Here is a 72089-nt window from a genome sequence, read left to right as displayed (position 1 = left end):
GAAATTGTTACAAAACAGTTACAGGGCCACCCCGATATATAACAGGTTGCCTGGCTGTGGATCCTCACTTGCGCTTGCTTGAAAGGGACTTAATACTCTGCTGCAGACACACACAAAAGGTTAATAAAAGATTTATTCACAAGGTAAGGGGAAATGAGGAAATGTACAACTCAGGGAGAAAAGTGGGAGATTAAGTCTTAAATGCGTCCTACCCGATCCCACTGCTCTGGAATCCCAAATGGGTCTCTGAGAGCTGGTTGCAGCCAGGAAGCGGTTTTTATACCAAACCTGGCTGCTTAACTCCACCCTCAGGTCCCAGCACCCTTCCCTTTGGTGATGGTGGGATTTGTTTTTCCCAATGTCTTGATGGCTTTGGTTTGGAATGGGGCGGAGTCCACAAAGCCTGTATGGAATTAGCTCAGGACACCCTTTCCCCTAAGAAAACCTTTCCCAGAGTGAACCCAAGGACCCTGCACTCCAAACCCAGACTCCAAAAACCACAAGTACAAATGTGTAAAATAGCCCCCCCCAATCTGAATGCAGAGTGTTTCTATGAAATCTTTTGAAAGAATAATGGTGTAAAGCAAAGAAGCAATTGCCATTTATTTATATAGAAAATTTTTGACAGCAAAAATAACCTACCAAATAATAAATTAAACTGAGGGGCCTCCCTGGTGACACAAGGGGTTAAGATGTAACCTATGAAGCTATTCACAGCTAAGGCACCAGTTCAATCCCTTGCCAGGAATCTGGCACAGCAGACCTCCCCTGACTCACCCGCTGCTCCCCTCAACAGTGTAGCTCATTCAGTCTGCCTGTTCTGTTCCCTACTCCGTCTCTGGTGAATCCTCTCACCCCCCACACCTCTGGCCTGTTCTGCAGTTCTTGTATGTATAAATAAATAAATATTTAAAAAAAAACCTTAAAATAACATTAACATGTAATAAAAGGAAGAAATATATGATATACAATGCGTACAAAGTATTTAGCATGGGGCAAAGTTTGGTTATGCCATTCTAACTGCCCAGAGTGCATTCTGCCTTTATAATGAGTTGTTGCAAAACAAGTGCTGCACACTATTTTCACATTTCACCTTTTGTCATAAGGCTATCTGACAAATCATTTTCAGATTTTTTTTTCTGTTTAAGAAAACACGTACTAATGTAGATCCTTCGTAAAAGCAAAATGGCTAATTGGAAAAGCAGGGAGTACTGGCACTTCTAGCACATTTCATCATACCCAATAAATAAACAATAAGTAATATTTTCAATAAGTAATAAAAGTCTAATTTTTTCACAATAAGTAATGAAAGCCTGATTCCATCTATCCTTTTTTTCTAATGTGTTTTTATGAGCCATGTTACTTGACAGTTTTGCTGCTTATAATTTATAGACCCTCAAATCACCTGTCAAAAACAGGTGGCAATTATCAAATTAAGTAAGATAATTAGCAGTGTGTGATTTACTTATATGAAAAGTGTTGTGCCCAACGTCGACAAGTGCAGCCCCCAAGGACACGCAGACAGCTGATGCAAGAACGCAAAGGAGTTTATTACGGGCTTGAATCCGGGCTCACGACATGCACCGATGCAACGGCAGAGGTTGAGAGCCCCGAAAAAAAGAAGCAGGGTTTTTTTTTATAAGGTTACAGACTGGCTCGAAAATCAAATCATGCTGATTGTCACCCATTGGCTGCTAGAGTGCATTTTGGCACGCATGGTTATAGTCCTAGGCCGATTGGACGGGTAGAAATGCAGCTCCATGTATGGATAAGACCACTGTCATTGGCGGCTGGGGGTGGTCTAATTTTACATCAACAAGTGGGGTGAGGGTTGTGACTGTTGGAACTATCTCCGGAATGTGGTTTTGCAAGAACTAAAATATCAAGATGGAGGGTATACAAAATGGCAAAGCCTTGGCTAAGCTTGGTTCCACAAAGGAAGTTCAATAATAGATTGATTTAATCCAACCAAGGGGGAAAAAAAAGAGGGGGTACACATATAAGACAAGGAAAAGACAGGTGAATGGGGAGAAATTGAAGATATATTTGATACAGTAATTTGCTTTTTACCTTTCTTTGACCTGGCTTCTGCTTTCTGACAACTAGCAAAGAGACCTGTCAGAGCAACTGTCATTGGGAAGCCAGATAAGTCTGTGGTTTCCATATTCTTTGAAATTTCTCAAGGGTGGGCCTCCCTGGTGGTGCAGTGGGTTGAGTGCCGCACTGTGAAGCTGTCCGCAGCCTCTGCAGTGCAGGTTTGACTCCCTGCAGGCCAGCGAGAATCCCACCTGGTGTGGCAGACCTCTCCTGTCGTGCCCACTGCTCCCCTCGGCAGTGTATTTCTGTCGTCTGCCTGCTCTGCCTCTGGTGAGTCCTCTTACCCTCCCGCGTCTCTGGCCTGTACCCCAGCTCTTGTATAAAAAATAAATAAATAAATCTTAAAAAAAAAATTATCATATTTTTTAAAGAAAGAAATTTCTCAAGGAATAGCTGAGGATCATGTATTAAGATGTCTTTATATTGTCGCTGTCTTAGCATCTTCACTTAGTTATGGCAGATCTGCCCCATTTTCCTTATCAGACTTTCTCAATTTACCATCACATTCCCACATTGCCATGTGCTCAAACTAATCTACTTCTGGATATCACCATCAAATAGCTTGTAGTGTTATGTCCACATTATTACTAAAGTAGCTCACTAGTTCAGGAAAAGAAGGAATTTATCAAGTTGTGAGCTCTATTTTTTTTCTGAAGGGAGGTGCATTGGAAAAAAATTTATTTTTTATGAATTAATTTTTTTTCTTACATCATTATGATGGAGGACAAGAATAGAAAAACTGGAAAGGAGGCCTCAAGACTAAAACCTGGCTCACACAAGGAGGTGGGGGTCGAGGGGAATAACATGACCATTAATCCAGCTGTAGAGGTCATAACCCTTAGGCACCAGGGCCTTATCACAAGGCATGAGACCCAAGCCCAATCAGACGCTACAGGAAGTGGAGCATAGGCCTGAGGGTAAAGACACAGAGATTGGGCCCACCCTGGGATCTCTGATCCCTTTCTAGTTTTGCCTGTTACCCAACATCGGCAACAAGCAGGCCACTCCACGGAGGAGTGACCCCTCCCAAAGAGAAAAGGACTATATCAGTGCAGTCTCTGCACAGGCTCGCGGCAGCACTCCCACTGCCCACCTGTGACTATGCAGGTGCCTCTTTTCACCAACTCTATCCCTCTGCAGGGTAGCAGCTTTCTGGATGCCTATGACCTGTACCATGCCGGGACTTCTCTTCACTGACCTCCATCAGCGGAGGTCGCTCTCCTCAAGGCCGCCCACCTGCAACCATGCAGGCCTCTCTTAGCAAAACCTGTCCCTTTCCCTATGTAGGGAAGGAAAAATGTCAGGCTTTTCTGCCCTCCCGCCATCAGGATAGATGATGGATCCTTGTGGTCCCGAATGCATGCCTGATGGCGGGCACCTGGAGTAGGGTGTAGGCATAGGTAGATGGGATTCACCTGGGCTGAGACTGGGCTTTTAAGGGCGCCGCCACGGGGATGCCAGCAGAAGCCAAGAAGCAGCAGAATGAACAGAGAAGCCGAGAGAGAAGCAAAGAAGCAGAAGCAGAGATCACTGGAGAGCCCAGATAGAGTGAGGACTTGCTGGGGGCTGGGAGGACTGCCAGCCTCCTGGTCCCCCAGCACTCCTGCCTGCTGTGTACTGGGTAAATCCCAATAACAGACCTGCATAAAACCACTGAGGATTCTGACTCCTTTACCCAGTCTGCATGGGATCCTAGAAAACCTGCCCCGTGTCCATTCCTGCCTCTACACCCTAATAAACCTGTTCTTCAAATATAACCAATGTCTCAGTCTTGTGGAGAAACCCGCCTGGGGAACTCATGTGCCGCTGAACCGGAAGGTCTGGTGAAACCTTTCCCAGAGTGAACCTAAGGGCCCCACAACTCCACAAAACGACATCATTTATAGTCCCCATAGTTCTCCTGCCACCATATCACCAGTGAACCAATACCATATTCCCTCCCCTGTTTTGATCTACCCTCCCTCCTCTTCTTTGCTGTATGCCTCAGATCTATGCTCAGCTTACAAGTTTTGACTTTTTCTTGATCTTCTGTTTTGGTTTCTTTATTACACATATTGTTGCAGAAATAAATTCTAGCCTTTTACACAGGCAGGGGAAGAACAAGAGTTACTTCAGGAATGGTGAGGTCAGGAAAGCTTTATTACTCATGCATGAGGTCTCAGGCCTGGGTAGTCCCATAAGGTCTAGAGACAAAGAGTTTCTTTTATACACAACCACTTCACATTGATAAAGTTGGTTAGTTAGCATACAAATTCTTGACACAGGAAAAGGGGAAGGATACAGATCTTCCAGGATGCCTAGAAGATCAATCAGCATAGCAGGCTGCCAGACCTTGTTTATAGGCTTATTAAGGAAGCAAACTTATTATTTACTTTGCATTTCCAGGTCTATGACTCTTTTAACAGGAAAGATTTCTTTCTCTTAGCAGTTCCCTTTCAACTGGTTCATATGGTAGACCATTTTTAGTGTTCTTAGGAACCTCCACACAGCTTTCCATAGTGGCTGGACCAGTGTACATTCCCATTAGCAATGTAAGAGCATTCCTTTATCTCCACATTTTCTCCAGCATTGGTTGTTTTTGTTTTTTGTTTTTTACTGTGGGCCATTCTCACTGGTGTCAGGTGGTATCTCATTGTGATTTTGATATACATTTCCCTGATAAGTAGTGATGCTGAACATTTTCTCACATGTCTATTAGCCATTTGCTTCTCTTCCTTGAGAAGTGTCTTTTTCATTCTTCTGCCCATTTTTTTGATTGTGTTGTTTACTATGTTTTTTGTTGAGTTGTATGAACTCTTTGTAAATTTTTATTTTGAAGATTTATTTATTCATGCATACAAGAATCAGGATACAGGCCAGATGCGCGGGCGGGTGAGAGGATTCACCAGAGACAGAGTGGGGAGCAGAACAGGCAGACTGACTGAAATACACTGCTGAGGGGAGCAGCAGGTGAGTCAGGAGAGGTCTGCTGCGCCAAGTAGGTTGCTCCCTGGCCGGCTGGGATCAAACCGGCACTGCAGAGGCTGTGGACAGCTTCACATAGCTTCGCTCAACCGCCTGCGCCACCAGTGGAGGCCTTCTTTGTTATTTTTTTATATCAGTCCCTTACCCATCATTTGGTGTGCAAATATTTTCTCCCAGTCAGTAGGATGTTTCTTTCTTTGATTATCGTCTCTTTTGCTGAACAGAAGCTTTTTAGTTTTATGTAGCCCCAGCTGTTTATCTTCTCCTGTGTTTTCCTTGCTTCTGGAGAAGAATCCTCAAAGATGTTTCCGAAGTGTATGTCATGGGGTGTTTTGCCTATGTTTTATATATTTTATGGTATCAAGTCTATATTCAAGTCTTCTATTCACATTGAGTTTATTTTTGTATATGGTGTGAGATAATATCTAGTTTCATTCTTTTGTATGTTGCAGCCCTGTTTGGGGGGGAAAATTTTAAATCAGGTAATTTTCTCTCTTGCTTTCTAACTCTCTAGCATTCTTTTTCCCCAACTTGCCTTACCTCATTCCTGAGAGCACATGCTTCCACATTGTAGGGTAAGGAAAAATATCAGGCTTTTCTGCCCTCCCGCCATCAGGATAGATGAGGGAACACTGTGATCCTGAATGCATGCCTGATGGCGGGCACCTGGAGTGGGCACACCTGTGCTAAGACTGCTTTTTAAGGGCGGTGTCACGGGGACGCCAGTAGAAGCTGAAAGAGAAGAAGCCCGAAGCAGAAGCAGAGAACGCCAGAGAGCCCAGATAGAGTGAGGATTTGCTGGGGGCTGGGAGGACTGCCAGCCTCCCGGCCCCCCAGCACCCCTGCCTGCCACGTACCTGCTGAACCCCAATATAAGACCTGCAAAAAACCACTGAGGACTTTGACTCCTCCTTTGCCTGGTCTGCATGGGATCAGAAAACCCGCATTGTGTCCGGTCCTGACTTTACACACATTTTCAAAAGAAATCCCTGCACTATCTCACTCTCAACATGACTCCATTATTCCTTCTCTTTCCTTTGTTTTCAAACCAAACTTTTGTTTTCCTAGAGATCAAAATTAAAAATAAGAAAACAAATCACTGGCAACAAAATGTGATTCATGTTCCTTCCACTCTTCAAAGTGTTCGTTTATATTCAGCAGTTTCCAAGTCAATGACTTCACTTTACAAATCACCTAAAGCAATTGTTAAAGGAAATTCTTAGCAAATGAATTAAATTGGTCTTGGCTGAGACCTGAACATTGATAACTTTTTAAAGTTCCCAGGTGACTTCATTTTTATTATTGTTGCCTATCACTCAATTGAAACTACTGAATTTCAAAAGGTTTATATTGTAGACTTTTTGGGGTCTCCCCTGGTGGTGCAGAGGTTGAGCGCTGGGCTGCAAAACTGCCCGCAGCCTCTGCAGCACCGGTTCGATCCCCAGTCACAGGCAAGGGTCCCACATGGCGGGAGGGCCTCTCCTGCCATCCGCTGCTTCCCTCAGCAGTGTACTTCGGTCCTTCTGCCTGTTCTGCTCCCTGCTCTGGCTCTGGTAAATTCTCTCACCCTCCCGTGCGTCTGACTGTACCCAGTGCTTGTATAAACAAACAAATCTTTTTTCAAAAAAATTGTAGACATTTTGATAGGTTAGAGAGGAAGAAGTACACTAAAATCATAAAGTTCATTTCCTCTGGATACATAAAAGAATACAAATATACAATTTGTAAAAGTCCTTATTCTTATCCGATTGCTACCTTGAACTATCAATATATTCTGTAGGAGTTACTAACTTATCTCCTTGACAACATTCTTGGATCAATTCTAGAGAAATGTGGACATTTTTAGGTACTACAAACATCACCTCCCCCTTTCCTTACGCCCTCAAGTTAGAAATGACTTGTGGAAAAGGATCCTACTAGGCAGAGGAGGATAAATTCCTCACTAGACCTTTTTAACTGCTGCATTATTCTGCATCAAGAAGGGAAGAAAAGGAGAGGGAGAAAAACAAAAAACTCAGGAAATGAGGCACACCCAGGGGATTGAAGATGACCTACAAAATATGGAAACAGATGGTGCCTTGGCTTTCTTCACTTAACCTATGTGAAATATCTTAAGAAATTACAATTTTACCTATATTTGTGAAGATGTTACAGGGCAGGGAGAGGGGCAGCCCAAACCTGCAAACCTGCCTATTCTAAATGGGTTCTGCCATCCGCGCATCAACACAAAACATATGAGAATTTAATGGAAAGGAACTTTAATACAATTAGGAAACAATACAGGAAAGGCAAAGAATATAGTTTCTAAATCAAGCACCCAAAGTTACCCGTCTCCTCATGAGTAAAACTCCATCCAAATGGGATCGACCCAGAGCAAGGTCCCAAAGCCTGCCACAAGTCTAAAGCATCTTCCAGTGGGGACCCACAGAAAAGGGTCAGAAACAACCAGACAAGCCCGGAAGGAAAAGAGCAAAATCAAAATCAAGATAAAAGCCGCCATTGTCACCTCCCCTCGGGTCTCTCACCCACATCTGTGTCACCCAGTCCACGACCAAAAGGCAAGCTCAGTTTGCATATTTTGTATATCAGTAGCCTTGTTCCAGAAAACCGCTACCATCTGTAAACAGTTCATTCTAGCAGGGGCTGGTCAGACAAATCTCATCAATTAGCATATATTCTTTCAATAGTTTCTAAAGAGTTGGGGTTAAGATTTCATCCTCAAGGATCTCTGCACTGATTGGGAGCAACGAAGATGGATTTAAAACAATAATGACTCTCAATAGCACCCATGGGATTATCTTATAGAGCTGTTTGATAATGTTCCTATGTGCGCAGCTGTCAGCAAAAGTTCACCCTTTGTTCTAATGTAAAAACCTGGTGTTCCATAAACACAGTGATGGACTGAACGAAGGTGAATATTTCTGCTTCATGAATAAGGTCACAAATGGTAGCTACAGCCTATAAACATGGAAACCATCACTTACTAGTATGGTCCATTTTGGCTGCATTTCTGGTCTTAATCCAAACATTCCCAGGTAAAACCCCTCTCATGCATATTGATTTCAAAAGTTTTCCTGGCACCTGGCAGCTCTTCGGCTGGTGCTGAGATCAGCTTTCTGATCAAAGACTTGTTGACATTCAGGAGTCCTAAATAGACTGGGTTCTAAATTCAGTTACTGGGTACTTGAGGGCTTCTTAACCAAGATTATGCCATTAGCCAAGCTAGGAGTCCAAATTCCACAAAACACAGCCATTCCTCAAAATCCATGTAATTGCCTTCAACCATTGGGGACTTTGAAACCGTAATCACCTATTTCTCTGTCATGAGACTTCATTCGCCTTTCATAAATTTCAAATCCCAAGTATGTAACCTGTAATTACATACCTGAGCCATCTGAGGTGACACCTTGAAACTATATTTTGCCAAGCAGAGAAAAACCAATATAGCATTTTCCAGACAAGATTCATAGTCAGGGCTAGAAAATAGTAACTCACCTCATGATTGTAGAAAGATTACTTTGCCACTTGTTTTGAGTGTCATATCCAAGATACAAATCATTCCCTAACCAATGATCACAAAGATTTACTCTATTTCCTTCTAAATATCTCACAAGAAACATGTTAAAGCTCTTACATACAGGCCTATGATCCGTTTTGAATTTTTTAAATGCTGTAAAATAGGGGTCCAACTTCATTATTTTGGATATAACTTACATCAGTGAAGAGAAATATTTAAAATAAATTTATGCAATCTTTTATTTATTCATGATTAGTTATTCAGTGTCATTTCCTTGCAGCCTGACAGTTGAGAATTTCTTGTAAGATTGGACTATGAAAAGCAGTTTTTTTCAGTCTTTGTTAATGTAGGAATGTCTTTTTTTTATTTTTTCAAATTAAAAGATAGCATATTTTATTAATTATCTCCATATTCACTAAAGATATTATCAAATGTGAAATAACAGTTAACATTTACTTGTCAACAGTAAAATGTAATTAAAAATTTCCTTGAGTCCTGAAATAATTCAGGACACTATCAAATCAAAGTAAGTCTTCAAAAAAAATTTCTTCATAAATATTGCAATGCCTTATGACATTATATATGTTTCAGGGGGTGTCTTTATTTAACCATCACTTTTTAAGGATATATTTGCTTAATACAGACTATACAAATCTTTTTTTTCCCCAGTATTTTGTCACCTTTTGGTTCTATGTGTGTGATTTTATAACTATTGAACAATTAGTGGTTTGTTCTCATTTACATCGACAACAGATTTTTGAAAATGGTGTCAGGTACACAGGTAACCAGTGTATAGCTTGTGTGATAACTTCATCCTCCTTATATTTTCTGGACAGATACAATACATGGAATTTTTTTGTTGGCCCAGAGAGCTTTTTTGACTAATATGTACATCTGGAGTATGCAATTGGTGTCCTTCTTGAAGCCCACTCCACTGATGTTTGTGTACATTGATGATATTCTCTCATCACTACCATATTGATGGCAGACTAATCCTTCTTTTTACCATCCTTCATTGGAGGAGCCATTCTGCTAATTGTTTCTGATAAGTAATCTGTTTTTTATACTGTTTTCTTCCAGTATATAATGAGTGGGTTTCCACTGCTTTCAAAATTTAGTTTTTCAATTATCATGTGGCTCACAGTAAAATCTTTTTAAGTGCATCCTATTTAGGAGTTTAATGGCATGTTTGATACTGTCCACTCCCTCCCCTCAATTTCTAATACCCTTCATTCCATTTTGTTTGATAGAGTCCTTCAGTCTATTAGGCTCTTTTTATTTATCCTTTCTACTTTTTGAACTTCAGCATCATTTATTTTGAAATCCTCAAGGTTACTGATTCTTTCATCTGTCATTTATAATCTGATGTTGAGTAACCTTAGTTTCTCACTTCAGATATATTTTTCATTTCAAAACTTCATTTTTTCCCCATTTTCCTATATTGAGATTCTCTCTTTAGTGAGTTGGTACTCATATTCATTTAACTCCATAAACATGGTTCTCTTCACTTATTTGAACATATTTATAATAGCTATGTTGAAGTCTACATGCTAATGTTAACCTCTGGCCTCCTCCAAGAAAAGTTCCATTAATTTGTTTCTGACTATAAATAAAAATTTCCTGCCCCTTTACATGACTCATGATTTTTTGTGGAAATCTAAACAGTATGGAAAGCAAATCTTAGAAACTGAATTTGCATTCTTTGGAGAAATTCAGATATCCCTGCTAAATTCAGATTTCGTAGAACATTGTTTTGTTTTAGAAATAAGTTTCCTAAGTTCTAGTTTTTGCTCTAACATTGAGCAATTCTGAGCAGACCACAGAATCATCAACTACAGTTTCCTTACCTGTAAAGTCAAGAACATATACACCCACTGCTCATACATGGAAACTATTCCATCAAAGAAATATTTCATAGTTAATAGTTTATATTGAGATGCCAGAAATCAGTGATTATATTCACCTGGTTAAAAATTACAAGCTTTACCTTTCTCAATCATAAAATATATGTGTATTCATAAACAGAGAAATCATATTTAAAAATTTGTGCCATTTAATAAGGTGAGAGACTTAAAAAGTTGAGTACATTCTGACTTGATAAAAATGTCTTACATATTTTTTCACTTCTAATTACAAATAAGTTACTTTTTATCATGTTCCAAGTTTTACCTTTTATCATGCTCCATTATACAATTTTACATAGTACCATTGTAATTTTAAGCAATAATTAAACAAATTGAACTAATGTTTTTGAGCTCTACTTTTTGGCATATAGATTTACCTAAAAAAGTACAAACCAAGCACAGTGGTGTAATTTTCCAGGCACTTTCAAGTTGCTTAAATATTTACAAATATGTAAGCACCCTGTTTGAAACATGAAATTTTGGTGTCAGGGGGAAACACTTCAAATTTCAACATTTGCTCAGCTCCAAATATTCCTGAGAAAGGTCAGTCTCATCACTTTACTTCGGCAAATCCTCATACTTCAGCAGCGTGTCTTTTTTATATTAAATAAAATCTTGAAATAGAACTAAATGTTTATTTATATTTTCCTCTCATTTACATGGCTAACTTGTATATAAAGTTCCTTCCACATGTAAGAGTTTAACCTTTGTATTTCCTATACATAACTAACAAAAACCCAAGTGTTAGTAAAGTTCTAAGATATATACCCAATTTTGTACAAAAATCATATCATAGGTCAATTTACAAATTCAAGCTTACATAAAAATCATTACAAAATCTGAAAAGCACATACTCTGGAAAATTGTGTTATAAAAGTAGAATAATACCAATCCATATAACCTAGGCAATCAAAACATAAAAGTTTATAAATTATAACACTCTCAGTACTGTTCTATTATGAGGTACTTTTTTTTTTTTTTTTTTAGATTTATTTATGTATACAAGAACTGGGGTACCAGAAGTGTGGGCGTGAGAGGATCCACAGAGACAGAGTGGGGAACAGAACTGGCAGACTGACTGAAATACAGTGCTGAGGGGAGCAGCAGGCGAGTCAGAAGAGGTCTGCTGTGCCATGTGGGTCACCTCCCTGGCCAGGAATCGAACTCGTTCTGCAGTGGCTGCAGGTAGCTTCATAGTGCTGCATCTTAACCCCTTGTGCCACCAGGGAGGTCCCCATGAGGTAATTTTTATAAATAAATTGACTTCTTCGAGCACCGAAATAATTTTCAATTTATCCATTTCTCTGTAAACATTAAATACTTTGTAAAAAAAAGTATCATCTAATTGTATATACAAAATATATTCAAATCCTTGATTACTAAAAATCATTATGAAAGCCATTTTAGTGTTTGTCTCAAACTATTTCTATTTTTTTCTTCCCTCTAAATTAAGGTCCTTATCATAGTATGTTTTCATAGTTGTTTCCTCTTACTGTCTTACATCTTTACTGGTGAGTGCTTCAGAATTTGCCATTATTTTAGAGCTAGAAAATTTATTCCATTCCCTGATTCCACATACAGGAGAAAGATCAAACTTTCTTTTACATCTTGGCTCCAACAGAAACAACATTTAAAATCCTGGGATATCTGGGATATCCCGTGTTTGTTCTCTCCCATGATGCACTGTTTCTTTGGTTGCAATCAACTTCACAAACCTCAAGAACCTGTTTTTTTTTTTTCCCCCCTACTCATCTGGATTCCATTTCTGATGTTTTGGATTCAAATATGTATCTTGAATCCTAACTTGCCTGTCTCCTAACTCATTCTCTGCATTACAATTTGTAAATTCTACAAGGTTCTTGGTTCATTATTGCCCCACCAAACATAATGGTTTAAACTTAGTGAATTGGTATTCTTGTGATCCTGGCTACTTACCAGGCCTTTACTCTGAGTTTGTTATTCTGATTACAGTGTATATAAAACACTGCTTGCTAAAAGCACATATAGAAGGGAGGAAGCATGGGTCTATGGCTTCTTCTGTGGTGGGCACACTGAAGTGATGAATCCCATACTTTCGGCAATAAGGCTGTAAACCAACTTTAACTGAATAAACAGTATATAAAAAGCTAACCTACGAAAGCCAATAACCTTATTAAATGAGTAATGTTATTTTATGGAATTTCAAATAGGTATGAACTTCAACATTTCTTTTAATCAGCAAAATTCTTGACCACATAGAAGTTAATTTTGTTTACTTTCACTCATCTAACTCCTCCATAGTCTGAGTAGACAAAGTTGGCCCATGTTTTACTGAGTAAGAGGAGTGTAATAAGTATCAGATGTGAAATATTTCATCTATCGAATAAATGGATTGGCTAAAGAGAATTAAAGTTTTCAAACAATAGTATATGCCTACTGTAAGTAAAGCACCACTGTAGGTGCTAAAACTAATGTAGTAAGTGATCAGGTTTCTAAATGAGTACAAAATCATTGATCAATAGTTCATAAAAAATCTTTTCATGCCTAATAGGCATATTTCTTTACTGGAGTTGGCACTGTCCTTGGAAAGACATGTAATTGAACAGTACTATCACAAAATCAGAAAATGTAAATGTTAAAAATCAACAAGTTATCTCCTGAAACCTGAGGTAAAGTGAAAATATGTGTATACAATGCTGATATTCACCATATATTGGTATACAAAGAAGATAATTAACCATATTCTAATAATTCAATAATTTTCTGTGATAGATGACAGACAAGAATGTGTAGACTTAATATAAAATTATCAATAGCTGGTTTTAAATTAATGGGATTTCAATAATAACATTTAAAGCACATTACATAAATTTGATTAGTTTAAATTTCTGCACCACAAAATTTTTTAAATAAATCCAAACTATTGGCAATGGCATTTAAACCAATTTGCCAAACAAAAGGAAATTCTCTGTTTTTAAAATGTAAACTTTCAACTGTTGGCTTTTTTCCCCTAGTTAATTTGTTGGGGGTTTTATACCAACAGTAGGGAGTTTTATAAAAGTTGAGTATGTGTTATAAGGCTTTTGGTAGGCTTTGAAGGCACAAGTCTGTGTCTTACATTAAAAAAAAAAGAGTCCATACATATACAGAAAATACATTTAATTATGAAAGATCACTTTTTAAGATATGATTGTCTATAGTGGGTAAATAATGCTGCAATGGCAAATGTGTGTTCTTACATATAGAGGTCAATTTTCCAGCTGTAGTAGTCTCTTTTACTATTTCACCGTTCATTTTCTGCTTTGTTGAGATCGCATTCTAATGAAACAGTCATCACAACTGAATTCTCATTTTGAAATGACACATCTGTGCCTGGTGGTGGTGGTTTATACAAAAAGACTGCAAGCCCAATGAAGAAAATGGTAATAATTTTACAAATAACACCTAACAAATAAAAAACAAAAATTAATCATATATTTAGGACTTACATTAAAATTTAATTCTCAATAATAAATTCTTCATGAATAGAAACCCCTATTATAAAGAAGGATTATAAGCATTACAGTTCTATGTTGAAAATTTTTTAAGCTACAGTCCTGAACTAGCATTTTCTTTCTAAATAAAAATGTACAATTAGTTTACTCATAGCTATGACTGTCCATTCTTGTAAAATAAGTGGTATGTTCCATTTCTAATTTTAATGAATACAGTATCAACCTACACAAAAATTGCAAGCAACTAAAGGTGAATAACAAGAGTTTACATCCTTGAATCTGTATAGTAAGCTGCAGAATTTTCTTATCTATGTTAGAAAAAACAATCTGAAAATAAAAAGACTTAAATTCTTTAGAGAAAGTTTCTATAGGAATATCACATTCAATACTCAACCAAATTTATTTTTCAATCATGACCAAAAATATAAACATTAAGATTCTCTTATGTTCAACACTAACATTTTATTTAAAAATGTGTATAAAAAACCCCCCAGTGTACAGCTTACTCTGGGTTTCAGAACATATAAGAGTAGGCTATCTTGATATATCTGTCAAGAAAACGGCAATCTCAATGAATACCACACATTAAATAATGTATCTATATAATATATGTATTTCTATCCAAGATTTCTCATTTTTAAATATTGATTTCTTAGACATTTTAAAATTTAAAATGTTATCTTACTCATACAACTAGATATATTATTTTACTTTCTTAATCTTAAATTTCATTTATCATTTAACCAAGACTATACAACACAGACTACACAAAGGCAAAAAAGAGTGACATATGGCCAACTTTGTAAATTATAACATATTTTCTTACAACATGCCTTAGAGACAAAGGATACTCCCTACAGCAGCTCTACGTGTTTTTCAAAGCCTATGTACCTAAATGACAATCAGACCAGAGCCTTTCAGAATTCTTTTAACTTTTTTGTTATACTTTCCAAAAAAAAAAAAAAAAAAGTTTGAGAAGTTGTTTTTAAAAATTATGTGATCTGTAATGTAAAGAAAGCCAAAGTGTTATTCTATTTTATTTTAGAGAGTGCCTTGAAGGCAACCATCCTTTCAAAAATATGCTATGAAAACTGATGTCTACTTCAGGAGCACAAAATAGTTGAACAGTATAGGCTCAACATTTCAAAACCTAAGAAAGTAACTAAGACATTTTTGGTTTTGACATCACTGGTTTACTCTAAAGTTATCAAGAGGTTATCACTTACTTATAGTCACGAGCATATAAGCCATCTTGGTGTTATCATAAATCCAGCAAGCTCCTTTAATTTCACATTCATTAATATCCCAGAGAACACATGTGCTATCTATTGTGACACCAAATATAATTGGTCCAGGTATTGTGCCTAGAAGAATTATATGTTAATTACATGTGGGTAAACATCAGTTTATAGTTAGATTTTTGTTTACATATTTTACATAAATAAGAATAGATATTAATCTGTCCATATGCAAATCAGTTCAGGTACAATTAATAGGGCTATAAAGAAATCCAAAACATTCTAAAATACTTATAGATAAGAGACAATTATTAAATATTTCACTTTAGTAAAAATGTCTGGTATAGATGAGATAAAGAAGATGTGGTACACAATGTAATACTATTTAGCTATGAAAAATGATGAAATCTTGTTATTTGCTAGAGAGTAGTATGATTAGTAATATGTCAGATAGAGAAACAAACACTAAGATTTCATGTATATGTGGTACATAAAAACAAATGAAATAAACTAAATAAAAATAAACTTTCAGACTATAAAACCAAATTAGTGATTACCAGATGGGAAGGGGAAAGAGTAGACCAAGTAAAAGTGGTCAATTTTATGGTGAATATGGAATAAGACTTTTAGTGATGAACGTAATGTCCACCACTATATGGATGTTGAGGTATAATGATGCAACCTAAAACTTATGTTATTAACCATTGTTACTTGAATTTTAGAGAAAATGGAGTCAAAAGACTATATAGTGTATATAAGACTATTTATATGAGATGTCCAAATGACAATCTATAAAGGCAGAAAGTTAAATAGACTAGTGATTGCCAGGGGCTAGATGGGAGAGAATGGGGACTGACTGCTAATAAGTACAGGATTTCTTTTTGGAGTGATGATAATGTTCTGGAATTACATAGTGGTGAAGGTCTTACAACACTGTGAATATACCAAAAAACACTGAGCTAATACAGAGTAATGTGATTTTATGAAAATTATAAGAATTAAAAACTCCAGTTAAAAATTATTTTAACAAAAATCTCTGGTATATTTTGGGTTAATATTTAGCTAAGTAAATGTTTTTATCCACTGCTTTTCTAATTTAATGAACATGTCTTTAAAATTAACTATTGGGCCTCCCGGGTGGCTTGTGTCTCCGTGCTATCGCCACAAGGGCCTGAGTTTGATACCGAGCCAGGGAAATAGCCCACATGGCACAGCAGACCTCTCCTGTCTCGCCCACTGCTCCCATGAACAGTGTATTTCAGTAAATCCACCTCTTCTGTTCCCTACTTTGTCTGGTGAATCCTTTCACCCCTCACACCTCTGGTCTATTCCCCAGTTCTTCTATGCAAAACATAAATTAATTAAATAAAATTAAGTTAAATATTATAGTTTTAAAAAATTGTAATATTCTTGAGAACCAAAATAAGTCTGTTGAACTAGATTATATGTGTTATGTGTATGTATGGTATATATACATAAACTATTGTGGTTGGGTGTGCTTACACAGACATGTGAACATCAATAGGTATGTATGTGACAAGTGTACATGTGTACACATATAAACATTCATACTAAGATGCCTAGGAGTACTACTATCTCATATATCAACATGTATGTATGTGACAAGTGTACATGTGTACACATATAAACAGTCATACTGAGATGCCTAGGAGTACTACTATCTCATACACATGTATCCTCCCCACCTGAGTTCATAAGGCACTAAACATTTCCATATGGTTAAGGAGCTTCCAATTGTTACAAATCAAATACATCATTTGAAGTGACATTTCTTAAGCAAACATTTCAGTTACATCCAGCCTATTCTTTAAAACCCACAGCATGATGGAGTCAAAGGGCACTGAAATGAGAGTAAGGAGATGATTTTCCTAGTCTCATATTCACAATTGTTTGTGTAACTGTATGCAAAACCCTGAATCTCTCAAGGCCTTAATTTACTCACCAGAAAAATGGGAAAGTTGGTGTCGGTGATATCTAATGTTACACCTTTGTTTTTTTTATACATAATAATGTTATATGTATAATACTGTGTGTAAAATTATACACACATAATTATGTGTATAAAATATTATTTCTTCCTAAATTATAAAATTTTCAGGTATGAATTCTTTATCCCATCAATTCCTAACTAGCCACTATATCTATACCATACTTTTATTGAAACATTTAAAATCATTATTTTCCACTATAAACACAACATAATAGTTTCCCAAATGGAAACAAAAGCAGTGAGTAAAGAGTTCACGCAGCAGTTATAATTAAGACTGTATCATAATTTCTGTAGGCAATAGATTTCACATGAATGGAAAAAAAAAGTCGTCTTTTACTACTCTCCATTATAAATGTGTTCGTGATCTTATTTTATAATTCAAATAAATATGACATACTCCTTAAGTATTTGCAATGGAATTGAAAAAAACAGCTAATCAACCAATCAGGTAGGTAAAAACAGTCATTATTTTCTCAGATGATACATAATTAACACTGCATTCTAAATAAGGGAAAGTTTTCTTCAGCAATTGTAGTTTTCCACTGCATTTAAAATAATTCTTTTTTCTTGGCATTTAAATTAATTCTATTATTCTTGGAATAAATGAATAAATCAATAACACTAATGGACATAACCAGCAGTTACTAATGAAACTAGTAAGAAAAATGGCATACCTAATAATCGAAGCAACATAAACTGTACTCCCAATGCTAGAGATCGTTGCCTGTGATTAACACACCTGGAAATATTAAACATAAGAAACCAAAAATGGTTAAAAAATATATACAGTCTTTGAACAAATTCAATTTTACACCAGCTTAATGTTTCTATATTAAAATAAACATTGTGCACATGAAATAAATTATTTTACATACAGTTCACCTTTCTGGTGATACAAAAGAAAAATGTTCTATGAACTAAAATGTTGGAAGCACCAAAAGAGTCAAATAAATTTTAACAAATGTATTTATATATAAACTTTTATAAACTGTAAATGAGAAAGAACATTCTTTTATAAGATTTCATTTTGACTGTCACTATTAACTAAAGTTGCAAGCAGATATTTCTTTCTCTAACACAAACTTTGAGACAGTAATCACTCCTACAGATAAGGGTACAGATTTGAGACAATATAAAACAGTTGCTGAGCTTGATCTAATTCAACATTTTTCAATGGCCATACCACCCTGATGGCATCCAAACTTGTCTGATTTAACAATTCTTTAAGCAATGACTATCAAAGATAAATGAGACCTGATGTTGATTGTAGGCACACAGATAGGAATTAAAAAGATAAACTAGTCTTTAAAAGCAAATGTGTAGCTGAAATACAACTTTTCAAATTTGAAAATTTAAAAGGCATTTCATCTATTCTTTCCATATAGTATGTTAACAGGTTAATATCTTTATACAGAATTTCTAAGACTTCCATCCATCTATTAAAAAGCATATTAAAAGGTATTGAGTATCAAGAAACAAAAACTGAAGAGGAATAAAGTTCAAATTAGTTAACACATGTCATTCTGGTTCTGACTTGTGGAGTGCATTGTATTTCCTCAAACTCAAACACAACTGAAACCTCTTGAAAGAAGCAGAGAAATTAACATCAAGTGCATGCCAGGTAGGCAGGTTAGACACTTTCACATACATCATTTCATTTAAACCTCAGACATCTAGGAGTCAATGAGCTAGCCTTTCCAACGCCACAGAATTAATGACCTCTTAAGGACTGAATTGGTGTTAGAACCAATGGTCTACGTAATACCCCAAATGAACTCAAGTATATTTTCTTTTTCATGCATCATATTGCATTAGGGATGGGAAATTTCACAATATTATACATACCTTAGGATGGATACAGTTATAGGAGTACCAGCCATAAAGGTGAAAATAACTATAATAAAGAAAATGGAAAGGAAAACGGGCAAGAATGGACACCGAGTTCTACATTTTCCAGCTGTAGCTTCAGAGCCATCACTTGTTGCAGTAGGTGTTATTTCTGTTTTCCTCTCAATACAGGAACAATTGTAATATTCCTACAAATATTACATATAAAGATACTGAAAGTGCTTATCTTGAAAACATTTTGTCATTGTAAAGTACGCTATCTCTAAGATACAGTAAACACTCTTACCCAGTCAATATACAACAAATAATGCTGAGAAAGAGGAATTAACCCACCCCCCTTTTTATTATTGTGGTAACACTGATTTGTAGCACTGTATATGATTCAGGAAAATACGTTCAGACAAGAGTAATTAACTCTTAAGAAATAAAGCAAGTGGGGCCTCCCCGGTGGCGCAGCGGTTGAGCATTGGGTTGCGAAGATGCCCGCAGCCTCTGCAGCGCCTGTTCGATTCCTGGCTGCTCCCTGGCCACCGGAATAGGGTCCCAAATGGCACGCAGAACTCTCCTGCCGCCCGCTGCTCCCCTCAGCAGTGTACTTCGGTCCTTCTGCCTGCTCTGCTCCCCGCTCTGGCTCTGGTGAATTCTCTCACCCTCCCGCGCTTCTGACTGTACCCAGTGCTTGCATAAATAAATAAACAAACAAACAAACAAATAAATAAATAAACCTTAAAAAAAAGAAATAAACCAAGTGAAAACAAGGGCCCATATTCATGAAGCAGAATCATCTGTATTTGACTTTTGTGTCCATTTCTTCAATTTGTAATCTATTGCTGACTCATGACTTATCAAACAAATTGACAATAATATAACAATTACAGAGGTCTCACATCTTATAGACTATTTCCACTAGACTATAATTATTCAAATAGTTTCATGCTAACATTCTTTTCCATTATAGGAAGCAAAGAAACATATATAGCAATAATCTCACTATCTACACAAATCTGAAAGAACAAACACTAAGTTTAGTAAATTTCAGATTAAAGTCAAGTAATGGGTCACAAGATTTTAGGGACAAATATGCCTTCAATTAAGCCATTTTACTTTATATTTCTGACCTTTTGAATGACTTTACCAAAGCAAACCATATCCCTCTTAAGATATTTTTATGACAGAAAAAGAAAATTAGAAGTTGTTACCTAATTATCTTGAAGGCTATTATATATACATAATATATTGACTATATTTTACATACACACATATATACACATGCATACACACACAACCATATGCATATATATACATACTAATTAATTTTATGAAATGTTGAAGAGTAACATTAAACAATTATAGGTATAATTTATTTAGGAAACTAATTCAGATATTAAAAATTATGTTAGGCATAACTACTTTTTAAAGATTTTTCATCTTTTTTTTTTTTAAAGATCTATTGACCTATGCATACAAAAGCTGGGGTACAGTCCAGAGATGCGGGGGGTGAGAGGATTCACCAGAGACAGAGTGGGGAACAGAACAGGCATATCAACCAAAGTACACTGCTGAGGGGAGCAGCGGGTGAGTCAGGAGAGGTCTGCTGCACCATGTGGGTTGCTCCCTGGCCAGCCGGGGATCAAACTCATGCTGCAGTGGCTGTGGGTAGCTTCATAGTGCTGCGTCTTAACACCTTGTGACACCAGGGAGACCCCAAGAGTTTTTATCCTAAGGCCATCCTTATTTTGTATCTTTTTACATGTTTAAAGCCTAAATAAAGCCAAAGGAGAGCCAGAATTGAGAGAGAAATGGTATTTTCATTGTTCCAAAGGCTAAGGTCTTTTCTTGGTACCACACAGATGACATCCTCAAAGTAGACTAATACATATTCAGCAATTGGATATATCCAATAATGAGGTGAAGAAACCTTAAAATTTTTTAAAAAGCCAACAGAGGATAGTAGTTTCTTCTTTGATGAAACTTTCTAACTCGCTCACATAAAAAAGTATTTATCTTCCTGCAATATTAAGCATGTCTGTTTTTGTAGTTTGGGTGAATTATAAGCCTAAAATTTCTGTGAATAAAAGTGCACCTTGAGAGAAAAACAAAGACTCCTGGAGACCTACATACAGCCCCAGGCCAGCCGCTAAGCTGTGTGGAAAAGCGGCGCACTTGAAAAGCAAACGTGTATCGTCGATGCCCAGGTCCCCACGCCTGCGACCTAGACTTGCAGGGAGACGCGCGGGGGCTCTCACTGAGGTGAATGTCCCTCACTGAGTAATCAGAAACCAGGTGCCTGGACAAGGGAACAGGGTGCAAAAGGCGCCATTTCTGTGGACACTTAACTGGGCTACAGCCCGCGTCCTGGACATGAGGACTTTGGAACTGAGACCTGGGGCATGAAATTCGGGGCGTGGGTTCCCCACGACAGTGGGGCACAAGGCAGACACAGCACCCCAAAGCCGTTGAGGCTTTCCCCACCACACCCACTCTGTTCCCCGTCCCACGGGGTGAAAAAACAGCTCCCCAAGGACACTAGGAGAGATCTCTGGCGCCACCTACTGACCACAAAAAAAAAATCACCAACACACCATAGAACAGGGCCCTTTCTTCAGTAAAGACTGCTTGAAAAAAGCAGAAGGCTCCCTGAGGAGCCAGTGGTGAGCTGGGAAGTTTGCCCATGCCAGGCCCCTTCAGACCAGCAGCCCGAGCCCAGAGGGTGAGCAGGCACCCATGGCCCATGGCCGGGGCAGACCGGGCATGCGGAAGAGTGTGCCTGAGACCGGGCGTGCAGGGAGTGTGTCCTGCATCGCCATTTTAGAACAGGGACATTTCTTCAGTAAAGACTGCCTGAAACCAGCAGAAGGCTCGCTGAGGAGCCAGAGGTGAGCTGGGAAGTTCACCCACGCCAGGCCCCTTCTGGCCTGCAGTCCGAGCCCAGAGGGGGAGCGGGAACCCACCACTGGGACAGACCTGGCACGCAGGGGAGTGTGTCCCCGCATCGGCATTTTAGAACAAGGACCTTTCTTCAGTAAAGACTGCTTGAAACCGATAGATGGCTCCCGGAGGAGCCAGAGGTGAGGGGAGAAGTTCACCCAAGATGCCGGCCAGTCCCAGCAACACAGTATCCCAATGCATATGGCAAATTAGAAAACAGACAGTAGGGAGTAGAAGAACCACACGCAACCTAGCAACTCCTCAGGAAAAAAGCACACCACAAAAAGAAAATCAAACCCCCAGACTGCAACGACAGTAACTTGGAAGAACTTCTGAGCCTTCCAGAAAGGGAATTTAAAATTGCCATGATTAAAAACCTGACAGAAGTCATAAAGGAAAACAATGATAAGGGAAAAATAATCAACGATCAGAAGAATGAAACTGAGTCCCTAAAGAGGGAAGTAAAAGAAATGCAGGAGATCAAAGAATTAATGGTGGCACTAAAGAACTCTGGGAAAGGCAATGAAAGCAGAATAGATGAAATGGAAGAACGAATAAGTATTCTTGAAGACACAGAAATAAAAAGAACCAAAACAGAAAAGGAAAGAGAAGTAAGAAGGAAAAAGACCAAAGAAAGACTTCGGGAACTATCTGACTCCATGAGGAAAGGAAATATAAGAGTTATAGGAATACCAGAAGGGAGGAGAGAGATGTAGGAACAGAGAAAATATTCAAGGAGATAATTGAAGAGAACTTCCCAAACGTGAAGAAGAAGCTGAAAATTCATATACAAGAAGCAAGAAGAACACCAAACTTCCATGATGAAAGGGAAAATACAGCAAGACACATAATAGTAAAGCTCCAAAGAATCCAGGACAAGGAAAAAATAATGAAGCTGACAAGAGGGAAGAAACAGATAACATTCAAAGGAAAACCAATAAGGCTGACATCAGACTTCTCTGAAGAAACACTACGGGCAAGGAGAGAGTGGAGGGACATAGTCAACAGACTCCAAGAAAACAGATGCCAACCAAGAATACTCTATCCCACAAAGCTCTCCTTCCTCTATGAAGAATAAGGACCTTCCCAGACAAACAGAAACTCTCAAATTTCATTATGACTAAACCCCCACTCCAAAAAATACTACAAGGAGTCCTAAAGCCAGAACCTCAGAGGGATGAATAACAATGAAAGGAGGCCAAAAAAAAAAGTTATTAAAAGAATAAATAAAATCAAAGGAAAGACAAACACAATGGCAAATACAGATGATAACATATCAATATTAACTCTAAACGTAAATGGACTAAACTCTTCAGTAAAAAATACACAGTCGTAAGCTGGATTAAGAAACAAAACCCAAACTTTCGCTGTCTCCAGGAAACACATTTAGCTACAAAAGATAAAAATAGACTCAAAGTTAAAGGATGGAAAACAATCCTACAAGCAAATGGACCAAAAAAGAAAGCAGGAATAGCTATACCTATATCAGATAAAACAGATTTCAAACTCAAAAAGATAAAGAGACCCCAATGGTCACTACATTATGATCAAGGGGACAATGCTTCAAGAAGAAATAACACTCATTAACATATATTCACCAAACGAAGGAGCACCAAAATATATTAGACAACTATTGTCATCTCTGAAAAGACATCAGAGAAAACACATACGTAGTGGGAGACTTCAACAAGCCACGATCAACAATGGATAGATCAACGAGACAAAAAATAAGTAAAGACACTAAAGCTCTACATAAGGACCTAGAGCACTTGGGCTTAACAGACATCTATAGAACACTAAATGCAAAAAAAAACTGAGTACACATTTTTCTCAAGTGCACACGGATCATTCTCCAGGATCGATCACATATTGGGACACAAGACAAACATCAACAGATACACCAAGATTGAAATCATACCAACCATCTTTTCTGACCATGAAGGCATCAAACTAGAAATAAACCATAAAAAGAAGGCAAGGAACTCTCCTGCCTCATGGAGATTGAAAACTACACTACTGGAAGACCACTGGACTAATGAGGAAATCAAAGAAGAAATTAAAAAATTCTTTCAATTGAATGACAAGGAGGACACCAATTTCCTAAATGTATGGGATGCAGCAAAAGCAGTAATAAGAGGAAAATATATAGCAATAGAGGCTCACATCAAGAAACAAGAAAGAACTCAAAGAAACAACCTGATCTCGAAGCTCAAAGATCTAGAAAAAGAACAACAAAAAAACCCCAAAACCAGTAGAAGAAAAGAAATAATAAAAACCAAAGCAGAAATAAATGTAATTGAAACTAAAAAAAACAATCCAAAAGATCAATGAAACCAAGAGCTGGTTCTCTGAAAAAAATAAATAAAACAAACAAACCCCTAGCCAGGCTCACAAAGGAAAAAAGGGAGAAAGCACAAATAAACAGGATCATAAATGAAAGAGGAGAAATCACAACAGACACAGCAGAAATCAAAAGAATAATCAGTAACTACTATGAACAGTTATATGGAAACAAGTTCAACAATCTAGAGGAGATGGACAAATTCCTACAACTCTACAATCACCCAAAGCTAGATAAAGAAGAAATAGAACACCTAAACAGACCAATTACAAGCAGCGAAATTGAAATGGTAATCAAAAACCTCCCCAAAAACAAAAGCCCAGGACTTGATGGATTTACAAATGAATTCTACCAAACATTCAGAGACGAATTAGTGCCTATCCTTCACAACTCTTCCAAAAAATTGAGAAGGAAGGGACAATACCAAACACGTTCTATGAAGCCAACATTACACTAATACCAAAACCGAACAAGGACAACACAAAAAAGGAAAACTACAGGCCAATCTCCCTAATGAACACTGATGCAAAAATCCTCAATAAAAATTTAGCTATCAGAATCCAACAATGTATCCATAAGATAATTCACCATGACCAAGTAGGATTCATGCCAGGGACACAAGGATGGTTCAACATCCAAAAATCAATCAACGTTATCCAACACATCAACAAAAAGAAATATAAAAACCATATGATAATATCAATCGATGCTGAGGAAGCTTTCGACAAAGTGCAACACCCATTCATGATGAAAGCCCTTGAAATTCTTGGGATACAATGAACATACCCCAACATCATGAAGGCCATATATGACAAGCCAACAGCCAGTATCATTCTCAATGGTGAAAAGCTGAAAGCATTTCCATTAAGATCTGGAACAAGCCAAGGATGTCCACTCTCACCACTGCTTTTCAATATAATACTGGAAGTCCTAGCCAGAGCAATAAGACAAGAGAAAGACATACAAGGATTCCAAACAGGAAAAGAAGAAGTCAAACTATTACTATTTGCAGATGATATGATAATATACATAGAGAACCCCAAAAACTCCACAGAAAAACTAATTCAACTCATCAATCAGTTCAGTAAAGTGGCAGGATACAAAATCAACACACAAAAGTCAGTAGCCTTCCTATACACAAACAATAAATCTGAAGAAATCAAAAAAAAATCCCTTTTATTATCAAAACAAAAAAAATCAAATACTTGGGAATAAATCTAACAAAAGAGATAAAGGACCTATACAAAGAAAACTATAAAACACTGTTAAAAGAAATAGAAGAAGACACAAAGAAATGGAAAGACATCCCCTGCTCATGGATTGGAAGAATAAACATTATTAAAATGGCCATCCTACCAAAAGCAATATACAGATTCAATGCTATTCCAATAAAAATTTCAATGTCATTCTTCAAAGAAATAGAATAATTATTGATGAAATTCATATGGAATCACCAAAAACCCCAAATAGCTAAAGCTCTTCTGAAAAAAGAAAAAAGAAGGGAATGGAGGCATCACACTCCCAGACTTCAGACTATACTACAAAGCCATAACCATCAAAACTGCATGGTATTGGAACAAGAACAGACACATGGACCAATGAAACCATATAGAAAATCTAGAAATAAACCCACAGATTTATGGTCAAGTAATCTTTGACAAAGGAGTAAAGAATATGCACTGGAGCAAAGAAAGTTTGTTCAATAAATGGTGCTGGGAAAACTGGGACCCTACATGCAAAAGAATGAAGCTTGACCACTACCTCACACCATACACAAAAATCAACTCAAAATGGATTAAAGAACTAGACATAAGACCTGAATCCATAAAATACATAGAAGGAAATATAGGTGAAACACTACATGACATGCACCTCATAGACATCTTTACAGACACATTACCCAAAGCAGTGATAGTGAAGGCAAAGATAAACAGCTGGGACTACATCAAATTAAAGAGCTTCTGCACAGCAAAAGAGACAATAACAAAAACAAAGAGAAACCCCACCGACTGGGAGAACATTTTTGCACACAACACTAATGATAAAGGACTGATCACAAAAATCTGCAAAGAGCTGATGAGACTCAACAACAACAAAGAAAATAATTCAGTCAAAAAATGGGCAGAAGCTAAAAAGAAACTTCTCTGAAGAGGAAATGCAAATGGCCAACAGGCATATGAAAAAATGTTCAACATCACTTGTCATCAGGGAAATGCAAATCAAAACTACAATGAGATACCATCTTACACCAGTGAGAATGGCACATATTGAAGATGAGGTACATATAGACCATGGAATATTACTCAGCATTCAAAAAAATAAAATTTATTTAAAAAAATAAAATACATTGAAAAAGATAAAATATATATGAATGTTAAAAAAATTATTTAAATTTTCAAAAATAAACTTAATTATATCCTACAGTTCTGTGAAAAAATACATGAAAACATTAATATGTGGATCAACTAGAACATTTATACACTGCCGGTGAGGGTGTTTTTGGTGCAGCCAAATGGTAAACTATTTGAAAGTATCTAATTTACATATATTCTAAAACCCAACAATCCCATTCCTAAATTTATATATCCATACCTAACAGTTATACATTCTGTTCATCAAAAGACACATAATGGCGTTCATATGAATTCTATTCTTAGTAATTCAATGCTGGAAATAATAATCATGCACTATAGAATAGATAAACTTTCACTCAAATATTCACACAATGGAAAACTATGAAATAATAACAATGAATCAACTACAGCTACATACAACCTGTATGAATCTTGCAAAGGTATGTTTGAATTAAGGACTTAGACATGAAGTAAATAATTACACACACACAACATTTCAAAACAAAACAAAAAAAAAAACAAAAAAAAGTGCACCTTATTATCTTTGCATTTTACCTATCTAAAATACTACATCAGAAAAAAGGAAGAGCTAAAAGTAGCTGGACATAAAAATAAGCCATGACAAATAGAAAATGTGGAAATGTAAATAGTTTCTGCCAAGCAATCTCTTAAAGAAAATTAGCTATTTAAGATGGCGATAACAATATTTGGTGAAAAATATGAATATGAATTATTTATAATCAACCATATCAAAATAACTAATACCATTTGAAGTATGCTGTGGATATGAGATCTGTCTTAGTTTCCTTGGGCAGAATGGTATTTACATTTTAAGTGTATGGTATGTTATTGATTATAAAAATATGTTGTACAATAGGTATCTAGAGCTTATTCATTGCTGGAAGAGGTGGGCCAGGTAGGAAAGACTAGGCATCACAACTCCATTGGAGGGTTCAAAATGCCATCCATAAACATACAAACATATTGCCTCATAAAGGTAAAGCAGCAGGCAAAGTTACCTTTGAATGTCCTTTTAAAACAGAATTTTTACAACCTGCAAAGCAGGGAGAAAAATATTGCACTCCATTTTCTCCACAGAGAGGATAATAATATGATCGCAAGCAGTTGCAATCAGCATTACAAGGAGCAGTCAGGTTTCCAAGTGTTCCTGTCCTATCAACAAGAAATGAAAGAAGGATAAATTATCTATGCTATAACTTACAGTGAACAGTTTGGAAGCACTACTATAAGCTGCCATTCATTCCTTTATTCACTCACTCAACATATACTTAATCCCTGAACCAATAAAACAAAGTTGTTGCCTTTTCACATAGAGCTTAACTTCTTGCAGTAGAGATGGATGGTAGAAACAATAATATATAATATAATGCCCATCAGTCATGAGAAATGTGGCAAAGTAGCAACTAAAGCAGTTTCTCATTTGGTAAAAGATAATTCTTTCAAGGGGAAGGAGGTGGGGCTGTTCTGTGGACTACATGATGCTTAGGTGCATCCCCTTAGTTGTGACAACCAAATGTCTCCAGACCTTGCCAAATTTCCCTGAGATGCAGACAAAATTTTCAATCTGGAAGTGCATGAATCACATCAAGTGTTCAACATACTCATTTTATCAATGGGAAAACGGCTCCAGAGATTACTACTTTTCTTTGTCAAATATAACACACCTGTTTATCAGGCTGTTAATAAGAAGTAGTATCTTTGATAATAAAAAGTGTTACCCTAAGCAAAGCTATTTCTCCAATTCCTCCTTTACTTATTTTTTCAAACAATAAAGAATGAATTTCACAGCTAAAAAAAAACTCCTTTAAACCCATCCTGTGCTGATATGGCAAAGGGCAAAGATTCCTTGCACGACTCAATTAGATAACATTACATTTTCACAGTCTCTTTGTCTTTCTCCCACTAATAAGGTATTTCTTGAGCTTCTTAGTTTGTTCTTTCCATAAACTTTTTCTTATAAATATGGTTTTTTCCTGGATGAGGCTACTTTGACTAAGCTGTCCATAATATGAATATTTTTTTAATTTAGGGTACAGAGCTAAAATTAAGAATTTGGGGTCACAGGGGAAAAATGATCTGAAAAATATCTCCTTTGGGATGTTAAATTTCACCTCTAACTTTTATCTTACACATGAATGTACATATGTGTATAAAAGTGCACCTTCCATTTTCCCCACCTTTAAGAATATGCACATACATTAAGCTCTCTCTGCGTCCCAGATATTTCTCGATAACCAACCCCCAACTGCACCTTAAAATGACACCGTCTCAGTTGCCTACCCATCTGATTAGTGAAAAGACAACTCATCTCTCTGGTAGTGACTGTTATTGAGGGTACAAATACCAAAAGGATTCACTAATATATCATTCTCTTGTGAAGGTAATAAAACTAGAGTTAACTACCAGGTCTTCTGTGAGGAACATACAGAGAAGGTAGTTTCATGGGATAGGGTGACATTTATAGGTTTGAAAGTCATGTTTGTATAACTTCTACCTACTTTTTAACATTTCCATTTATTTTTCTACTTATTTCTAGATATGACCTAAGTCCCATTCAAAATGGCTGCTGAACCTAGTTTTCACTTTCTAGAATGTATGCCTTGGCTTAACAGATCCCCTCTACCTTTCCCTCTTTCCAAGTCTTTATTTCTCTAAAATCATTTTATTCTTAAAAGACAGACTTCATTTCTCCATTTTCCCATGAAGACTTCACTGAAATCTAATCAAAAGAAATGGAAAGGTTCTCCTTTTTTTTTAATTCCTTAGACCTTTACCTATCTCTTATTACCTAATACTTTTTTCATTGTTTTGTTTCCCAACCCCTCCTGCTATATGTAGACTCCTTCAATGAAAGGATTTTGCTATAAAAATCTTCTAGCAGAAGAAGACAACAAATGTTGCATAAATATAATGGAGCTGAATTAAGTACTGCTTTATTACGCTCAGCAAATTAAATGAGAAGAACTACAAATCATAATTGTTATTGTCAAACTTTTCCAAACAAAGCACATTTTTATAAAGTTATCTGGATGCGATATTTATAAAATTTTTAGTCTTTGACCTGGAAAATCATCTCCCTCAAAAGCCTCAAACACAAGTAATGAAGCAAAGTACTGCTGTGGGCTATAAAATACACTAATCCTCTACTGAAGGCTTTCGATTTCAAAGCAAAATAAACAAGACAAAGTAAGATAAAATGGTCAAACCAGGTATAGGAAAATACAACAAGGACTAGTATTACCTAGGATTAGCTTCGTTCCAATTTCTCTGCTAGTAGCCTATTTTCAACCCACCTAATAACAAACAGAATTTCACCATAAGGAGTCATCTCCATTAAAAATATTTACATCATCAGGAAATATGAAAGTCTTCCTAGGATATTAAACATGCAAGGGAAAAGATTCTATTGTATTAATCTTTGTGTTCCTGAATAAATGCTATGCTAGAAATATTAGCCCCTTCCTTAAATGCTGTCTGCATAAACACCTAATTCTTAATGAGAAATTAACTGTTGATATTTAAACAAAAACCTCTACATTTGATAAAACCTACCAATTAAAAAAATAATCTCATACCATTTAAGAAAACTTACACTTAGAAATATAAAGTTTATTGCTTTGATATTAACACCAAAAAGCACTGAAATACACTTACCCATTGTATGATTCGGAAACACCAGCAAATGGCTCATTTTCACAGTGGGCATAAAGAAATACAAAACTCAGCACAAGTGCAACTAAAGATGTGAGCAAAGCAAATTTCATTATGTTTTTACAGGCCATTTTGAATTTTGAAACAAGGACACCACCTAAAATCTGACCAAGAGCAGCTCCAGGAATTAAAACAGCCCCTAATGAGAAAGAAGACAACAACAGTAAGAAAACATAAAAAAATACTCAATTATCCATACTGAAACTAGGAAAACATAAAAAAGTACCAACATAGTTTTAACATATGAAACTATTCATGTGAAACATGAATAAGTGATATAACATTAAAATTTTAATACAATTCATGATTTGATTATTAAGCTATTTTTCTTAACTATATATCCTTTATACAATATATAGATGCCTTTCATACAATAGATTGATCAATATCAGAAAATCAGTATAAAATTTAAATTTCAAGGAGTCAACTATTCAAAATTGTATACTCTTGTAATAAACAAAATATTAAATTACAAGAACAAAGAAATTGTTTTACCTCCAAGGGTAGCTGCAAAGCTGGATGACAATCCAAACTGATTTTCTATAAATTTGGGTAAAAACGTAGCAAATCCAGTAGTAACTAAGGCTTCTGAAGATGTAGATAGAACTAAACACATAAAGACAGTATTTCTCAACAAATTCTAGAGAAAAAAAAGAGTTCACCAAATGAGTAACTATGATTATACTCCAAAATGGGGATGAGAGCATGATGAAATAGTAACTTTTTTTTTTTTTAAAAAAAGATTTATTTATTTATACAAGAACCGGGGTACAGTCAGAAGCACAGGAAGGTGAGAGAATTCACCAGAGCCTGAGCGGGAAGCAGAACAGGCAGACTGACAAAGTACACTGAGAGGAGCAGCAAGCATGGCAGGAGAGGTCTGCGTGCCATGTGGGACCCTCGCTGGCAGCAGGGGATTGAACCGGCACTGCAGAGGCTGTGGGCAGCTTTGCACCTCAGCGCTCAACCGCTGCGCCACTGGGGAGGCCCTGAAATGGTAACTTTTTAATAAACATAATTATCTGGAAAATTTCAACACCTTCTCTAGCACAAAAGCATAAATATAAATAATAGTTGTTTATAAATACTGGAAATATACTAAATGAACAATGCATGCATGCATGTGATATATACTTGTTTATGTATAATAGTAATATGTACATATATCTCATATGTACTACGTGATATGTGTATATATGAATATGTGTGAACAATGTTATTTTACCTTTAGAGCAGCTGGGAAATCTTTAAAACTTTTTCCAAAATTCTCATCTTTATATTGTAAGGAACAATTCTTAATCTGATGAGTCTGGGAAATTTTTCCTTCTTGAATTTCTGTTGTACCTAAAAAATAGCAAATGCTCTTTCTCTATCACTTCATTTGTTGCTTTTAAAAATGATTACCTTCTTCCTTTTTTTATATACTTCCTAGAAGTATATAAATTCAAAGATACTAGAAGCCAGCTCCACTCTTTGTCAGCAAAATTACACAAATACCCAAGTCTATAATCTGGCTGTTCTAGGAACTACTACTATTACCACTAGCCAAGGAAATTTCAACCAGTCTAGAAATTAAGATGCAACAATTTTGCTCCAATCACATATTAATTATCTTCATATAAAATCTTGCATTTTTTCCCTTCCATCCAAGTGCATTTTTCATACTTTATATATTAAAGTGTGTTTGAAACTTTTTCCCTTCATGCTCTGTAATTCTAAATAGCTTTGTAGGTGAAATAAAATCTACCACTTATTAATATCTCTTTGATTTTTGATAATACCATGAATAAATCTGAGAAAACAGTCAACATATGGAACATAAGCTGGATTGCCCAGGTCAGAATGAAATCAATGACCTGGTCTTTTACTCGACCAGCTTTTGCCCACTTACAAAAATTAATCATCTATCATGTTACTTATAACAAAAGAAACTGTCTTCAGCTTAGCAAAACATTTCTACATGTGTGTTATAAATGACATGAGTATATAAAAACAAAATCTCAGAGAAAGGAATGTTCATTCCTTTTTATAAATATCTTCTTTTTGACAGACTATGTTATGTTGTACTAAAATATGGTGAAAAATGAGTGTTATGATATGACTTTGGTAACAGAAAAAATACTTGTACTTTCATCAGCAAGTAATTAAATTCAATGAATGACTAACAATTTAAAAGATAGTGTATCTCTCATATACATAGAGCAAGACTTCAGACAATACATAAGAAGTAAACTTAGTAAGGAGGTATGTCCAGTTTTACTGATTAATTAGAAATAAATAAAACCAGGAATATTAAGATAGCTATTCAATATTTGCTAAAGTGAAAGCAGTATTCAAAAGTTCATACTGACAGACAACTGAGATTCTAAGAAACACAAGTTCTCCAGGGTTCTTATTTATCATATAGAAAGCAACATTTGACTCAGAATTGAAATAAAAATCCTGGGTTTTAAAGAAAACATGTTTACCTGGTAAATGTTTTGGAAAGCAAGAAAATGGCAGTATCAAAGACCAAGCAAAGAACCAAACCAATAGAAATCCAATCCACCATGCCCCCAGCCATCGAGGGTCACCTTCAGTGATATCAACACTATGTAATAGAAAAATAAGAGGTAAAAGTCAACTTTATCTTATTAATTAAAACTCTATTGTGATAATTATACACTTTATAATTCAAGTGATTACATAGAGGGATACTGCTATAATATCCACAATTTTAAATGAGTCATTGTGATGAGAGCAGGCACAAGTGAGAGCTTTAAGAATTATGGTTTACAAAATACTTCAGTAAGGCAAGTATGACATAAACATTTGAAATATTTAACAGTAAGTATTTTAGTATTTAAAAGCACATAGGATTTCTGAACATTCTTTAACTTCAACTAAGTCTTTTCTACTATATTGAATTCATCCTAGAGCAAACCACAAATAGAACCTTCATTTAAATATAAAATTCTTCTTAATTTATTTATTAGCAGTGTTTTATAATGGTTCTCATATGTTTATAATAGGATTCTTCCCAAAACACAACACTCATGTTCCCAAAACATTTACCAAGTAAATTCTCTCCTGAAATTAAAACAAATGTCATTTCTTCAAAACCCAGCTCTCTCCTTCATGAATTTCCTCTGCACACCTTCCTATAAGATTAACCTTGGACTAACAACTCAAAGAAAAAAAATCACATACTCATTACCATGGTTTTCTATTCATTGCTCACGGTCATGCAAAGAATTGTACAGTTAGGATTCTCAGAGGCCAAATATGGCCTCACCAAGTCATTAACTTTCTTTGCTCAGGAGATGAAGCCCAGTGGTTAACAGGGAAATTTTGGAGTAAAAAAAGATCTGCTTTAATTCATGCAATGGCCACTAAATAAGCTGCAACTACCTTTTAAGATTAGTAAAAGGTTTAAATAAAATGGCATGCAAAGCAAGGCAACACACAAAATATACCTTGTACAGAACACAGTGTGAGTTAAACATTATCTATTTATTTTCCTCAACTGCCACAGTTTTTAAAAAAATAAAACAACACTGTGATCTCTGCAACATTATCAGAGCTACTACCTAATTTAGTTGAGAACACAGGCTCTTAAAACTTTTCGGGTAATCTACCTTCAACTAAATCTACTGACAATATAAACAAGTTCATGAAATTCTTCTGTTTGAAGAATGCACAAATTCTAGATGTGTATTTTTAAAAATTTTACCAGGTGACAAATATCCATATTTATGAAAGCGTGCATTATAATGCATTATACTAAGAAATGGTAAGGCATTCATTTATGAAGCAATGCAGCCAAAATACATAAAAATTGTGCCTGTCCCATTTTGTTTCTGAAAAACTCATCATACTATATTGAAGAAATAATGGGCTGGGGGGCAAATAAAAAAAGAAAGAGGAAAGTGTCCTGTTTATGTCCTAAACAACATTAAAATAAACTAATTTAAGTAAAAGAATAATAGGTATCTCCTTGCCTTTGTCCAAAACCAACATCGATGTACATGGTTAGCAGCTGTCCTCCCAAAACATAGCCAATAGCAGGGCCTAATATTGACATAGCATAGCCAATTCCTAAAAAAGAACAAAAATATTGAAAATGGTCTTTTGTACAACTTTCCTTTGAAGATCTAGTAGTAAATAAGACAAATATTTGACTGTAGAAAAATCAAAATAAGAATTACATTAAATTTAAACATATTTTGACCACAAAATATCATTTGGCATCACTTGCAAAGTGAAGCTTAAAATACATATTCAGGGCCTCCCCGGTGGCGCAGCGGTTGAGCACTGGGTTGCGAAGCTGCCTGCGGCCTCTGCGGCTCTGGTTCGATCCCCGGCTGCTCCCCTGCCACCGGAGGAGGGTCCCACCTCTCCTGTTGCCTGCTGCTCCCCTCAGCAGTGTACTTCGGTCCTTCTGCCTGCTCTGCTCCCTGCTCTGGCTCTGGTGAATTCTCTCACCCTCCTGCGCTTCTGACTGTACCCAGTGCATGTATAAACAAAAAACAAAACAAACAAATAAATAAATAAATAAAACATGCCTCTAAAAAATAAAAATAAATAAATAAATAAATAAAATACATATTCATTATAAAAATTCTTAGTCAATATTGATAACTGCAATAAACAGAATTATTATAAATCCATGAAGTAATATTACCAGATAGTACATCCACCATTGTTTTTTATGTAAGGCAGTAATTATTGATTACAAGTCTTATGGGAGAAAAAAATGTTAAGGAAAAATTTTTTCCTGCTTTGTACATTCTCCAAAAACATTCTTTTTTTTTTTTTTTTTTTTTTGTGGGACCCTCACCAGCGGCGGGGGAATGAACTGGTGCTGCAGAGGCTGCAGGCAGCCTCGCAGTCCAGCGCTCAACTGCTGCACCAACATGGGAGGCCCCTCCAAAAACATTTTTTATATTACATTACAGCAGCTGATTTTAGAACCTGGATCTTGTCATTGTCCTGTTTTTTAAAAGTAAGTCATTAATTTAAACCACCATTCTTAGTGAATTTCTCATTTGCAGCAAAATTAACCTGACTCAGTTCTCTCAGATTTTAAAAATTTTGCTGTATTCTATTTTTGTAAAAGAAAAATTGCATACATCTATATACTAGTATATTGCCACATTTGGGTTTTTTTTTAAATTAATTGCTGAGATTCTCACGCTATACCAAGGTACAATATACCACAGTCAAAGTTAAACATATATCTCTAGCAAAAATAACTTCAGTACTAAACCAAATCGCCAAAGTAAAGGTCATCCAAGATGATCTGTAAGCATTAAGAATTTTTACTGATCTGTCACCTTCCTTAATTTATACTATAAAGGTATTTTAAAACATAAAAAATATATTAGTAAAAAAGTTTAAGTACAAAATATATAAATAATTAAGTGAATATATGTAAAGGATTCATGCTCAAAAAGTGTTATAAATAAAAGTATATGATTAATCATACAAAAATATTGAAAAATGTTACCTCAATATAAAAAAATAAAAGTACAGTTAACACAGCTTAGAAAAAAATACAAGATTAATAATGCTAGAAATGGGTGGTTCTCAAATTATTTTTGGTGACAGGCTTTTTCTTTTTTTATTATTTAAATAATTTCAAATTGGGTTTAGACTGATGTTTGTAAAAATACCTTCAAGTTTTGTATAATTATACAACTTATCTTCATATGGGGACATACACTGAGTAGCACTGTTTAAATCAACAGCTTTTTCTTGCATTCAGCAATTATTCCATACTTAGCTATAAAGACTGCTTTGTTTATATTCATAAATATATTTAGAAAAGAAATATACCAGGAAAGCAAAAACAATAAATTTCATATGACACCAAGATTACAAATTCTGGCCATGGTGGACTAGTGTATCCTACCAAATTTCCTAGTAAGAATTTTTTTAAACAGTAAGATTAATTTTTTTTAAATCTGTTTAAAGTAAAAAAAAAAAAAAAAGAAAAAAAAAGAAATTAGGGGAGGATCATTAAGTTAAGATTCTGGGAACGAGAGAATAAATTGGGATTGATCTTTTTCATTAAGAATATTTATTGAATATACAAGAGGCATCAAGAGAGTTAGCAGTACTTGGCTAATCTCTAAGAAGTAGGAAAATAAAAATTCCAGTCAGGACCCTAATGTGGGAGCACATCTTTCCAGGCCCTACCTCTTAATTTGGCATCTGGGAGGATGATTTAGAAATAAACTTGCACGCAGAGTTAAGAACAGCCTTGTTCCAAATAAATTCAACCCTTGAAATTAGATAAAAATCATCTCAGAATGCAGTGTTGCCAAGTATGCTAGAGATTGGGAAATTATTAAAAGACACATAGATAGGGTTTGGGTGGAAAATTTCAAAACTATAAAATATACATGTAAATATTTATATGAAGGGGAATCACATTACTCAGATGAGCATGAGTATTATTAACCTGGAAAATACATCATTAAATCAGTAAACATTTGTAAAGAAGCACAGAAAGAAAATATAGAAGAATAAGAAACAAAGACTATTTTTAAAAAAGATCTAGTTTTGTATATGTAATTGGAGAGGAAGTGGGTCAGAAGTTTTATTTCAATAACAAAATATCACAAAACCAAAAAAAAAACCCATTAAGCAATATATTCATTAAGTCATATAAATCCAAAATAGGCTTAATAAAAGCATTTTGTACCTAGACATACATCATAGTAAAGGAAACTGATAAAGATAAAATACAAAGTGAAAAAAATGTAATTTGGGGGGAGTGGAAAAGACTTCTTAACAGAAAGAAAATTAAAACTCGAGTCATCTATTTCAGCAGAAATATTCAACAGTAAAAAATTCATTTTTAGATTAAATAAAAAAAAATTTTAGAAAAGAGAAAAGAATTCATCACAAGTTAAATGATCCCAGACTGAAGTTCTTTGGTGCAGAGTGAAAAAGTACAATAAAAAAGGTAAACACATTGGTAAATGTGGATGAGTATTTTTAAGTAAGACAATAATTTAAAGAATGCAAACGTGTAAGAAATTAAAGTACATAGAAATAATTGAATGCTGAGGGAAGAATAAGTGAAGTCAAGTGTTCTAAAACCTCTAATAACCAGTAATACAGTAAAAGTATCAATATTAGAATTTCGTAATATCAATTGTGTACCTATTATAAAATTAGGAAGTTATTAGAGGAAATATAAAAAGGGAAGAAAAAAAGAGCAACAAATAATAGTAGAGAATAATTAGAAAGCACATACTAAAAGAATAAAACAAACATTAAATGAACTTAAAAGACAAGGATTATCAACACAATGAAAATATCAAAATAAATGTAAACAAGGTGAATGGCATAGAAAAGGCTGAGGATAGAGCTATTGTAGTAACCACTTTTTTCCTTCATTCTCACAGGTAGAATTTTTTTTTTTTAATATTTATTTATTTATGCATATAAGAGCTGGGGGACAGGCCAGAGGTGTGTGTGTGGGGGGGAGGATTCAGCAGAGACAGAGTGGGGAACAGAACAGGCAGATTGACTGAGGTACACTGCTGAGGGGAGCAGCAGGTGAGTCAGGAGAGGTCTTCAGCGCCATGTGGGTTGCTCCCTGGCCGGCCAGGTATTGAACTAGTGTTGCAGAGGCTGCGAACAGCTTCAAAGATTGTGTCTTAACCCCTTGTGCCAGCCACCAGGGAGGCCCCCACAGGTAGAATATTTTGACTGCTTTCATTTTGCCCATTTTTGCCTTGCTAAACATAGACTGTGTTTCACATAATGTTTGCTACCAGTAATAAAATACTATTTTAAAAGAATGGAAGATCTCGAAAATGGGGCAAGTTTCAAATATGAAAAGCATATGTATAGAAGAATTTCTTTCAACAAAACCTAATTATGCAATGAAAAATAGTGAGTATCAGAAATGGGAAAAAATTTTTAAGATGGTATAATTAAGAAAAGAGTACATACTTTCCTTAATAGAAAAATTAAAGAGATCAAAGTAAATAAGTTTCCACTTTTGTTCTTTTTCCATACTTTCAAAAATTATCATTCATTCCAACAGCATAGAGAAGTGTTAACATTGCAGGCCTGGTGCCTGATCTCTAAAAAGTCTTGCTTTAAGGCTGGCTCTTAGTTGGCATCTGCGGTCTTAACTGTATGGAGGGATGCCACCTCCCTAACTAATAAGGGTGGTTCATTGTGCCTAAAATGTTTGTACAAATGGTATGGTACTATTGAAGACCTATATTCCTTCTAGATGCCTGCAACTTTGGTACATGTAAGGCAGAGATTTCCTATATGTTCAATCCCCAATAAATCCTTTGGCAATGAATCACTAATGAAATTAGAAGGTAGAAAACACTTCACACATTCTGTCACAACTCACTATTGGAGACATTAATTGTGATCGCCACAGCTTCACCAGGAGGGATAGGACTCCTGGAAGTATGTACTTGGTTTTGTCTGTACCTTTTCCCTTTGCTGATTTTGCTTTACCCTTAAGCTATAATAAATCAATTGTGCACATGATTACATGCTGAGTCCAATGATCCTAGAAAATTAAGTCTGGGATGGTCTTGTGGGCCTTCACCCGCAATTATGCATGTTACTAAAACATAAAGATTAAAACTGTATTATGACTATTGATCAGAGAGGACCAGGAAGGAAGTCTGTAGACTAGAAGAGTGAAAAGAAGTTATTTAGCTGAGCAAAATAAAAACATTGTTTAATTAGACATTGTAAATGTAGAAGTTGTACAGATCAGCCTGAACTTGTAGAAAGAGTGTCAGAAACAGAGAAAATACGGAGATTCCAGTGCAAAACAGTAGAGAAAACAGGTAAAAACGTAGTGGTTTCCATATTTAGGGTGAGCCTCTGTAGAACACACTTGACTTATACTATGACAACAGGTTCTTGGTACAGACTGAATGTTTTTGTCCCAAATTCATATATTGAAATCTAATGGCAATGTGATGGCATTTGGAGGACCTCAGCAACATTATTAGGTTGTGAGGGTAGAGTTCTAATAAATAAGATTAATTTCCTTAGAAGAAGAAGCCTCAAAGAGCTCCCTCATTTTTTCTGCCAACTGAGGTCACAGCAAAAAAATGTCTATGAATGAGAATGAGCCCTCACCACACAATAAATCTCTGTGCACCCTGATGTTGGAAGTCTCCAAGATGTGAGCAGTATATTTCTATTGTTTACAGATTAACCTGTCTATAATATCCTGCTATTGTAATTCAAATGAACCAAGCAATCCCTTACATTAGAATAATAGACTAAGAAAATGAAAACTCATATGCAAATAAATTCAAATTAATAGTCTAGTCAGTTTTACCTTACAGGAACATCAGAGAAGGAATTTAAGGACAAATTATACTACACCAAGAACTAGATGACAAAGGAAAAAAATCAAAACAAAGGGGTGAGTTTGAAATGGAGAATGACAGTTTCTAGATAATAGATATTGTGGTTTCTTTTGTTGACTCTAGTCACATCCACGAATGATATAGTAAATCACAGAATGGCAGAACTTGAGCTCCACACCCTGTGCAAATTAGCCTAGAAGTCAAGCATTCCCCACAGCATACTGCTTCAATAATTCTTCTGGGAAGGCTGGCATGCCCAGAACAGGAAATAAAGCAGGTTGTCAACAAAACTCATAACCACATTCACCTGACAGTCATAATGTCAGCAAATAATAAAAAACAATATTGCATTTATCTAAAGAAATCATTAACATTTTAATAAATGTATGTTATTCTTTACTTAGAGATTAAATAAGCAGTAAGAAGAAATAATAATGAGATACTTATATAATAGAACAAACTTACCTATATAAAGAGAAGATTTGTGTGTAGGTACAGAATCATCAAGAAAGGCTGTTCCCAGGGTATAGAGAGGAGTTCCTCCTGTTCCCAGCAACAACTGTCCCAAGATGAAGACATACAAGTAGCTAGAAAGTGAAGAACTTGAAGAAGCACAACTGGTACTATTCCTTGTTAAGCAAGTGTCTTTAGGAGAAAAAAATAAAATTGTGAATTTACAGAAATTTAGTTAATAATTTAAATATCTAACAAATTATACTTGTCTGGCATAACCTTTATTATTTCCCAACCACTTTACTTTGATATTTAAACTAATAATGAGATATTGTCAGGGGGAAAAGGATGTCCTAAAACAATATTACCGATATTACTGTCAAAATTCTAAAATAAAGAACAAAACTAAGAATCATTTTAAGAATCGAAATAAATTTCCAAGTAAATTAACGTAAACAAAATTAAACAACGTGGTGCCAGGGAGGATCGTTTTAAGATTTCAGAGCCCCTCCTCAGATTTGACTGTTCAGGCAGAGTGACTCACATAACTTAAGAAACCTGTTTTACTCATTATAGCACCAATTTACTTGAAAGGATACAATTCAGAAATAACCAGAAGGAAGACATGCTTAGGGTAAGATATGGGGGATGACTATAGAGCTTCAGAAGCAGGAAGTTGCTGAGTCTGCTGCTTGCATTCTGTTGATTGCTGGAGCGGAACGTTCCTGTGGTGTGCTGCTTGCCCATGGTAGTAGCTATGGCTATCTTGACCCACTTCCCAAACAATAAAGTCTCTGATGGATGGGGTAACAAGCTCCCACATACAAAATGTTTAAAACCTTACCATCGCTGCTATTCGGGGCTCCGACTTTTGGCAGCTATCCCACTGGGCCCACCAGTGTGACAATTAAATCTCTGTCCCTCCACCTCTGCGTGCTGTGCTGCCTGATTTCTCTGGGAAATTGCCCTAACACTTCCACGCTCTCCTAGGCTCACTAGTCTCCCCAAATCCACATGTGTTCAGCAAACTGGAGGCTCTCTGAACCTGTTCCTTTTTGGTTTTTAATGGAGACCTGTAGTGCCGGGATGGGCACAGAGCAGGTTTTCTATGACCTGAGCAGATGGGTTAAAGGAGGAGTCCTGGAGCCCTCAGTAGCTTTTCAGGCTTTTATTAGGATTTACCAGGTATACGGCAGGCAGGGGTGCTGGGGTGCCACGAGGCTGGCAGGCCTCCTGGGCCCTGTGAGCCCTCACTTTCTGGGTTCTCCGGGGTTCTCTTGGGGCCTCTGCTTCCTCCTTCTAGTCTCTTTCGCTAGGCTAGGGTCCCTGTGACGCTGCTCTTATAATCCCAATCACAGCCCAGGTATACCCACCTACATAGGCCCACACCCTACTCCAGGTGCTCACCATCAGCAATTCAAGCATTCATGAATTGCTTCAGGCATGCATTCAGGACCACAGGGATCCATCATCAATCCTAATGGTGGGAGGCACAAAAGCCTGACAGTTCTTTTACCCTACAAGACCTTATTACATAGGTGTTAAAAAAAAAGAGGGAGGGGAATAGGCCCAAATGGCATCTGCTAAGTCTATCAAAACTTAACTTCTAACCTAAGTGCAGTTATACCCTCCGCTAGCAATGCAGCCTTAAAGGACCAGTCTAGAATGTTTTGGTGAACTGGTAAAAAGTGAAATTTCTGTGTTTGGAAATTGGCCAAAATAAAGAATAGGTCCCAAATGGAATCTTTTATGCCAAATCCTACCAAAACTAACTGCATTTTCAGCCTCTCCTCAAAAAGGAATTTTTAACAAAAGGATCTAAAGTTTCCTTTAACAAAAGGATCTTATGTAAATTATTAAAGCAATAATTTACATAAGATTCCCTGGCATTCCCCTAAGAGAAGATGACTTTGAAATAGTCTTTCTTTCTTGTCTCACCCTCTTTCTGACCTTGAAAAACTTGCTTTTTATTGGCCTTTTCTTCTTACTAGATGGGATACTGCCCACATTCATGAATTGCTTCAGGCAAGGTTACCCTTCTTTAGGGGAATGCAAGGGTGAGGCATTTTTATTATGCAGATCACTTGCCCTTTGATAGGAACTGGCTAGGATTACAATTCTGGGAGGAGTGGAAACTGGAGACTTGAAGGTGGTAAGGGTGACTCCATTTTAGGTCTACTATTTCTTCTTTAATAACACCCATGAGGTAAATCCTTCCATCCCCCAAAGACCAGTTAATCTGCCATACTGACCCCTATTATAACCCATAGGTAAGTTACCTAAGCCTAAAGTATTCTTTGTTTGACTTCCTTGTCTTGCCTATAAAAATCTTTTTCATTTTGGAGCCCTTAGGAGCCCTTTCTATTTACTGGAAAGGTGCTGTCTGATTTACAAATTGCTCAACAAAGTTAATTAAATCTTTAATTTATTAAAGTAAATTTCTGTTGTTTAACACAGGCACCGTTGATGAGATCATTGCTACCAGTACTAGCTCCATTTCCAGCCACTTGAATCTCCTAAGAGGTTGGAGGTGTGGGGTGAGATCTAGAAAGTTCAACCCTCTGAATACAGGTTAGCCCCAGGGTTTATTGATGGCCAGTCCTCACCCTCAGGCAATCACTCAGAGTGATCAGGGGATCACCTTGATCACTCTCTACACTTGAGGAAATGTCAAGGTTTGGGGGCTTGTGTGTGAGGAACCTTGGAATATAGACCAAGGATGAAATCTACTGCTTATAAATCACAAATTCCTTAAGTCTGGGAACATGACAGTAACACACCTTTGATTATGTTATATTTGCAAAAGGAATTCTGCAGAGTAACTGAAGGTTCTTAACCAGTTGAGTTTGAATTAGTCAGAAAGATTATTTGGTTGTTGACTCTAAATGTTAGGGGGAAAGGATGTTCTGAGCTAATCCCATACAGGCTTTGTGGACTCCACTCCCACTCCAGACTAAAGCCATCAGGACATTGGGAAAGACAAATCCTGTCACCACCAAAGGGAAGGTGGCAGGGACCTGAGGGTGGAGTTAAGCAGACATGTTGGGTATAAAAACCAAACACGTGGGCCTTGGGGTCTCTCGCTCTGTCACTCTCCTGGCTCACGGCCAGCTCTCAGAGCGCCATTTGGGATTCCTGATCGGTGGATCGGGTAGGACGCATTTAAAACTTTGTCTCCCACTCTCCCTGAGCTGTACATTTCCTCATTTCCCCCTCCCTCGTAAATAAACCTTTTACTAACCTTTCGCGTGTGCCTGCAGTAGAGTATTGGTAAGTCCCTTTAAGTGTGCGGGTGAGGACCCACAGTCAGGCACCCTGTTTTGTATCGGGGCTGCCCTATAACATAAACACATGACCCCCTTGCAAGCATAGGTTTTTTTCTGGCTAGCAGCATAAGTCAAAGAAATATCTGGGCCTCCCTGGTGGTGCAAGGGGTTAAGCACTGCACTATAAAGCAACCCACCGCCTCTGCAGCACAAGTTCAATTCCCGACCTGCCCGGGAGAAACCCACATGGCCCAGGAGACCTCTCCTGACTAGCCCTCTGCCCCCTCAGCAGTGTACTTCTGTCAATCTGCCTGTTTTGTTCCCCACTGTCTCTGGTGAATCCTCTCAACCCTGGCATCTCTGGCCTATACCCCAGTTCTTGTATGCATAAATAAATAAATCTTAAAAAAAAAAGAAAGAAAAATATCTAAAATAAAGAAGGATTCTATGAGCCATTGCTGCTTTTGGAGGACTGGACCTCCCTGGTGGCGCAGGCAGTTGAGCGCAGCACTGTGAAGCTGTTCACAGCCTCTGCACCACGGGTTTGATCCTGGCCAGCCGGTGAGAATCCCACATGATGTGGCAGACCTCTCCAGTCTCGCCGCAGCTCTCCTCAGCAGTGTGTTTCATCAGTTTGCCTGTTCTGTTCCCCTCTCTGTCTCTGGTGAATCCTCTCACCCTTCTGCACATCTGGCTTGTACCCCAGCACTTGTATAAATAATATAAATCTTTAAAAAAAAAAAAGAAAATGGAGGACTGTATGTCAAAGAATATGGAATTTTCTAAAGCTTCCAGCAGCCTCCGTTGGCAATCATCTGTGAAAGGTGGATCACAGTTCTACCCAAGAAACAGCTATTTCCAACAGTTTAATTATCTTGGGAAAGGATTCTTCTCTAGAATCTCAAATAAGAATGCAACCAGCTAACACCCTGAGTTTGAGATTCTGTGCAGATGATCCAGCTGTGTTGTCTCTAACTCTGGACTCTGTCTGGCTAATACCTCTTGTGGTATTTCAAGTCATTAAGCTGCTAATATTATGTAGAAGCAAAAATGAATAAAAACATATTACAAAAAGCTGCTCAAGTAATAATTTGCTCATTCAGAAGTGAATAACCAAAGAAGAAAAGCAAATGACATGGCAGAACAGTCTCAAGAAAAATGTTGCTATGCTAGAAACTTAAAAATTACTATACTACTATACTTTGAAAAAGGTGATGAAAACAACTGCCTCTTAAATTCAAAAGCTGGAAACTGGGATTCTAAGAGCTCATAAATATGGTAAAGGAAGGAAAGGGAAAAAAAAAAAAACCAAACCCAAAACCAGACTGAAAGAACTCAGGAGAGAAATGAAATAATAATAATAATAATAATAATAATAATAATAATAAAAGACCATGGAGTAAGTCACATCATAATGGGAAAAGAGTCTGATACTAAACGAAATTAAATGAACAAAAAAGACTTAAATGATTAGTGAGAATATTATGAGATTCAAAGGAAATCAATCATATAAATAATCAACCAAGACAGAAAAAAAAACATATTCAAAAGTAAAATTTAGAGGAAACTATCCTGAAATAAATGAACACTGATCTATAATTTAAAAGGGCAAAGCGCATCACAGGAAAATTTGATGCTGAAGTTTCAGAGATACTCCTTTGTAAAGTCAGTGGATTTTAAAATGAAGTAAGATTTCTTTGGACAGTTGTGGGGGCAGGGAGATAGTCATTTAAGCCGAGAGAAATCAACACTAATCTGGCATTAGACTTCTCTAAAGCAACATTAATCCCATAGAGATGCCTCAAGGATCTTGAGAGTTCAATGTAACAAATGATTAAATTGCATCTACTGTAAGACAGCTTTTAAAAATACAGATGTATCTATTCTGAGTTTTATGGTAATGTTAGTTGAGGAAACTATTTGAACCTGGAACTTTAACTTCTAATGGGAAATCAAAAACTGACAAAATGCAAATGCTTTCAATTTATTTAAAAGCATGTGATTTGACAATACACCACAAGAGGGAGTGCCTAAACTGTTTATGAACAAGGAGAGTTGCCAATACAATTAAGTAAGTCTTAGAAATTTGTTTTATGAACAAATCAGAGGCCAGTCCTGCCCACTAACATTTGCAGGCCCTAAAGCAAAACCGCAAAATAGCAAAAAACAACAAACAAACAAACAAAAAAACCCAAAACAACAACAACAAAAAAAACGCATGCCAGAGTATTTAGAAGTTAAATATCAAGCTTAGGCCAATGTAGGCCAAGCCCCACACAGGTCCACAGTCTGATCTGTCCCAGGCTAAAAAAGGCCATGTTGTCCTCTGGGCCCATCCTGTAGCCAGAGGTTGGACAGGAATACTGTCATCTGAGATGGGATTAAACTCCCCCAGCCATGCCTTCTTGATGGTATTTCCAGGACATGCCCAAGTCTCTGAAGCACCATAGTCTTCAGAGGAATATAACCCTCCTAATTTCTCACATCAGGTCCTTTGAGGTAGTTAACACCAAACAAAGGCAACCTTATTTCTCCCTCTCCAGGGAGTGACTACAATTTTCTGCCTCTACCCCCATTTCTATCTCCTAGCCAGTTCAGAAAAAGCATTGCTACTTTTGTTTAACCTTGACAATTCCCAAACCTAAACAGCACCTTCTGTCCTGAAGAGTGGAACTCACTCTACATCCCTTTTCTCTAAATGTCTGTTCACTTATCCTGTTACAATCTTTCAAAAACTTTTCTTAGAAAACTTTAAAGAGAAAAACTAAGTTTGGGTTTCAGTGTCTGTGATGTGGCTTCCTCTAGGCACAGGGCTCAAGGCAGGACACTTTTTGCCATACCTAATGGCAGCTGTTGGCAGAGGAACTGAGTGAACAGCAAGAACGGTTCTTCCTGAAGCAAGGGGTGGCACTCTAAAGCCCTGCTTTCCCTTGCCTGCAACAACTGAGGCAGGATAAGTCAGGTGGCAAGAGGGCCTTCTTGGGTTGCTTCATAAAAATAGAGAGGGTGGGATGGGAAGAAAAAGCACAAGGGATTTCAAAGACAACTCTATCTTTGCAGTAGCCAAGAAGGTAAGAGGGCCTTTTTCCCACACAACCAACCTGGCTGACTTGCTCTCAGATGGAACCTCACTGAGTCAATAGAAGAATCAGTTATTTACATAATTTGGGATGTGTAGTCAAAATATCTGTAAGAATTTCGGACTATCGTAAGAACATATAAAAGGACAAAAAAACCTTAAAAATTAAGTCAATATCTTTATCTTTTCTTAAATACAAATCCCTTACCTAACTAGTTATAAAAGTCATTGTAAGAAAAACAGAATCGAATACCATGAATAGAACCAATTCCATGAATAAGAATGACCACAAATGTATAAAGGATTCTTAAAACATGAGAAAATTCTATGTACAATTTTATACCAAGAGATTTGAAAATATTTTAAAATAAAAATATTGGCTATAAATTACATAAAATTTAAATGAAACTGTTATTTCAGAGTAAACTGAAATGTGAATCAAAAATCTGTCTTCTGAAATTAATTTATCTAAAGTGGCTTTTGTGAAGAGTTTATATTGAAGAGCAAACAATGAATCCTTGTGCATTATTTTAAATTATCCAGTTAAAAAAGTGTATCAGCAGGATACAGAAAAAAGGGATAAATAAGTCAAATTTAATACTTTTTATGGAAACCCTGCAAGAACTGTAGTTATGTGGAAATCCTCTAAGAGTGTGGCCATAGGCAGAGGGGCACAGCAAATTTCACATCAGTCTGGTGAGGCGCACATGAAAGGGAGGCAAACATTACACCCTCTTTCTTCTCAACAAGACAACACTCATTGGGTGATCTTCAACTAGAAGCCAGGGGACAAAAGTGCCAGGTGGATAGAGTTAATCGGGCCTAATCTGTTGTGGTACACAATTTGGAGTTTGTTAACCATACTTCTTTTGCTGCAAATGTATTTTTTGGTCAGAGTGATGTTATATAAAATCTGATAACAAATAAGGCACTTTGTAAATCAAGTAAGGTTGGGTATTGGTAGAAGCACTGCAGATAATGAAAACAAATCCATATGTAGTATAGCTATCTCAGGAGAGAACATTTGAGTTGCCTTGGGGGATAATGGTTGCCCTGAGGAATATTATGGCCTGTAAGATTTCAGGGACAGAGTTGGTAAATCAGGCATTTCTCTACATGGGATGATTCCACAAGCCTGTCATGGCTAGGGGAAAAACACAGGTTGACAATCATTGAACCGACTCTCTTCTTGATTTGTGTCCTTCCACAAAGGACGCCCTTAAATGAACATTAATGAATGACAAAAACATCCTTAAAATCTGGGTCCATGCCAACAGGCATGCTGCACATCTCTCAGCTGGAACTCCATGTACCTTATAAACAACATTTGTGTTTGTTTTTTCCAAGCTTCTGTCAGCTTATTATTGTCAACAAATGAATATATAGACCTGTGTACCACCTACCTCTCTCCTTCTATCAAAAGTGAAATTTCTACTTATCATTGCCTTTTAGGGACATGCCTGACTAGGGCTATTATTCGAAAGCCATCTACTTTCAGTGAGGCCTGCTCACCTTGCAAAAACATCGGTAAGCCAGTCTATGCTTTTTTCTCTTCTATTATCCAGTTACAGAGAACTCTCTGTGAAGTCCTTATAAGGTCCCCAGTTTTTTACACTGAGGCCATGTTAATGTCTGCCAATAATGATAACCCTTCTCCATCTGAAAAGAGAAAGGGCAAGGGAGTAAAAACCAGGAGCATAGTTAAGAGATGCTTGCCCAAACCTATTCTTATCTACCACTTCATTTAACAATGAATGCTACTTCACATGACTAATTACAATTTGTTACAGTTACAAAGCACAATTCATGATATGAACTATGATAGTTCAGGTTACAAGGTGTCATAATCATTTCTTGTGTAACATACCAGTTTCTAAGAGCAGCCCAAATTGCTTTTAAAACAGACAACAGTGTCAGCAGATGAAAGCATGTTCTAATTATAAAAATATAGGGAACTTCCCTGTGATTTCCCCAAAGAGACTTGTCAGAAGCTTCCTACACATGTCATAAACACTGTCTGCACTCACTTCAGAATTTCGTCATGTTCCAGTTCCAGCTCAAATGGGAAAGCCATATGCACTACCAAGTAAATGGGTTGGAGTAATGTACACAAGTGAGGTAGATGATATCTCCACAATTCCAAAAGGTACACCAAGAGCTGTGCAAATGCAGTGTGCAAGGTACACAGTGGATATTGCACCACGGCCCAAGCCACAGGGTCTCTAGAAACTGTTAGAGTAGCCCCTTAACATTTTGGGGCTTTTATCTTCAGGGATGCATATGCCTTACTGAGGCATTAAAATACCTCAAGTCACCAAGTTCAATTAGCATAAACCTGCTACCATGAAGCTCAGCATGATAAATCTGTGAGTAGCAAAATGTTCATGCTACCCCCATGTAGACCACAATTTCACAAGCTTGCCTCTATTAACATTTGGGGCCAGATACTTCTTTGTTTTAGGGGCCTTTCCTGTGTACTGTAAGTTATTGACCAGTGTCCCTAGCCTATACACACTTGATGACAGTGGAAGCCCTAACTCCAGAATAATAAACAAAATGTCTCCAGAAATGGAAAACTGGTCTCAGTTGAAAAATCACTGCTCTAGAACATATTATGACAAAGAGCAAGAGGATGTATGTAGTACTGAGATAATAATAGTGTACCCTTGTACCACCATAGAAAAGTAAACCATGCTGATTATCTTTGCAACTGAGAAGTGAAAGAAACATCTGCTAGATATGGCTACATATAAGATGTTGTGGGCTATGCTGATTTACTACCAAAAAGGTATCAAATCCAGGATCCTGGCTGTAATTTTTTTTTTAAAGATTTATTTTTTATTTATACAATAGCTGGCATAGGAGGGTGAGAGGATTCACCAAGACAGAGTGGGGAGCAGAACAGGCACACAGACTGAAAGCACTGCTGAGGGGAGCAGTGGGCAAGACAAGAGAGGTCTGCTGCGCCATGTGGGAATCTCTGTGGCTGGCTGGGAATCGAACCCATGCTGCAAGGCTGCAGACAGCTTCTCAGTGCTGCACTCAACCTGCTGTGCCACTGGGGAGGCCCGCTGTCTGTAATTTTTATCACCATCTGATTATATTATGATCGTTCTCATTTTCTATGACTTTGTTGTGCATTTATAGCAAATACGTGAAAACAAGTCAGGATATAGAGTAGAATCACCATCACCCATAGATCTTTCAAGTCTTTAGCAGTGTCATTAAATTCCATACTTCCCTTAAGGATACTGTGTTACTTCTGGTTTACTGTATTATTCAGGGTCTTCTACTTAGTTGTTCCTCTATCACCTGTCAATCTGCAGGTCAAGCAGTTAATATTGGGATTCTGCTGGCTCACCTATATCAAGATCCTAATGTTACGGATACATCTCCATGAAAGGGGGGGAGGAGCAGCGAAAGGCTACCATTTCCCCCACCCTCAATTACATGCATCAGCCTTGCACTACAACTCCCAGCAAGCCACAGACCAGACTTTTTGAGTAAGAGTACAAAGAGTGACTTGGAGAAGACACATGAAGTAAGGATCATAGAGACAATTAGAAAAGATACATGGCTGAGAAATATGTAAAGAGTCTGTTCCTGGTCCTTGGCAGAGACAATGGCAGCCATTATCTGGACTTCATGTTGGATTATGTGGTATATTTTGAATTCGAGTCTCTCCTGTTCTAGCTCTCTGTGAGTTGCCTAACCTTTACCTTGTGGTTCCTTCCAGAAGGTGTCTTAGACTTGTGGCAAGCTTTCTAGCCTCAGAAGCACTGCTTTGGGTCAAGGTTGTTTGGCTGGGCATTTACCCATGAGAGTATGGGTAATTTTTGGAGTTTTAATGAGAAACTATTCCTTGAAATCCTTTCTTCTCTCTTCTTATGCATACAACCCTATTAAAAATCTTTCACACTAAGAATATGCCTCCTTTGCTTTTTTTGCATGAGGATGGTAGGACCTCTTTTAGATCACATACTCTTTGTATTTTGGTATTTTGCTCCCTAGGTACCCCTTGGTAGATACTAACATTTTAAGACTGGTAAATAACTACAGCATGGGAATCTGCAATTACTGTGCAACAGAGCAGCTTTGGGTTAACTCTTACCATTGGACCTCCTAAGTCCTCTTTTACCAATGGACCATAGCAATATTCAAGAACTCCAGAGATCATTTCATATTCATTAAAACTAAAAGGTTTCAGGGTGGGTTTAGGGGAAGAAAAACATAGCCCTGGCCATATTGTAAAGCGTATCAGAGATCCATCCAGTTTCCCTATCAATAATGAGCTTAGAATCTATGAACTCCCTTAGGTCTGGGAACTGGCGAGGATTTGGGAAACCCTATTATTTGATTAAGATTGGTTTTCACCCAAGAAATACTGAATTTCTTAACATAAGTGTCACATCAGTCTCAGAAATTGTTTCAGTAATTGCATCAACACTCTTTGAAGGTTACCACAGTCATTTGGTTTCTATCTCCCAGGATTTAGATGGCAAATGAATATGTGTATTCATACACAAAATATGTATCATACAGGTCTTTTTGAATATATGTAAAATTAAGGGTTACTATAAAAAGATAAGATTAAATTAGATTTCACAGCAAAAAAGCCCTGGATGTTAATTCAATTTATTAAGCATTTACTGAGTAGTTAACATAAACCAAGCATATTTTAGCTACTAAAAGATGAACTGTTATGACCCCTATATGCCACAAAAAAATTAGGATATAGTAACAAAGGTAATTGATATTATAAAATTTAACACCTCATAAATACCAATTAATATGTTCTAAATATTATTATAGTAATGAAAATGAAATTAGGAAGAAATGCTGAAAAAATTGAAATCATGAGGATATTAACAGATTAATATGGAAAAAAAGATAGCTAAATAGATTAAACAATGTAGTAAGTGAAATTTAAAAACCACATTAGGTCTTGGGAATCAGTTTGATGTAATCAAAATTCTATCACCAAAAAATGTATCCTAGAAAATAACATCTTTAACAAGAACAAAAGTAGCACTATTCTATTCTATTAGGTATCACCCACACTTTTTATTACCCTGAGTCCATAGGAAAAAAGTCCAGATAAAAGGTAATATAGGGCCTCCCTTTATTATAGGGCCTTTATATAGGGCCTCCCTGGTGGCACAAGGGATTAAGACGCAACCTATGAGGCTATCTGCAGTCACTGCAGCCTGAGTTCGATCCCCGGCCAGGGTGCTTCCCACATGGTGCAGCAGACCTCTCCTGACTCGCCCGCTGCTCTCCTCAGCAGTGTATTTCAGTCAATTTGCCTGTTCTGTTCCCCTCTCTGTCTCTGGTGAATCCTCTCACCTCCTCCCCACCCCACACACATACACACCTCTGGCCTGTACCCCAGTTCTCGTATGCAAAATAAATAAACCTTTAAAAAAAAAAAGAAACATCCCATATAACTTTGTAGGACACTGCCTTTCTGATCTCTTCCAATAAGCCATTATTAGTGACAATAGTAACATTTTTTGTGACCAGTGGATCTTTTCTGAATATTCTAAGTGGGATGAAAGGTAATAGAAAGCATAGAATTTTATAACTGGAAGAAGCAAGAGTTCTGCATTCAGATCAGGTAAACAACAGAATTTAGTAGGTCTTTGAGTAGTAAAGATCAATAAAACAGACTTGGCAAGGAACAAATCAAGGTGATGGCACCCCCATTCATGATACCACAGAAAGAATTATAGTCATACCACCCAAATACTTTAATTGGAAAATGTAGCTCTGAGAAAAGTACCAAAAGCCATGATTCTTCCATTAGTCTGATTGATTTAATTTGACTTAAGTCCAGAGAGAAGAAAGGAGTAAAGAAAGTACCAAATTATTTCACTCATATGTAGAATATAAAGAACTACACAAAAACACAAAATGAAACCAAAACAAATCTTTGAAATTTGGCTGTAAAACTGAGTTTGGGGGTGCGGGGATCAATGGACTGTGGTGGGGTTACTGGTGGAGGTTATTTTGATGGTGGATGAGGTGTGGAAATATTCATTAAAGACATGTGAATCTATACCCCTAAAAAAAAAAAAAACAGATACAGTATTATAAGTCAACATAGCTGTGGGTCTGCTAATCCTAAGCAGCCTGTTTGGCACCGTTTTTGTTACCTACAGTTCTACATTCCCTTACAAGGTCAAAACTGCCCGGGAAATCAGTTATAGGAACCCAACCCTACAAGGTATCTTTCAAATCAATCAAGAGCAGAAAGCTTGATCACCCTGGGAAGGCTATGCATCAAGAGGTATGACCTGGAACACCACTGACTGATGTACTTATGACAAGGGACAGCAGGAGCTGATCAGTGGAACACCTTGTTGATAAGACTGAAACCATGGCTGGGGATCTAGGGTTTGACCTCAATTACAATACCAAGTTATCAATCAGGTGAGAAGTGCCTGGAGGGCAGACTCACAACCCCAGATACTACAGATGACAGAGCACATTTTCTAGTTTAACTCCTCCTTTGATTTTTGTTCTCCTTCCCCACACAACTGATGCTGTATAATTATTCTATCAACAAAAAGGACAGGATCTTGCTCTTTGGGCAGATCCTGCATCTTACATCTTGCTCCAGAACTCCCGTTTGTCACTGCAGTGTTGTCAATGCAACACATAGCCTCAAAATTTTTTTAAAAATTTTTGAAATAGCTGTACAACCAGCAAGTAAACCACCAGCCTCTTCTAAGAGTGATTATGACTGAATGAATATTAAAATAGGAGCCTCCCTTGTGGTACTGTTAGGGGGAAATGATGCTCTACAACAGTACAACAGGTTAAGATGAAGTACTATGAAACTATCCACAGCCACCACAGCACGAGTTCAATCCTGGACCAGGGAGGTGACCCACATTGTGCAGCAGACTCTCCTGTCTCACCTGCTGCTCCCCTCAGCAGTGTATTTTCAGTAGTTCTGCCTGTTCTGTTCCCCACTCTGTCTCTGGTGAATCCTCTCATCCCCCACATCTCTGGCCTGCACCCCAGCTCTTGTATGCATAAATAAATCTTACAATATAGATACTAAAATAACCCTTAGTTTGCAAATTTCTATTAGGAAACTCTAGAATAACAATTTCCAAGCATCCAGGGAATATATTCTCCATTTGCATTCTTCAAATGTAGCCAAAGATAACAAAAAAGAATACATAAAGAATAAAGAATTATGAAGCCCCTCCCAAGAAGAGGTAGGATTTATTCAAGGGAAAAGACTAACATCTTCTCTAGTACAATTTCAGTATTTCTCTGAACAAGTGTTACCTATTTTAATTTCATTGTAGCCAGAAAACCTAATCTCTATGCCTTTAATTCTTTTAAATCTTATCTGAATTTGCTTTATGGCCCAGTCTACCTCGATATATGTTGTGTGGGCACTTGAAAAGAAAGCGCATGAATGAAAAATATGTCTGCTGCCTTAAACCAAGATGTCTGATATCTTGGGGTTATTTGTTACTAAAGTGAAATCAAATCTATCCAAATGGAAGGTTAAATGCCCCTTATTCAGTTACAGACAATTTCTTTATCAGATGTTATATTTCCCCAAGCATTTTGCAAATGCTGGGGACACAACGATTACTGAAACACAGAGGACTCCCTTTCCCCATTTCTCCTCTGAATACAATTAAAACCCTGTACATAATACATATAAAAAAATAAGACATATCTGAATTGAATAGAAGAAAAAAGGTTGGCTATTGATACAGAAACCAAGGGAGAGCAATATGGTAAGTGCCCTGGGTACATTTTTGTTCTCATATATCCCATATTTAGAGCCAAATGAACCAGCAACCCAGATATGCCAAAGGGCACAGACTATTGAAAAAAAAAAACAAAACAAAACAAAAAACCCTGATGTTTCTAACCACAAAACCAAGAAAAGAGTCATAAGTCAAGGTAGAAAAATATAAGCAAAAATGACTTTACTTAAACACCATAAAGAAAACTGGGGATCCCAACCACAATTACACCCACATCCACCCTATGTACAGGCTATACCAAGGTGCCCCAATTACGTATACAAGGGTGTCAGAGAAGGTTGGAAGGGATCTAGGGTTTTCATCTCCACCAAGAGGTAACAACTCTACTCCTGGTGCCAGTGGAGACCTTACTATCTCCACAGCACCTACTCCTCTTTCTGCTAGTGAGTTGGAATAAGAGGAACATAATGAAGGGTCAGGACATTCACCACTGTCCAGGGGTAACAAGGTCATACCGCTCAAGGTGTTGTCAGTGGCAGCCACAAGGGGAATAGTCTCAAGTCACTTCTACTTCTCCCAGATAAGGTGATATTATTGGAGTTCTAGTGGGGATTCTTACCTGTCACAACAACAAACAGTAACAAGGAGGCTGTCTCCTTCTTAGGTGTTGTCTAGGATAAGAAGGAAATTGGACTTTTCTCCCAACTGTCAAAAGCCATGGCAGCACCCACCCCATCTCAAACCATTCATAGCAGTGGGGGGCAAAGCAGCTAAACACATTTCAAAAAATCCAGAGTCTAACAATATAATACCAAGACTGATTGTAGTGCCCAAAACAAACACTCAACAGTTCTCCAAAGAAACATTTTCAAAACACTATAGAAAAATCAAAATGGGGCCTCCCTGGTGGCACAAGGGGTTAGGCATAGCACTGTGAAGCTATCCTCAGCCTCTGTAGCATAAGTTTGATTCCAGGCCAGCCAGGGAGCTACCTGCATGGAGCAACAGACCTCTCTTGACTCACCTGCTAATCCCCTCAGCAGTGTATTTCAGTAGATCCACTTGTTCTGTTCCCCACTTTCTCTCTCTGGTGAATCCTCCCACCCCCCCTTTCTCTGGCCTGCACCCCAGTGTTTGTATGCATAAATAAATAAAAATAAATCTTAAAAAAAGCACTACAAATTAGATAATATTTGTAAACCACTGATCTGACAAAGAGCTGTACTCAGAATACATAAACCACTCTCAAAACCCAACTAAACAATAAACAATCCATTAGAAAATGGATAAAAGACACAGGCAGACATTATGCCAAGGAGGATAAACACATGGTAAATGAGGAAAAGCGAAGATGATCAACATCTTTAGCCATTACAGAAATGCAAATTAAAACACCAGTAAGATTTCATTGTAACCTGTGAGACTGGCTGAAATAAAAACAATGGTTACAAATGCTGACCAGGATGGAAAAAAACCTGAATCACTGAAACACTGCTGATGGGAATACAAAATCGTACTTTAGAAAACAGTTTTACAGTTTCTTAAAAATCTAAACATAGGGCTATCATATGACCCAGTAGTTTTACTCCTAGGAATCTACCCCAAAGAAATGAAAACTATGTTGACACAAAAATCTATGCAGAAATGTCCATAACTTATTTGGACTAGACAGTAAACTGAGTCAAACCACATTTCCTTTAGTACGAATGATTAAATAAGCCATGGCACACAAATACCATGAAATGCTTACTAATTAGCAATAAAAAAGAATGAACAATTACTAAATAAAACCCTAATGAGTCTTTAGAAAATTAATCTGAGTAGAAAAAATCAATTACAAAATGTAAAATACTATATAATTACCAAAATAGAGCAAAATCTTTAAACACAAAATATTTACATTGAGGTAATATACAATACAAAACTTTTAAAATATAAATATCCAACTCTATGAAAAAGTTTAAAATAGTAATTGGAATGCTAAGAATAAGAATGTTTGCAGGCTACAAACTATACAAAATGCTATATTAATTCCACCTAAAAATAAAAACAATAAATGGCAGTTAATTAAAACAATTATAAAATGAAATAACTTGAAAGCATAAGTATTCCAAAGTTGTCTTTGTTAATATCAAACAATGTCCAATATATATTCTAAATTAAAAAAATTGATATCCCTAAATCCAAAACCTCTTTTCCTTAAAAGGTGCATTTGAATGTACATGAGTAAATGCAATACAGATGCATGAATGTTAGTAAGAGCATGTGGGTGGGCATGAGTGTGCATGAATGTGTTCTAAGTACTGTGTAAGAATACAATCCCGAAAACAGCCCTAGTTAAAACTCTTTTAACTTGTTACTTTAAAAGTCTTTAGTCAGACTTTGAGGTATGTCAATATCAAATGAACCATTATTGAAATACTTTTATTCATATTTTATAACTTCCATGGCCAATAGCTAAACAAATCAAGAAAGGTAGTTTATTTTTTGCATTAATATAAATGTTCCTTAATTATCAATGAATATTATGATTCAATGCTGCTATTTAATGAACACCTATGACAAACTTGGTACTGTAGGTGCATAAGCTCCTATGAAGAAGCAGTTATCATTATCGTCATTTAAAGCTGTAGAAACTTGTCCAGGGTCACAGAGCTCTATTACAGTATTCAAGCAAAAATTTAAACTCAGTTTTACCTAGTGCTGATAGACTGCTGCATGCTTGCACTCAATGTAATGTGATAACATTCAAATAAAGAGAAAACATACACTGAAATACACATTGACTAATAAAAGCATTTTAATGCAGTGACTAAGAAAACAGATTTTCCTCATTTCTTTTCTTGCCACAAACCACATTTTCACCAACCTTTTCGAGGGAGTACAAAATGCATTGCTTAATCATTATCTCCCACGTTCTATCTGGTTAAACACTTGAAAACCCTATCAGATTTCCTTTTTATTTTATGCATAAAGATAAATAAGGGAAACCACTATTAAGTCTATGAAATAATCCTGACATTTTAGCTCCACCTTACAAGTATCGTAAATAATTTAGTGAAATCAATATTTTATCGGGTGATCAAGACCAAAAAGAAGACTGGAGTATCAAAGTATTTCATTACTTTATCTATTTATGCTTCTCACATTAGCTTCCTTTTCCATGCTGCAACTTTTTCAGATCTCAAGTCTAAAGGAAAGAGGCTGTTATGGCAAATAATTTTTGACTCTGATACACAATTCCCCCCAATTCTGTGATAAATAAATAAATAAATAAATAAATGGAAAGTATGTCCCATTATTCTTTGACCCCCCAAGTTAATGGAAAATAATGACAGAGAATTCCAAACTGACTTTATCTGCCACAAAGCATGTGGTCCTAATATGCCTCTATTGAAGGGATCTATTCATTCACTAACATATAGGACACCTCAACGAACATTCCTTGAGCACCTACTATATCTTACATGCTGTTCAAGGTGCTGGCCATAATGAAGCTTTTTATTCAACAAGGACTTTCAAAATCACATAGACATATGACAGCAGACTGTTGATTTTCTAAAGCCATTAAATAAAGGGAAACACTAACTTGTGGAGGGAAGGCAAAGTGAGCAGTGGAAGCAGGGTAAAAAGGACAAGCAAAACAATGGAGACCCTTGCTCAGTAAATTCAGAACTCACATATCATGTTCTCTAACTAAAGAGTCACAAAGTGCATTCAATTTTCATGATGCAATAGAGACACCATTTTAACTTTCATTTTTCCCCCCAAACTCACTGAACCACAGAACACATTTTTAAGTTAACTTCGCACCTTCAAGAAATGGGGTTTGCAGGTCATACTTTGGGAAATCCTACCACACTGTTTTCTCCTGCTCAAGGTCATGGATTTCTTAATTAACTCTCAGCAAATTATAGCTGTGAGTTTGTGATAATATCTCATTGATAACTGCTTTCCTACTTATTTTTATCTGTGACTTCCTTCTATTTTCAAAGCTACAGTTACATGAATTTCAACAAACTGGCAATGTTCAAGTACCAAGTTTTCCATGATGGTTGTGAAAATCCTATTTTAAAAACAGATATATTTTAAAGCAATAATCCTGACATAAAAGAAACCTTTTTATGTCCACAATTTAAACTACAAACTAATTAAACACTAAACCAGACATGAATCCCCCAAATTGATAAAATAACCTGAGCAATTTTTTCTCCAGAGTCACTGAATCAGGATCTCCAAGAGGATTAAATAAAGGCAGCAACTATGCAGGATAATTCACATACACTAAGAAGTCTGGGGAAGACAGTAGTGCCTCTGATAATAAAAACTTATAGTTTCACATCTGGAGCATTGGTGATGTCTAACTTAGCTCTACCTCTTTTGTTGTGTATATTACATTTAAAAGTCTATTTGAATCACTGGTTTTATTACACCAGTATATCTTCTAACCTAAGAAATTGCCTCTCCTCTTTATTCCTTTCAGTTACAATGAAACCAAAATAAGAAAAATGAAATCTATTTCCATAAGGAAGAAGAAATGTCAAGAAAGGCAAATACTCAGAGACCAAGCAAAAATTGAAGCATCTTGTATTGAATTTGTGGTTAAAAAACTCTTAATATTTTTACAGGATAAAAGACAAGATACTAACTCACAATAAATTCAATTTTGAGTACCTCTCTAATCATTTTCCTAATGCAACTTTTAAAAGTAGTCACCCCGCATACAAGTTCTTTGGTATAGAACTCTCCCTGAAGTACTTATCTAAATCAGTATAAATTTACTGAGACAAATGGAAAGTGGTGAGACACCTTTTTTTTGAGAGAAATGGATGGAAAGAAAAATAGTAAGACAATAAAACCTAGGAAAAGTCACACAATTAGTGCATAAAGAAAAAGAGTATTATTGAATTTAGTAATTACTCCTCTACAATTCCAATGTAATTGATAATGGTTCTCCTCTAAAAGTTTTAAACAATCTCAAAAAAATTATTTGCTTAACCACTCATCCAAAAGGAATTAAAAAGTGCTGAGATGAAAACAAAATATTACATGCTAAGCAACTGTTTATTACTATTTTTAACTATTTAAAAATTGTATGAAAATAGTGCTCATTCTGGGCCTCCCCCGGTGGCGCAGCAGTTGAGCACTGGGCTGCAGAAGCTGCCCGCAGCCTCTGCAGCGCCAATTTGATCCCCAGCTGCCTGCGAGGGTACCACATGGCGCGCAGACCTCTCCTGCTGCCCGCTGCTCCCCTCAGCAGTGTATTTCGTCAGTCTGCCTGTTCTGTTCCCCGCTCTGGCTCTGGTGAATTCTCTCACCCTCCTGTGCTTCTGACTATACCCAGTGCTTGTATAAATAAATAAATAAATCTTTTAAAAAAATAGTGCTCATTCTATGTTAAATATAGCAAAAAATGAGATCAAATGATTTCCTTGGAAATATTTTATGACAGTTTGGTTAACATATGTAAAAAATTGCCTTCAGATGCATTGTTTATCTTGTTTTTTAATTGTTCCTCTTTTTTGTATCTAACACAAAACTTTCTTTTGATAAATCTTACCTGTTAATTATCTCTAACCCTTATGTCTTATAAAAGTTGCCCCCTAAAAAAATACTTTCATACTTATTTATTTTTACAGAACAAAAGAAAATTCAAACTACTTCTAAACACCTATTTCTACTCATCTTTCATGTTATCCAAGTTAATTGTATTTCATGTTCTATTTCCATCTACTTACTAACTCTATTACATTACTTTAATCTTCTCCTACAGAAATTATCTCAAACTTAGTTTCCCTCAAACTTAGACAACAGCAACAAAAATACACACAAGGGAATATGTTAATTTTCTCAATGTCAATTTCAAATAAAATTACATGATTTCAATTAATAAGAGGATTTCTTAATGTTATGCCCATTAGGCTACTTAAGTGATGCTGTTACCTAAGGAGACTGGAACTTTCCCTGCATCTAATTTATTTACAGGAAACTTTTAGCTCATTTGTTTTCCTTTTCCCACTTAAAATTTTCAGTTTCTTCTATACTCTCCATAGAACTGGACAAATAATTCAGATTTTTGGTAATAAGATCCCACATTTGCAAAAGTGAACTAATTTCACTTGAACAGACAAGTTGTTATTATTATTATTATTTTTAAGATTTATTTATTTATTTATACAAGCACTGGGTATAGTCAGAAGCGCGGGAGGGTGAGAGAATTCACCAGGGCCAGAGCGAGGAGCAGGGAAGGCAGAAGGACCAAAGTACACTGTTGAGGGGAGCAGCGGGTGGCAGGAGAGGTCTGTGCGCCATGTGGGGCCCTCCTCCGGTGGCCAGGAGCAGCCGGGGATCGAACCCGCGCTGCAGAGGCTGCGGGCAGCTTTGCAACCCAGCATTCAACCGCTGTGCCACCGGGGAGGCCCCAAGTTATTATGTTTTAAAGAAAATACATGCCATTATAACTGACTGTTTGGTATTGGGAAAGGAAGGGCTTAAATTCATCCAAAAGAATGATTTTATTTGATGTTGTTAATAAACTTTCTATGAGGAATAAAAATTTGAAGAATGTTAAAGCATAAAAGCTAGTATTAATTTTAGTTTTTCTTGACCAGCTATGAAATAGCTTTAAATTCATTGCACCTCTTATCCTAAGGTGGGGCACTGTTAAAAAAGGGATTTACAATTTCTAATATTCCTTCTGTCTCTAAATGTCTGGGTTCCTTTAGATATAAATTGCCACTTGAGTCCTAAATTTTGTATGTTACATTGTAAACACCTACACATACACACTAACATACCACAATGACATTTCTATTGAAGAAAATTTTCAGTGAAAAAAAGAACCCAACATTTTCTTGACTATGGGAGAGTAATTGGTATATCCCTTTCTAAAAGTTAAGTGTGACATTTTCTTTCAAAAATTATCATAAGGAATCGCTTCAAACCTAGTGTCAGCATTTCCAGGAATGAAGAATAAAGAATTATTTGCACATTAACATAAACATGTATGTTCAAAGACCTATTTTGTAATATAAGACATGTATCAATAATATGCAGTTCATACTAAGTCCAAACCTGAATTCTTGATTTCCATTTTCAATCCTGCTCTACCTAGTCTACATTTTATTTTAGTAGAAGTTGCCCCTGTTGATCAAATATGAAGGTATTCAATTATCCTTCACAATCCATTAGAAACCCATTAGAGAGTTTTCTTTTTCCTTTAAAATACATTGAAAATCAGGCTTCCCCTCGTGGCGCAGCGGTTGAGCGCTGGGTTGCGAGGCTGCCACAGCCTCTGCACCGCCAGTTCGATCCCCGGCCACCAGCGAGGGTCCCATTAAAAAAAAAAAAAAACACAAAACATTGAAAATCAGTTACTCTCCTAAATCTCTACTGTTACCAATAGAGTCCTAATCACCTTTATTTCTCACCTGGACTATAGTACAAGCTAAAAGCCTCCTGGGTGATTTTCCTACCATTTATTCTTGTGTCTCCAAAGCCATAAGCCCAAATGGCTTCAGAAACCAAAATGATCATTTTAAATCATAAGGTTATGTACTTCTCTCCCTGTGTAGAAGTCTCATGACTTCCTATTGCACTGAAAGGAAAATCTGAATAACCCATGGGGGCATCTACCTGTCTCTCCAAGTTCATCTCATGTCTCCTTCGCCCTTGCCTTGATTATAGTGATCAAAACTAACTTAAAACCTACCAAGTTCTTTCCTGCACCAAGGCCGTTGATCATGAAATCTTCTGTCAAGCCTGTGAAATCTTCTTTCTTTCTTTCTTTCTTTTTTTTTTTGTGGGACCCTTGCTGGTGGCCGGGGATCGAACTGGCACTGCAGAGGCTACGGGCAGCCTCGCAACCCAGCGCTCAACCGCTATGCCACCAGGGGAGGCCCTGAAATCTTCTTTCAAGCCTGTCTCCTTGTTATCAGTTATCATAAGAGCCTGTGCCCCATTTGCACACACATTTTTCCTTTTGTACAATTTTACTTCATACTACTTGTCCCCTTCATACACCCAACTTAATCTTCAATTATCTTACTTATTTGTTCATTTATTTATTTATTCCAACTATAGATGGCATGTACCTTTTACCACTATCTCAGTACCACCTATAGTCCATGTCAATAAACAATCATTGTATAAATGACAGAATAAGTTAAGAACAACCTAAATTTTTGCTGTCATTTGTAGCAGACAAGCTATTGCTTAAGAGTAAAAATCTTACACATTTAGTCAATTTCTCTATATCATATTCTTCAATTAAAATAATTAAAAATATGATTAAGACAAATCAATAAGAATTTGGGGAAACTTGCACAGTACACAGTAATATAATGGAAGTTTATGATGTGGCTTCAGCAATCCTCAGCCTTCATCTCCGGACACACATTTTAGTTTGTGGTCATTTCCCTTTGGGAAACATACATTTTCAGACTTACTGCGACTCAAGGTCTGTAAAGCAAGAGCTGAAGCTAAGAAAGTCACTGAGGACAGATGAGACTCTTGCACTGGAATATGTGTTTAAGTTTTAGTTTAGAAATTCAGATTTCTTACCAGTTTGCATACTTTAAGAACAAGTAGGGCACCCTATCAACTGCAAGTGTAAGGGATTACATTCAACACAGATAATAGATAATAGCTAAGGGATTAGATTCAACACAGATAATAGCTGAGTTCTACAAACAATAATATTTTTGTCTATCATAGAAACAGTATCATGTTTCTTGTGTGACAGACTAAAATTTAGACTTTTCACTTAATGCTAACATTTTAAAGATGTTATCTACAGCTTATGTCTATTCTGCAAAATGTGACTTGTTCTTAAAGCTATTTCCAGTGAAATCATGGAATGTGGCCTTATTCAATCTTGCCCAAGACTGGATAATGTACTAGAATTAGAAACTACACAAGTGCTCTTTCCACTAATAACATATTCTCCTCATCTCATTCATTACAAACTGACTAATTTTTTTTTAAAAAATCCTCTATTAGTCAATATGCTTGCATATTCCATTTTCATTTCCCAAATGAAGTCCGTTTACCTAGTAAGTGCACTCTTAAAACCATGCTGCAAAGTACGTACTTTTTATGGAAAGCAATTTCCTATTTGTTGACCTCCCATAATTGGGAATTGACCCTGGGTGTTTTTTAAAACTTTAATATTCACTTTCAAAATAAATACCAATATAAGAATACCAACTTTTAAGAAAAAATGTTTATAGTGCAACAGGCCCCAATTCTTATTTTTTTCTTAATATAACTCTTTTCTTCCCTTGCCTAACCCCTGAAAGCTTCTGATTCTGTAGCCCTGTGGTTTTATTGCTATTAAAAGTTCCAGGAAGGATAATAAAATGTTAAGGTCTACTTTAATTAGCACATTCCTCTAGTTCTACCAGAGTTGTTTCCTCATTAAAATTGATTCTCTAAGAAAAAAATAGAATTATGAATAATCAAATTTCCTCGTTGAGCCTTGGATTAATGTACTTCACTAAATGCAGAAGCACGTTAGATAAATCATTAAGTTCTGAGTCTCTAAGTTGTACTTTTAAGTAGAGCTACCTTTAGTTGCTAAGCAAAGCTTCAGTTCTCCTAAAAATTTCACTTCTCTCTATCACAAATCAGGAATAAATATGTCAGGGTGCAGAGCTGTAAGTACAGCAAATAAAACCACAAAGGGAAAAAACTATAGCTCTTAGAAACTATAGACCTTAGAACACCATGAGATCACAACACCTGCAAAGGAAAACAGGTCATTGAATTTTGAGGACTGTCTGTAACATAGGGAATGGGTATCAGAGGATTAAAAACTTGGAGAACCACTGAAGCATTAAACAATACACAATCTGTCTCAGTAATCTCTTACTTCACACAATTCACATAACAAAACAAGAGCAAAGAAAGACATTTAAGCCCTCACCCTGGTTGCCTGTACAAGTGATTCACAATATAGAACAAGTGACCTAGTTTCATATTACTTCTTCAATTAAAGCCAAGAAAAACACAACATAAATTTACCTTCAAAAAGGGACCCCACTTGGTATCTTCCACTAAAAAATTTTGGCAGTGAAAATACAAGTGCTCCCAGTCCTATCATGAAGGATGCAAATGCAAGCCATCTTGGTTTGTGTCCTCTTTCACCAATGAATGAAACAAATAAAGATAACAAACAAAATGATATGTCATAGCTTGATGATATCAGGCCTGTCAGGGAACTCTTCATTTCATAGCGCTTCTCAATGGTGGAAATGCTAATATTTACCAGGCCATTGACTACAACACCTAAAGAGAAAAGAAAATATATGTGCATTATTACAACTTTGCCATCTAGATTATAATTAGTAATACAATGTACCAGAGTTTGTTCATTTCTTTTGATATTTGCAAATGCACCGATTTTAAAGTTTCAACGTTTCAAAGCTAAGCACTTCAAACACTTCCTTACAAATCAGTTTACTTTTAAATTATGAGCATGTGAATATTGGTGTATTAAAACTGACATTTACCACTTACTAACTTATAGTTAATTCATTTCTCTTCACATAACAATTAAAAAGTCAGACTAATAAAGTCTCATGAAGCCATTTTGCTCATGTCCAAACGTATGATAGCATCCCATCAACCTCACTTGGAAAAATTACAAATAGTACATGAGGTCACAGAGTACTACTCAGTGTTTCCCAAATTACTCAATCCTTAAACACTTTATAAAAAGAGAACTTCTTGACTAATTCTTTAAAAAGGTGAAATCGAGTTCTCAAACCTCTTATTTTCCTTCCAACACTCTTGTAGACATTAAAGTTATTTAAAATGTCCTAGAGCAGGGGCCTCCCTGGTGGCGGAAGGGGTTAAGATGCAGCACTATAAAGCTATCTGCAGCCACTGCAGCACAAGTTCCATCCCCGGCCAGGGAGCTGACCCACATGTTGCAGCAGACCTCTCCTGTCTCACCTGCTGCTCCCCTCAGCAGTGTATTTCAGTAGATCCACCTGTTCTGTTCCCCACTCTGTCTCTGGTGAATCCTTTCACCACCGCTCCCCTCCCATACCTCTGGTCTGCATCCCAGTTCTTGTATGCATGAATAAATAAATCTTAAAAAAAAAAAAAAAAGTCCTACAGCAAAACTAAACATGAACAGTCTTTTTTCTATCACTGACATTCTAAATAGTATGCAAAGTAAAAAAAACAAAAACCTTACACTTCTATTTATTATAACTGTGGTAGAGGAAAATAAAATAAATAAGGAAAGCTAGACATCCAGTTTTGACAGACTTAACAAACATGTCCTGTCCAGATACTGATTAAATTTACAGGAGTTTAAACATCACAATAAATTCAAAGTAATCAAGCATAATCAAATTATAAAATTTTGTTTAACTAGTTGCAGCTTTTACTGAAGTGGATAACACAAATTCTTTCCTTTCATTCATGCATTAGTAAGAGTGCAATCACTTCAAATTTTGTTTTATCAAGACTGATATAACAGGTTTGAAAAGTCCTAACATAACTTTCACTTTTTTTGACTGTGTAATACATAAGCTAATTTATAATTCCTGAGATTTGAAGATGAAGAATCTAAAGTACCTAGGAATGATATATCTATATAAGGAGAAAGTTATCTGAAAATACGACCCATGCAAAAACTAACTTTCCAACACGTGTGCCATATTAATTAAAAGTCAGTCATTAGAGCAAATAGTCTTGATAAACCTTGATACAAAAGAAAAAAAATTAAAAAGTTATCTGAAGAAGTAGATGATTTGTAAACTTTTATAAAGAACAGCAGCTTAAGCCTATGGATCCCAACCTGAATTCTATGCTATACAAGTTCCAAGAACTCTGCTTAAAAAAAAGAAAAAGAAAAAGAAAAGAAATTCCATGAAAAGACTACATACTCTTTGTGTCTATTGTGAATGCATCAAAATAGAAGGAAATTAAGTGTTAAGAGATATCCTGTTTATCTTTGAAAAATGCTGTATTAAGTAAACTCATTTGGCAAGTTTTTATCCTCCCCTCAATTAAACACCTATTTCTATATCATGAAAATGGTCTTCTCAAAGTATCATATTTGAGAAACATGATATGTTTTCAGTTATTCAATGTTAAACTAAGACAAAAATTAATTTATTAGGTCACTGTTTTACGTAAGATTATGCTTCTGAAATTTGGGGATCTCTGCATAGAATGAGCTCCAGACTAAACCTGACAAATTTTTTTACAATTGTCAATTATATTTGACTTTTTAAAATTTATACAAAATACAAAATGATGCAATCTGGATTAATATGAAAAGATCCTAATACATTTTAAGATAAAAATGCAAGACAAGAATTACTGGGGGGCCTCCCCGGTGGCGCAGCGGTTGAGCGCTGGGTTGCGAAGCTGCCCGCAGCCTCTGCGGCGCTGGTTCGATCCCCGGCTGCTCCCCAGTCACTGGAGGAGGGTCCCACATGGCGCGCAGACCTCTCCTGCCGCCCGCTGCTCCCCTCAGCAGTGTACTTCTTCAGTCTGCCTGTTCTGTTCCCCGCTCTGGCTCTGGTGAATTCTCTCACCCTCCTGCTCTTCTGACTGTACCCAGTGCATGTATAAACAAACAAACAAACAAACAAATAAAACATGCCTCTATAAAAAAAAAGGAGAAAAAAATTATAAAAAAAAATTAAAAAAAAAAAAGAATTATTGGGGTCCCAATTTCTTTGAACTTTGCATTCCTTTAGCTCTTCTCACTGTTTTTAGACAACTCAGATAAAACATTGAGAGTACATGAACTTTGGTGGGGACAAGAATGGTAGTAAAAAAGAAGTAACTAAACTACTGTACCTTCCTGGAAGAGCTGCCTTTCACTTGCAATTCAACACTTACTTTGCACCTAACATATGCAAAGCTAGGGGCACAGAGTTCCTTTAAGACTGAGGTCACGAATAAGAACAAAAAGAATATAACTACATTTAGTCTTTTCTTAATCTTTAAAAGCAATTTTTAACTCCTCATCCCCACCCAAATATTTCTTGGATTACATTTCTTTCAGTTTTCAATTCTCTTTACAAAATACATCAAAGGTACCACTCAAGGCGCCTCCCTGGTGGCACAAGGGGTTATGTCTCAGCGCTATGAAGCTATTCACAGCCTCTGCAGACCAAGTTCGATCCCTGGCCAGGGAGCTACCCACATGGCGCATCAGACCTCTCCGGTCTCCCCGCTGCTTCCCTTAGCAGTGTATTTCAGTAAATCCACATGTTATGCTCCCCACTCTATCTCTGATGAAAGCTCCGTCTCTCCGCAACTCTGGCCTACACCCCCAGCTCTTGTATGCATAAATAAATAGATCTTAAAAAAAAAAAAGTACCACTCAAATGACCACGAAATATGTACATCCCAATCATTTTCTAATTAGCCTTCAACATGTCCTTCCAGATGCTCCACCTTAACTGCCCTCACTCCTCACTAGGTCACCTTAGTGTAACTTTCCATTTCTTCACTCCGTGCAAGAGAAGGTAGCGCCTTCCCTCAGTCAGTGACCTTTTCTCCTCTCTCCCCTACCAGTCACTCGGCCAAACCAGTCTTCGACAGCAAAGTCCTGAGGGCATAAGCCTAGAGTTTCTCAGATAGTCCCCAGGGTACCCAATGGAGATCTAGAACAAAACACATTCTGCACAACTCTTTTGTGTTTGAAAGGTCTCAGCCTCAGCCTCCAGCGGTGCCAGAAGCCCTGGCTGGCTTCCGCACTAGCCCCCACTTGCACCCTCGTACAACTCAAACGATACTCACGAAACAAGAAATGCGTACGGGTAAGTCTACTTCTATAGATGGCATATGAAAAATATATGTGTGCATTTGCAAAGCTCACCCTAGGAGAACCACCCCGCCCTCATCTGCAAATTAATCCTTTCCTTCCAGAAACAAAGTTAAAAATCCCTTCAATGCGGATTTGGCCAAAAGTATGCTTTGTTGAGATAGAAAACGGATTCCCCTGGGGCAAAATGTTCCCCTCACCCCTCCAACCCCCTTCCAAAAAAAGAAAAACCACCAGATTTCTAGAAATGTGTATCTGCAATCTGCTCAACTGAGGTAGAACATGCCAGAAAAATGCTTGAACCGCGAGTTTGACATGTTAGGATACAGGGGTCTGCCAGACGTGGACGCCTGAACCTGGTTGGTCGACGTCGGTGCGAACACCCGCAAGTCCCAAACCCGGGTCCCCTCGCACCGCGCCCCCCCGCCCGGGAACCCCGCGCCCCTGCGCTCCCTCCGCCCGGTCACCGCCCTTCGCGGCGGGCGCCGGACTTACCTTGCGCGAGGGCCAAGAGGCAGTAGTGAAGCAGAAAGCCCCGCGGCGTGTTGCAGCGCTGCAGACACCGGGGCTGGAAGGCGCCCCATCCGCAGGGCCCCTCCTCGAATTCCGACCGCGACTCTGGCCCGGGCGGTTCTGGGGGGCTCGGGGCAGTTTCTGAAGGCAGAGGCGGCTCTGGTAACTTCTGGGGCTCCCGAGGCGCCGACTCCCCGCGCTGGGCGTTAGTGGGCAAGACCGACACATCGACGTAAGCGGGCGATGCCGACGTCCGGCGCGGGGTGTCGGGGCTGGAGGGGACGAAAGCCGGGTTCTCGATGCCGTCGCCGCCCTTCATGGTCCGCGCGGGTCTCGGCGACTCCGGCGCGTCGCGGCCGCGGAACACTCGGGCCCCGCTGGCTCCTCCCCCGGGCAGGTGGTGGCGCCCCCGCGCGGAGCTCTCCCCGCCTCCCCGGCGCGCTCGGCCGCGGCTCCCGCCGCAGGGACCCTCCTCCGCCGGCACGCGGCGGCCGGAGCCGCCCGCGCGGCCCCCAGGCGGGGGGTGTGTGCTCGGCCGCGCCTCACCTGTCGCCGCCCGGGCCGGCTGGAATGTGCGGCGTGGGCGCGCGCCCCGCCACCCGCTGGAGAGGCCGGGGCTCCCCGCCCCGCCGCAGCCGGGCCCCGAGCCCACCGCGCGCCTCGGCGGAGCCCCGCGCGGGGACCCGGGAGGTTGAGGGAGTCTGGTGGCTAGAAAGCTCCCCCTGGGTGCTGACGGGAGCGCCGTAAACACAGTTGCATCAGGAGATCGTTCAAGAAAATACCCTGCGATTTGCTTCCTGTGCTGCTTATCATCCCAGGCTAGTTCTGCACTCCAAGAACCAGGCGGCTACAGGTACAATGTTTTAGATTCTATGAGCAACATAAGATTTTTTCTGCCATTCTCTCCAGAAACGAAATCTCCATCCGCTTCTCCCGCCCTCCCCCGCCTGGCACCACCCCCATGTACTTCACACATCAACCATCTTTTTGGTTTTACTTCCTTCAAACTGGAGGAATAGAAATTTAGAAAGTTGAAATGCAGATACATTATATTCTTTCTGCTGTGTAGTGTCTGTCATTGATGCTGATACTCATGCAAATAATTTCTACCTGTGGGGAAAAAACAAGAAAAGCAACTTGAAGAAAGGCACATCATTATGCAATAGTAGTTACAATTAACTCATTTATTCATCAAAATATATTTCCCTTCCTCAGGCTCTGAGAGTACTAGAGTCACAGAAACTGACAAATACCCCTATCTTTAAGCTGCTCGTATTCTAATAGGAGACAGATACATACATAGTACTTCTCATAGTGATAAATGCTGTGGAGAAAAGCAAAGCAAGGACAATAAAGAGTTTGTTGGCAGGGAAAGGGAGACTGCAATTTTAAGGCTGCAATTTTAAATAAAGTAGTCAGGGCAGGCCTCATCCAGAAGGCAGACATTTGAGCAAAGACCCGAAGGAGCCTGGTATATCGGGGAAATCCAGTGACTGTGGGTTCAGATCATTTGAAAGTGGTAGGTAGGAGTTGAGGGCTGGTAAAGAACCGGGTGCTTGGGGGCGGTGGTAGAGAAGTGATGGGGCCAGATCTTGCCAGCCACTTAAGTACTGTGACATTTACTATGAGTGAAATAGGGAGGTTTGTGGTCAGGGAGTGACATGATCATGACAAGGTTAGGTTTTCCAGTAATTCATTCTCTCACCGAAGAGATACTAATATATCCCAAAGTAATATATTTTGAACAAAGATATTTCTAAAACAATCTATCGAGATCTCAGAATGTTTATCTTTTCCTAAATGATTCTTTAACCAATAAGAAACATAATAAAAACCACATAAGTTTTCTTTTTACTATGTAATTGGGTTATATACACAAAGTTGCTATTCTTCGTAAGACTGCAGGGTGTTAAGGAACCCACTTCCTCAGATCTAATTATTGGTTATAAAATATCACAAGACAATATGTCCCAACTACCTTTAATAAAGTTAATAGAGGCCTCCGATATTTGTGGATATATACTACTATATAATTTTGTTTTCAGTACATTGGGACTATTATCCCTTCATAAGAGCACTTACATTAAAATAATTCACTGAATATTAATCATGCTATCAAGTTCTAGAGAGAGTTTTCAAGTCGTGCGTCTTCATTTAACACTTAGTGATCAAGAAGTTGGTTTTGGATTCAGTGATAATACCTCTTAAATATCAGTGATTTGGTGGTAGCAGATTTTGGTAGCATTCAAGTGTAGCCTTTTAAACTCAGAGAATAGACTATGCTAAGGAAAGGTTGCCTCTCATCCTGAAAAGAGATTTTTTTTTTTACTTATTTTAACTATAGGTACAGGCCCATTTAAGGCTTGTAAGGCTCATTAAGAACTATTTTCCAAACATGATTATTTCTAAATAAAATAAAATAGAATTTCCGAGAAATGCACAGTGCATACATAGTACATAGTATTTTATGAATATTTTGTTTTAATTATTTATACTTTATTTACTGAATTGAGGAATTGAGACATAGAACACATATCTTACTTTGAGCAGACATATGTCCTTGTTCCCTCATAGTCAGAAAAGGACTAAACTAGGGAAAAAGTGGAAGAACTAACATTTTTTATATCTACTATATACTCCACTAATCCTTACAAGTCAGTAACTATTATCAGTTACATTGTACATGTTAAGGAAAGTACAGTTCAGAGAAGATTACTTTCTCGTACTCATAGAAGTAATATGTGACCTGCCCATTTTTAAGAATCTGTACTTAGTTCTCTCAGTCAGACATCTTCCTCAGAATTTGAATTTTCACTCTTTTTTAATTATTACAGCCTATCCCTGTTATTAAATGGTATCTCATAGCAACTATAAGAGGTCAAAACTTATATTTTCTGATGTTGGTGAGGTTTAGAAGAGTAATGCTTCTCTAAATACCCCAGATTTAACAGATATAAATTCAATTTTATGTGTATCCTTTTTTATTTGCAATCCTCACAGGCCTTCTATGGAGAAAAGTTTCCACAGAAATGTACTTAAAGTAGATATCTAAAGATGTAAATAGATATGACCACCATTTGATCTGTTATATCAAAGTCAAATTATTATCAAAATCAAATCATAAACATCATGCCCTTAAATCCATACTCTCTATAGAGAAATTGCCACTCTTACAGTATTATCAAGTAGAATTTTTTTAATCTTTTTTTTTAAGATTTATTTATTTATGCAAGAACTGGGGTACAGGCCAGATGCTTGGGAGGGTGAGAGGATTCACCAGAGACAGAGCGGGAAACAAAACAAGCAGACCTACTGGAATACACTGCTGAGAGGAGCAGTGGGCTAGACAGGAGAGGTCTGCCGCCATGTGGGATTCTTGCCGGCCAGGTGGGGATTGAACCCGTGCTGCAGAGGCTGCTGACAGCTTCACAGCACTGAGCTCAACCGGCTGCTGACAGCTTCACAGCACTGAGCTCAACCA

General features: G+C 37.2%; 1 protein-coding gene across 1 annotated transcript; it reads right to left on the bottom strand.

The window, feature by feature from the left end:
• Positions 1 to 13512: 13512 nt before the first annotated feature.
• On the bottom strand, positions 13513 to 68927 carry SLCO4C1 (solute carrier organic anion transporter family member 4C1). The gene is made up of 13 exons (XM_037529401.2): positions 68591 to 68927; positions 64321 to 64584; positions 40226 to 40405; positions 34388 to 34484; positions 32876 to 32997; positions 31633 to 31751; positions 30903 to 31047; positions 30351 to 30546; positions 27695 to 27848; positions 19050 to 19240; positions 17879 to 17943; positions 15182 to 15319; positions 13513 to 13905 (listed from the first exon to the last, which is right to left on the bottom strand). Exons 1-13 carry the CDS (start codon positions 68925 to 68927, stop codon positions 13745 to 13747), a joined length of 2169 nt encoding a protein of 722 aa, XP_037385298.1. The 3' UTR covers positions 13513 to 13744.
• Between the last annotated feature and the right edge of the window lie 3162 nt (positions 68928 to 72089).

The sequence above is a fragment of the Talpa occidentalis genome, unplaced genomic scaffold (genome assembly GCF_014898055.3).
Source record: "Talpa occidentalis isolate TD23 unplaced genomic scaffold, MPIMG_talOcc4v2.1 talOcc4.6, whole genome shotgun sequence".
NCBI lineage: Eukaryota > Metazoa > Chordata > Mammalia > Eulipotyphla > Talpidae > Talpa > Talpa occidentalis.
Note: the sequence above shows the minus strand (reverse complement) of the source record. Positions and strands in the feature narration are given on the sequence as shown.

Coding starts and splice junctions, on each gene's coding strand:
- SLCO4C1 (XM_037529401.2), bottom strand. CDS start 68,927: ATGAAGGGCGGCGACGGCATCGAGAACCCGGCTTTCGTCCCCTCCAGC. Junction 31,752..32,875: donor CTTTCCAAAACATTTACCAG/GTAAACATGTTT, acceptor GCTATTTTTTAG/GTACAACAGAAATTCAAGAA. Junction 15,320..17,878: donor TATGTTGCTTCGATTATTAG/GTATGCCATTTT, acceptor TAATTCTTCTAG/GCACAATACCTGGACCAATT.